Raw genomic sequence first — 72,089 nt, forward strand, 5'->3', positions numbered from 1 at the left:
GCAAGAGAGTTCCAGAAAAACATCTACTTCTGCTTTATTGACTATGCCAAAGCCTTTGACTGTGTGGATAACAACAAACTTTGGAAAATTCTTAAAGAGATGGGAATACCAGACTAGTTGACCTGCCTCCTGAGAAATCTGTATGCAGGTCAAGAAGCAACAGTTAGAACCAGACATGGAACAACAGACTGGTTCCAAATTGGAAAGGAGTACGTCAAGGCTGTATATTGTCATAGTGCTTATTTAACTTATGTGCAGAGTACATCATGAGAAACACTAGGTTGGATCAAGCACAAACTGGAATCAAGTTTGCAGGGAGAAATAGCAATAACCTCAGATTCGCAGATGATACCACCCTTATGGCAGAAAGTGAAGAAGAACTGAAGAGCCTCTTGATATAAGTAAAAGAGGAGAGTGAAAAAGTTGGCTTAAAACTCAACATTCAGAATACTAAGATCATGGCTCTGGCCCATCACTTCATGGCAAATAGATGGGGAAACAATGGAAACAGTGACAGACTTTATTTTGGGGGGCTCCAAAATCACTGCAGATGGTGACTGCAGCCATGGAATTAAAAGACGCTTGCTCCTTGAAAGAAAAGCTATGACCAGTCTAGACAGCATATAAAAAGCAGAGACATTGCTTTGCCAACAAAAGTCCACTAGTTAAATCTATGGTTTTCCACTATTCATGTATGGATGTGAGAGTTGGAATATAAAGAAAGCTGAAAGTGAATGTGAAGTTGCTCAGTCGTGTCCGACTCTCTGCAACTCCATGTACTGTAGCCTACCAGGCTCCTCCATCCATGGAATTTTCCAGGCAAGAATACTGGAGTCAGTTGCCATTTCCTTCTCCAGGGGATCTTCTGAACCCAGGGATCGAACCCAGGCCTCCCACATTGCAGGCAGATGCTTTGCCATCTGAGCCACCAGAGAAGCCCAAAGAAAGCTGAGTGCTCAAGAATTGATGCTTTTGAACTGTGGTGTTGGAGACCTTCAGAGTCCCTTGGACTGCAAGGAGATCCAACCAGTTAATCCTAAAGGAAATCAACTCTGAATATTCATTGGAAGAACTGATGCTGAAACTTCAATACTTTGGCCACCTGATGCAAAGAACTGACTCATTGGAAAAGACCCTGATGCTGGGAATGATAGAAGGTGGCTAATAGAAGGAGACAATAGAGCATGACATAGTTGGATGGCATTACCAACTCGATGGACATGAGTTTGAGTAAGCTCCAGGAGTTGGTGATGGACAGGGAAGCCTGGTGTGCTACAGTCCCTGGGATCACAAAGAGCTGAACTTGATGAGCAACTGAACTGAACATATATATATATATGTTTTTAAACTAGTCTAATCACAAATCTAGTTGACATCCTTCACCCTACATAGTTACATAGTTTTTCCTTGTGATAAGAACTTTTAAGATCTACTCTCTTAGCAACTTTCAAATATCCAATACAGTATTGTTTACTTTGGTCATCATGCTGTATATTACATCCAAATGGCATATTTACTTTATGACTGGAAGTTCATACCTTTGACCATCTTCACCCACTTTGTCCCAACACACCCCAATCCTCCCACCTCAGGCAACAACCAATTTGTTCTCTGTATCTTTGTGCTTATCATTGATTTATTTTTAGATTTCATGTCTAAGGAAGATTTCTCTGTCTTCCTTACTTCACTTAGCATGACTCAAAATCTATCCATCTGGTCAGAAATGGAAAGGTTTCATTAAATTTTTATGGCAGGATAACACTCCTTTGTATATATGTGCATTCTTGTTATCCCTTCATTCATGGATGGACATTTAGCTTGCTTCCATATCTTGGCTATTGTAAATAACTCTGCATTAAGCATGGAGGAGAGCACCTTCTAAGTTAGTGTTTTATATTCTTAGAATAAATGACCAGAAGTAGATTTGCTGAGTCACGTGGTAGTTCTCTAATTTTTGAGGAGCTTTCATGCTGTTTTTCATAATAGTTACATAATTTATATTCCAACTGACAGTGCATAAGGATCCCCCTTTCTTCCCATCCTTGCTGACACTGGACATTCCTTGTCTTTTTGATAATAGCCATCCTAACAGGTGAGAGGTGATATTCCATTGTCACTGTGATTTACATCTACCTGATGATTAGTTATGCTGAGCCTCCTTTTTATGTATCTGTTTGCCATCTGTATATCATCTTTGGGAAAATGTCTATTCAGATGCTTTGCACATTTATAATCACATTTACTTTTACTGATGAGTTTTATGAGTCCCTTATAAATGTTAGACATTAACCTATTGTCAGATATATGATTTTCTCCCTACCATAGATAGCCTTTCATTTTGTTCATGGCTTTCTTTGGCCAAGACCAATGTCAAGGAGTTTACCATCTATTTTTTCTACTAGGATTTTTATGGCTTCAAGTCTTAAATCAAGTTTTTAATCCAGTTTGAGTTTATTTTTATCTGGCACTGTGTAATAGATGATCTAGTTTCATTCTCTTGCATGTAGCTGTCTAGTTTTTCATGCATAATTTATTGAAGCAATTGTTCTTTCTGGTGTATTATTGGATGTTTTTCATAAATTAATTGATCTTAAGCAGGTGTCTTTATTTCTGGACTCTCTCTACTCATTTACTTTGACTTATGTATCTGTTTTAATGTGGATACCATACTGTTTTTTTGATTACTAAATTCCTGGGTTGGGAAGATCCACTGGAGAAGGGCTAGGTCTCCCGCTCCAGTATTCTTGGGCTTCCCTGGTAGCTCAGCTGGTAAAGAACCCATCTGCAATGTTGGACACCTGGATTCCATCCCTGGGTTGGGAAGATCCCCTGGAGAAGGGAATGGCTACCCACTCCAGTATTCTAGCCTGGAGAAGTCCATGGACTATACAGTCCATGGGATTGCAAAGAGTCGGACACGACTGAGTGACTTTCACTTTCACTTCACAAAACTTTGTAATATACTTTGAAATCAGGGAGTATGATACCTCCAGGCTCGTTCTTCTACCTCAAGACTGGTTTGTATATTTGAGGGGTTTGTGATTCCATACAAATTTTAAAATTGTTCAGTATTTTTAAAATACCATTTAAATTTTTACAGGGACTACATTGAATCTATAGACTGGTTTGGGTATTACACAGATTTGTACCATATTATTTCTGTCATTGCATGAGCTTGGGATAGCTTTCAATTTATTTAAGACTTCTTTGATTTTTTTCATCAGTGTATTATAGTTTTCAGAGTACAGGTCTTTCACCATCTTGGTGAAATTCATTCCTAAGTGTACTACTCTTCTGGACACATTTATATATGGGATAGTTTCCTTAATTTCTCTTTTTGATAATTAGATATTAACGTGTAAAATGCAACACATTCTTATATTGCTTTTGTATCTAGCAACTACTGAAATTTATTAAACAGTTTTTTCTTCGTCTTTAGAGTTTTCTATATATTGTGGCATCTGCTATAGTGACAGTTGTAATCCTTCCTTTCTGATTTTCATGCTTTTTATTATTTTTCTTGCTTAATTGCCCTAAGTAGGATTTCTAATACTATGCATAATATAAGTGGGGATAGTGGGCACCCTTATTTTGTTCCTGATCTTAGAAAAGCTTTTAGCTTGTCATCACTAAGTATCTGTGTGCTCGTCATAATGTGACATTAATTACATTGAAGCAGTTTCTTTTATTCCTAGTTTGTTGAGAATTTTTATGATAAAAGGATGTTCAATTTTGTCAGATGCTTTTTCTGCACCTATTGAGATGATCATAGGATTTTTATCTTTAATTTTGTTAATGTGGTGTATCACATTGAATGATTGGTGGATGTCAAACCATCCTTGTATCTCTGGAGAAAATCCCACTGGATCATTGTGTATGATCCTTTTAATGTATTGCTGAATTCAGTTTGATAATGTTTACTGAGGATTTTTGCATCTCTGTTCATCATGGATATTGGCTTGTAATTTTCTTATGGTATACATGTCTGATTTTGTTTTGACCTCTTAAAATGCATTTGGAAGTGTTTCTTCCTCTTCTGCTATTTGCAAGAGTTTGATAAAGTTTGATTTCTAGTTTTATGCCATTTGGTTAGAAAAGATGCTTGATATGATTTTAATCTTAAATTTATTAAGACTTGTGACCTAACATACAGTTTTCCTAGAGAATATTCCATATATGCCTGAGAATAATATGTGTTTTCTCAGGAAGAAGCCCCATGCACACGCCCCCATGATCTTAAAGACAGTCTAACATCTCACTTTCTCACACTTATAAGCCTGAGAATCTGTTTGGAAGTGGGGAGGAGATAGCCACATTTGCTTCTCCACCTTCCTTCAACTGAGTTACTGATTTTACTCTGTGTATGTATGTGTGCATAATTTATTTGTATACATATAGTTACAAGCATATACATATATATAGCAATTTAACAATATATGGTAAACATAACATATAGATATTTGACTAAGATGGCTTTTAACTGATAAGAAATTCAATACTAGTGATTTTTCATAAACTGACAAATTAAAATGTCCACATGTAGATATTTAAGTTGATGCTACTCTATGGAAATGCTTGGGTGCACAGTAGATATAACCCTTTTTCATCATCATTAGTCTACATGTCAGTCTTTATTATGTGTATGATATTATGCATTGAGATATGTCTAACCTAATCAAAAGTCTTCCCTTTAAACTCTGAGTTTACTATGTGAAATGAAATATATACTTACATTGGTTGCCTAGGAATACTTCTTGAAACATGTTGTACCTAGACAGTATTTCATTATTCATCTAGAGCAAGAGATCCATTTAAGGTGAAGTTAAATTTCCCCATGAAACAAATTTATCGCTGGAGAAGGTAGCCAGTATCTTTGTATTTAAAATAAAAAGAGCTTGATTTTTCCTATTATTGATGCTAGTTATCTACTTACCATGTCTCTATATTTGAGGGTAATCTGTCCTAATTCTATGAATTTAAATTGCACCTAAATTTAAGATTGTTGGGTTTTTTTTAAGCATCTACTTAATTTTACTAAAACGGAATTATAAGAAACAGAGGATACAATGACAGTTGTGATTCTATTTAATATATTTGTACAGTATATGGCAAGTATAGAGGTAGCCAGTAGCTATCTCTTTTCTATAGTTTTGGAGAAGTATAACAATCTATCCTTCATTTCATGTTGGAGTTCATATAAGAGTAAATTCATACTTATTGTTACAAATATTTTTTAAATTATGGTATAATTGTTTCACGCTGCTGTGTCAGTTTCTGCTGTATAGCAAAGTGAATCAGCCATATGGATACATATATCCCCTCTTTTTTGTATTTCCTTCCCATTTAGGTCACCACAGAGCAATGAGTAGAATTCCCTCTGTATACAGTAGGTTCTCATTAGTTATCCATTCATACTTAAAATCTCTATAAAGAGAAAGGCAAGCAATAGCCATAACATACTAAACATAGCAGAGAACCTTCTTTCTTAGAACTTCATTATACTCTATAATAGTTAAACTTTGATTTATATTTTTAAATTATATTTTTATTATTTTAATTTATTATTTATTGAGTAACTTTTAGAGCAAAGTATAACACTTTTCTCCCACTCTTTGAGTATAGGCAATCTAATACAGAAATCACACATACAAATGCTAGATATAGAGCATTTAATTGTACTTGGGAGATTCACTGATGCCAACACAGAGGAGATTTTCATTTGATGTTTATTGATACATATGAGTTTTCCAGAAAGAGTTTAAGAAAGATAATTAAAGAAAGCAAGTGGAAGAAGAGTAAAGTGCATGCATAATCATAAAGGAAAGAATATTCATAATGTTTCGAAAATGAGAAGTTTAGTGTGATTCCAACATATTGCGCCAAGGGATGTAGTTAGGCTACAACTTGTGTGTATGTGTGTGTTAGTCGCTCAGTCGTGTCCGACTCTTTGGACACCATGGATTGTAGCCCACCAGGCTCTTCTGTCCATGGGATTCTTCAAGCAAGAATACTGGAGTGGGTTGCCATTTCCTTCTCCAGGGAGTATTTCCGACCCAGGGATTGAACCCAGGTCTCTTGCATTGCAGGTGGATGCTTTACCAATCTGAGCTACTAGGCTTCAACTTACATGTAGCTAAACAGGTGACTTACTAAAAAGACTTTTACATGCATGTGATAACAAAAGTCCTCAAGCTTAGAATGCATATGGATATTTAACAAAATAGAGTGTATTTTAAAAAGTAACATAGCTGAATGTACAACCAAGAAACAGGAATTATCAAGTATCAGGTAGGGATATAATTAGGTAGACAGAGAAAATTGAGTAGACTGAACCTATCAAGTTATGGTAAGCTAGTGAGACTTGATACCCTCAGGATAAGAGAGAGAATTTTAAAGAAGAGAATCTTTCCTCTTTCCGTTGCTTCACATAATTGAAGCCCTTACACTTCTTTCAAGCTAGTAGGTATTTTTCAGTTATTCCAAGCAAATGAAATCATTTAGAACTAGTTCCACGAAGAAGGAAATACGCAGAATCCTGGCAGTAGTAAATAAACACAGTCATATAGGAGTGGTTAAAATGCCACAAGAAATGCCACAAGAACACAGAAACCGTAGTGATTCCATCGAAAATAACTCCATTTGAAGAAGTTTACAGTAAAAAATTACAAATCTATAATGGGGACTTCCCTGGTGGCTCAGATGGTAAAGCCTCTGCTTACAATGTGGAAGACCCAAATTCGATCCCTGGGTTGGGAAGATCCTCTGGAGAATGAAATGGCAACCCACTCCAGTACTCTTGCCTGGAAAATCCCATGGATGGAGGAGCCTGGTCGGCTACAGTCCATGGGGTCGCAAAAAGTCGGACACAACTGAGCAACTTCATTTTCACTTTCAATGGAGAATACCACTATTAAGAAGAAACACTTTAGGGGGAAAAAAAAGGATAATTCTCACACCAAGAATTAAACATAATAGTTTGAAAGATAACTTTTAAAAGTATGTTTAATATCCACAAGAAGAAATATCAGACCCAGAAATCAAAGACAGTAAAATGTGAAGAAAAAAACCCAAAATGAAATCTTGCTGTAAAAATAGTCATACATATTTTGGGTATTTTACTTTAGGTAATATAAGCAACAGACAGATTCAGGGGAAGAGAGAATTAGACCATCAGAATATAGTTTTGGAAATCACCCAGGATGCAAAATAGTTGTGAAAATGATAAAAGAATAGTAGAGCAATATGGTGGATATACTGATGAGAATTATCACACATTAATTCATTAAAAAAATATTTTTATTCTATATGCCAGCCTTCATCCAAAGCACTTGGGATACGTCTGCGAACAAAATAGACATAGCCTTATCCTTGTGAAGTTTACATCCTAACCAGATGTGCAAGTGGGAGTGAATTATTGTTCCAAGTAGGGTGTTCAGGAAAGGACTCATTGAGAAGAGAAAATTTGGAAAAAAGAAATATTGAAAGGACTAAAGGATTTAGTCAAATGGATAGGTATTCGAGTTGCACCCAGGCAGAAAGAACTAGAGCACATGCTCTGTGCTAGCATATATAGTATGTTCAACAAAAAACAAGGAGTTAGGATTGAGCTACTGTGAGAAACAGGACTAAGAGATGGGGTTAGATATCATATATTGTAAGGAATTGTAAGAATTATAAAGGGATTCAGTCATTTATGCAGACAGTGTGGTTCTTGATAAGCAAAGGACTGAAATATGAGAACTGATTTATGTTATAGGATAATTCTAACCTAGTATAATGGAAATAGACCATTGAGAGAAGGAAGGTGGAAGTTTCAAAACGTGTTAATAAGGCTATTGCCAGAAATTCAATCCAAAAATAATTAATGGTGAAAATTAGGAGAGATAATATTTAGAACAGATAAATTAATAACGTTGCAAAATTAAGAAATGGGTCCTGAGATTGAAGCAGTAAACCAAGTCACCTCTCTCTCTCCTTGGCCTCCTCTGACACCACACACACACACACACACACACCCCTTAACGCTACACACACCATAGGGAAGTTGAAGAAAACCAATGATAAGGAGAGCAACTAAAATCAGTCAGAACTTACCTATAAAAATGATAGACTGAAGTGTATTGCTCATTAGCAAAAATAGAATCCAGAAGGCAACTCTGTATCTTCAGCATTAAAAGTCATTTCAAGTTCTGGTAAAAGAATAGCATATATCAGACTAAACTGCTCTCTGATAACAACTGTAAACTCCAAATAAAGTACTTTAAAACTCAACTACTTGAAGGAAAAGCCTGGGAGAAATGGGAATTGATTTGAACTTTGAGATAAGGAAGCAAAAGAGGCAACAGGTATATTTAAATGGTTTTGAGGGCACAGTCTTCTGTCCCTGTGAATTGGTCAGCTAAACTTAAGCAGAAAACTCTAGACTTTTTGACTTGATGCATCAGAGGAAAGAATTTTGGGCTGCTAGAAGGATGGAAATTTAGGAGGAAAATGCTTAGAGAGGCAGGTAGTTCAGGGAACGAAGGCCTAAAATTGGCAAATAAACTCTCCTCAAATTGTTGATAACTCTTGTAATTTGAATGCATGGATGCCTGCCCCCCAAAAGCATAGTGAAAAGCAAATGAAAATCAGAAGGGCTGAAAAGCTAATTTCAGCTTCAACTTTAAACAAAGACAGCTATAATTCTACATTTATTTACAGTTGGAATTTCTTGGTTTGTTTCCTAGAAACAGAAAATTAGCTCTTAAACAGATTGTATTAACTAGGAAAGAATCCATCAGTAGGGATAAAAAATAATTTTAAAAAATTATGAACACATAATTGCACATAATAAATGCACATAGCATTTCAATCATATGTTACATGTTAAATAAATATATATACTTATAGTACTCCAGTGTATAATTATAAGTTCCAGCTCAAGTTGTTTATCTACCCAACAAAATGTATTTTACTTGCCTACAAGCCCAATAAAACCCATTTTTGTCTCTCTCTTCTGCAAATTCATACCTCTACCTTCCCTTCAAAATGCCATACAAAATTCTTCCATGTGCAGCTCTTACTAAATCAATTCCATATAAATCTCATTTCCTCTAGAAAAATATACAGGCACATAATTTTGGTGTTAAATACATAACTATCTTTTCCTTTCATTTTTCTTTTGTTATATTTATGTTTTCATATTGGCATGCTGATATGTTATTCATTAATGCTTATGAAAGATTTATTTTATCAGAATATAGAAACATAGTAAATTAGGGTTTATAGAGATGTTAGAGTCTAATTGCTGTCAGAAGAATCAGAAAATTTAGAGAATAATAATACCTACCATTTATTATTTATATGGTTTTTCACTGGATTTTTTTCTTAATATATATATTTTATTGAAGTATAGTTGACTTACAGTGTTTCAGGTACACAGCAAGGTGATTCAGTTATATAGACACATATATTATTTTTCAGATTATTTTCCATTGTAAGTCATTACAAGGTATTGCCTACAGTTCCCTGTACTAGACAGCATACCTTTGTTCCTTATTTTATATCTATTTTTTTAAATTGGAAAACTAGCATTCTATTCATACAAAGTCAAACAAGTGGACTCAAACTATCATAAACTTTTTACTTAGGAAAAATTCATAAGTTTTCTAAAATATGCATGTTATACATGCTATTTATATGCAAGTGTCCTAAGTTGCTTCAGTTGTGTCCAATTCTTTGCCAATCTGTGGACTGCGGCCTACCAGGCTTCTGTGGCCATGGGCTTCTCTAGGTAAGAATACTGCAGTGGGTTGCCATTTCCTGCTCCAGGTTATCTTCAAGACGCAGAGAATGAACCTAGATCTCTCTCTTAACCTCTCCTGCATTGGCAAGCGGGTTCTTTACCACTAGCGCCATGTAGTGATTCTTACTATTTATGCATATGCATACTAGTCTGTTTGGGTGGACTCCGGGAGTTGGTGATGGACAGGGAGGCCTGGCATGCTGCTGTTCCTAGGGTTGCAAAGAGTCGGACACGACTGAGTTGCTGAACTAACTAATCCTAGGCTATATGTATGCTATTTGTGTATATGTATACTATTTATGTATTTATAAATAAAAGTTTACAAATACTTGATAAAGGCTTGAGAAAGAATATCAAAAAAGAAATGGAGAAATTGAAAAACATAAATGAAATGGGAGCACTGAATATGAAATAGAAAAAGTGAAATGAACTAGATAAAAGATCATCATATAGTCCAGCTGTTTCTAAACATGGCTGCTCATTAGAAACATATCTGGAGTTTTAGAGAAAAAAAAGGCAATACTTGGGCATTTGTATTTTTCAAAAAATTCCAAGATAAATTCTGATATGCATCTGGATTTTAAAAACTGATCACAGGCTTTTCTATTAAACTGTAGTCTCGGTGATATAGAATTCTATTAGTTTTCTGTTGACCAATCATGATACAAAAGTACTAAGTGAGTAATAGTTATATAATCACAGTAGTAAAATTTCTTTATCAGTTTTCACAGTCAATAGCCAGACAAAAAAATACAAGATAATTACAATTGCAAACCATAATGGGAACATGATTAACCCTATAACATAAACTTGTTTATTGTTCAGTCACTCAGTTATGCTGGACTCTTTGCAAACCAATGGACTGCAGCATGCCAGGCCTCCCTGCCTCTCACCATTTCCTGGAGTTTGCTCAAACTCATGTCCATTGAGTCAATGATGCCATCCAACCATCTCATCCTCTGTCATCCCCTTCTCCTCCTACCTTCAATCTTTCCCAGCATCAGAGTCTTTTCCAATAAATCAGTTCTTTGCATCAGGTGGCCAAAGTATTGAAGCTTCAGCTTCATCGTCAGTCCTTCCAGTGATTTTTCAGGACTGATTTCCTTTAGGATTGATGGTTTGATATCCTTGCTATCCAAGGAACTCTCAAGAGTCTTCTCTAGCACCACAGTTTGAGGGCATCAATTCTTCGGCTTTCAGCCTTTTTTATTGTCCAGCTCTCACATCCATACATTAATCTTGGAAAATCCATATAAAGTAATTACATACAATTTGAAGGGTCAAACAGAGTGATGTGGTAAGTGGAAGTGCATACATGCACATATTTTCATCTGCCCAACCAGTCTATGTCTTTTGGTTGGTGCATTTAATCCATTTGCATTTAAGGTAATTATCAATATATATGATCTTATTACCATTTTCTTAATTGTTTGGGGTTTACTTTCTGTAGGTCTTATCCTCTTTTTGTGTTTTCTACCTAGAGAAGTTCCTTTAGTATTTGTTGTTAAACTGGTTTGGTGGTGCTGAATTCTCTTAACTTTTGCTTATCTGGAAAGCTTTTGATTTCTTTATTAAATCTGAATGAGAATCTTGCTGGGTAAAGTACTCCTGTTATAGGTTCTTCCCTTTCATCTCTTTACATATATTGTGCCATTCCCTTCTGGCGTGTAGAGTTTCTGTTAAGAAATCAGCTTATAACCTGATGGGAGTTCCCTTGTATGGTATTTGTCATTTTTCCCTTGTTGCTTTTAATATTTTTTCTTTAATTTTTTTGTTTGATTATTATTTGTCTTGGTGTGTGCCGCCTTGGGTTTATCCTGCCTGGGACTCTGTGCTTCCTGGGCTTGGTTGACTATTTCCTTTCCCATGTTAGGGAAGTTTTCAGCTATTATCTCTTCAAATATTTTTTCAGGTTCTTTCTGTCTTTCTTCTCCTTCTGAGACCCCTATAATGTGAATGTTGGTGTGTAGAATGTAGTTCCAGAGGTCTCTTAGGCTGTTATTTTTTTCCATTCTTTTTTCTATATTCTATCCTGCCACAGAGATTTCCACCATTCTGTCCTCCAGGTTCTGCCTCAGTTATTTTGCTATTGATTCCTTCAAATGTATTGTGCATCTCTGTTTGTTTGTTCTTTAATTCTTCAAGGTCTTTGATAAACATTTCTTGCATCTTCTCCATTTTGAGATCTCCATTTCTGAGATCCTCTTCACTATTATTATCATTTATCGGAAGGTTGCCTATGTGCACTTCATGTAGTTGTTTTCCTGGAATTTTATCTTGTCCCTTCATCTGGGACATAACTCTCTGCTTTTTCAACCTGATTAACTTTCTGTAATGTGATTTTTGTTCTAGCCATCCTGGGACTGTGGTTCTTGCTTCCTCTGTCTGCCCTCTGGTGGTTGAGGCTAAGAGACTTGTATAAGCTTCTTGATTGAAGGAACTAGGTAGGAAAAACTGGGCCTTGATCTGGTGGGCAAGACATTGTTCAGTAAAGCTTTAATCCAATTATCCACTAATGTGTGCAGTTTTGCTCCTCTGTTAGTTGCTTGGCCTGAAGTGACCTACCCCTGGGATCTACAGGCTCTATAGTAAGGTTAATGATGACCTCCAAGAGGGCTTATGCCAAGGGGAGCCTTCCAGGAATGCTGCTGCCAATGTCCCCATCCATGTGGTAAGCCCCTGCTGACCCATGCCTCCACAGGAGACCTCCAACATTACAGGAGCTTTGGGTTCCATCTCCTCTCACTGCTCCTTTCCTCTGGGTCTCAGGGCACCATTTTTGTTTGGCCCTCCAAGAATAGAGTCTCTGTTTCTCCCAGTCCTATGGAAGTCTTGTAATCAAATCCCACTGGTCTTCAAGGTCAGATTCTCTGGGGATTCCCAGTTCCTTTGTCTGATATCCAGGCTGAGAAGCTCAGAACCATCACAACATTGGGAGAACTTCTTTGTTATTATTGTTCTCCAGTTTGTGGGTCACCCACCTAGTAGGTATGGGATTTCATTTTATCATGATTGTGCCCTTCCTACCATCTCACTACAGCTTCTTCTTTGTCTTTGAACATGGAGTATCCTCTTTTGGTGGGTCCCAGCACCCTCCTGTTGATGGTTGTTCAAGAGCTAGTTGTAATTTTGGTGCTCTCTCAGTAGGAGAGGAGTGCACATCATTCTCCTCTGCCATCTTGAATCAGAAGCCTGGCTTTTGTTTTTATTTATTCAATATAAATTGAGGTACAATTGACACCCTAATAGTTTCAGGTTATATTATTATATGAGTGATTTTATATTTGTATATATTGTGAAATTATCACCATAATGTCTAATAAACATCTATCACAATATAGCTACCACTTTTTTTCTTGTGGAAAAAACTTCTAAGATCTATTCTCTTAGCAACTTTCAAAAAGAAATATAGTGCTATTAACTATAGTCTCGGCTGTACAGTACATTCCCATGACTTACTTATTTTATAACTAGAATTTGGTACCATTTTAAACCCTTCACACATTTCACCTACTCTTTACCTCTGCCTCTGAAAACCACCATTCTGATCTTTGAATTTATGAGCCTAGTTTTCTTTTGGGGGGGGCTGGTTTTTAGATTCCATGTGTAAGTGAGATCAAGTGTATTTATCATTCCTTTTCTGATTTATTTCACTTAGCATAATTCCCTCTGGTCCATCCATGTGGTCACAGTTGCAAGATTTCCTTTTTTCCTATGGTTGAACAATATTCTGGTCTGTGTGTGTGTGTGTACACATGTATCCATTCAGCCACAGATGAAACAAACATTTCTTTGTGTCTTGGCTATTGTAAATAATGCTGCAATTTACATGGGGATGCAGACAATTTGTCAATTTTTCCTTCTCTTCAAATTCAGTACCCAGAAGTAGAATGCTGGATTACGTGGCAGTTTTTTTTTTTTTTTTAAGGAACATTCATACTGTTTTCTGTAGTGGATGCCCCAAATTAAATTTCTACCAACAGTGAGTAAGAATTTCCTTTTCTCTACATCCTCACCAACATTTGTTATTTTTTGTCTTTTGGATATTAGCTGTGCTAACAGGTGTCATGTGATTTCTCATTGTGGTTTTTATTTGCATTTCCTGATGACTAATGATATTAAATTCTTTTTCATGAACCTTTTGGCTATTTGTATTTCTTTTTTAAAAAAGAAGTCCATTCAGATCTTCTGACCACTGTTTAATCAGATTTGTTTATTTTTAATACTGTGTTGTAGAAGTTCTGTTATAGTTTAGATCAACAGTTTATCAGACATATGATTTGCAAATAATTTAAGAATTTTAGTTTGATGTAGTCCCACTTGTTTCTTTTTGCTTTTGTTGCCTTTGCTTTCATTACAAGACATCATCACCAAGACTAATGTCAAGGAGTTATCACCGATAACTAGGAGTTATTTTCCTCTCGGATTTTATGGCATCAGGTTTTACATTGAAGTCTTTAATCCATTTTGAGTCAATTTTTGTATTTGTAAGAGTCATCTAGATTAATTCTTTTCCATGTGGCTGTTCATTTTTCCAGCACAGTTTATTGAAGATAAACTATTCTTTCTCCATGGTATATTCTTAGCTTGTCATAAATTACTAGACCATATGTGCGGGTTTATTTCTGGGCTTTCTAATGTGTTACATTGATTTTTGTGTATGTTTCTGTGCCAATGCCACTGTTTTGATTACTAAAGGTTTGCAATTCACTTTGAAATCAGGAACTGTAATACCCTCAGCTTCGTTCTTCTTTCTCAAGATTGGTTTAGCTATTTGGATATTTCTGTGGCCCCATGCAGATTTTAAACATTGCTTGCTCTGTATCTGTGGAAAACACTCTTTAAATTTAAACAGGGATTGCATTAAATATGTAGATTTATTTGAAGAGCATCCATATTAACACCTTATCAATTCTTCCAGTTCATGAGTGTGGAATAACTTTCCATTTACTTATGTCTTCTTCAACATCTTAATCGACGTCTTATAGTTTTCAGAGTACAGGTCTTTTACCACCTTGGATAAATTGATTCCTGGATATCTTACTATTTGATACAATTGTAAATGGGATAGTATTCTTAATTTCTCTTTCTGATTTTATTAGAGTATAGAAATGCAATACTTTTATATGGATTGTGTTAGTATCCTGAAACTTTACTGAATTCATTTATTAGTTCTAACACTTTTTTGTAGGATCTTTAGGATTTCTACATATCATATCATGCCATCTAAAAATAGTGACAGTTGTACTTCTTCCTTTCTGATTTTCATGCTTTTTATTTATTTTTTCCTGCCTAATTGCTGTGAGTAAAATTCCTAGTATTATGTAGAATAGAAGTAGTAATACTTAACACTTTTATCTTGTTCTGAATCTTGAAGGAAAAGCATCTATCTTGTCACCATTAAGTACTGAGTTAGCTGAGTTCTTGTCATATATGGTGTTAATTATGTTGAGGTAATTTCTTATATTCCTAGTGTTAGAATTTTGTTATGAAAGGATGTTTAAATTTGTCAGATACTTTTATATTGAAATGATCATATGAATTTTATCTTTAATTTTCTTAATGTGATGTATCACATTGATTGGTAGATGTTGAACCATCCTTGCATTCTGGAATAAGTCCCACTGCCTCATGATATATGATCTTTTAATGTATAATATGGGAAACACTAGAGATCTCTTCACGAAAATTAGAGCTACTAAGAGAACATTTCATGCAAAAACGGGCATGATAAAGGACAGAAATGGTATGGACCTAACAGAAGCATAAGATATTAAGAGGTAGCAAATATACACAGAAGAACTATACAAAAAAGATCTTAATGACCTCGATAACCATGATGGTGGGATCACTCACCTAGAGCCATATATCCTGGAGTGTGAAGTGTGAAGGCCCACTTGGGCCTTAGGAAGCATCATGGCAAACAAAACTAGTGGAAGTGATGGAATTCCAGCTGAGCTATTTCAAATCCTAAAAGATGATGCTGTGAAAGTGCTGTACTCAATATGCCAGCAAATTTGGAAAACTCAGCAGTGACCGCAGGATTGCGAAATTTCAAATTTCATTCCAATCCCAAAGAAGAGCAATGCCAAACAATGTCCACAAACTACCAGACAATTCCATTCATTTCACATGCTAGTTTTTTAAGTAATGCTCAAAATTCTCCAAGCTAGACTTCAACAGTACATGAAATGAGAACTTCCAGATGTTCAAGCTGGATTTAATTGCCAATATCCATTGGATCATAGAAAAAGCAAGAGAATTCCAGTAAAACATCTACTTCTGCTTCATTGACTATGCTAAACCTTTTGACTGTGTGGATCACAACAAACTGCAGAAAATTCTTAAAAGGTGGGAATATCAGACCACCTTACCTGCCTCCTGAGAAACGTGTATGCAGGTCAAGAAACAACCAACCAGAAATGAAACAACAGACTGATTCCAGTCTGTATATTGACAGTATATTGGCAATATACAAGGCTGTATATTGTCACCCTGCTTATTTAGCTGATATGCAGAGTACATCATGCAAAATGCCAGGCTGGATGAATCATGAGCTGGAATCACAATTGCCAGGAGAAATATCAATAACCTCAGATGTGTAAATGACACCCCCCTAATGGCAGAAAGCATAGAGGAACTAAAGAGCCTCTTTATGAAAGTGAAAGAGAAGAGTGAAAAGGCTGGCTTAAAACAACATTCAAAAAACGAAGATCATGGCATCTGCTCCCAACACTCTCATCACATGGCAAATAAATGGGGATACAATGGAAACAACAACAGACTTTATTATCTTGGGCTCCAAAATCACTGCAGATGGTGACTGCAGCCATGAAATTAAAAGACGCTTACTCCTTGGAAGAAAACCTATGACCAACCTATAAGTGAAGTAAAGTGAAGTGAAATCGCTGAGTCGTGTCCGACTCTTTGTGACCCCATGGCCTGTAGCCCACCAGGCTTCTCCATCCATGGGATTTTCCAGACAAGAATACTGGAGTGGGTTACCATTTCCTTCTCCAAGAGATCTTCCCAACCCAGGGATTGAACCCGGGTCTCCCACATTGTAGGCAGATGCTTTACCGTCTGAGCCACCAGGGAAGTCCTATGACCAACCTAGACACATATTAAAAAGCAGAGGCATTACTTTGCCAACAAAGGTCTGTCTAGTCAAAGCTATGTTTTTTTCCAGTAGTCATGTATGGATGTGAGAGTTGGACCATAAAGAAGGCCGAGAGCTGAAAATTGATACTTTTGAACTGTGGTGTTGGCTAAAGTTTTTGAGAATCCCTTTGACTGCAAGGAGATAAAACCAGTCAGTCCTAAAGGAAATCAGTCCTGAATATGCATTCAGGAATATTCAGCATCAGGAAGGACTGATGATGAACCTGAAGTACTTCTTTTGGCTACCTGATGTGACACCATGGATGGCAGCATGCCAGGCTTCCCTGTCCTTCACCATCTCCCAGAGCTTGCTCAACCTCATGACCATTGATTCAGTAATGTCATCCAACCATCTCATCCTCTGTCACCCCCTTCTCCTCCTGCCTTTGTCTTTCCCAGCATCAGGGTCTTTTCTAATGAGTCAGTTCTTGGTGTCATGTGGCCAAAGTATTGGAGTTTCAGCTTCAACACAGTCCTTCCAATGAATATTCAGGACTGATTTCCAGCCTGGCATTTCACATGATGTACTCTGCATATAAGTTAAATAAGCAGAGTGACAATATACAGCCTTGAGGTACTCCTTCCCAAATTTTGAACCAGTCAGTTTACCATGTCCAGTTCTAACTGTTGCTTCTTGACCTGCATACATGTTTTGCAGGAGGCAGGTAAGGTGATCTGGTGTTCCCACCTCTTTACTAATATTCCACAGTTTGTTGTGATCCACACAGTCAAAGGCTTTAGCATAGTCAATGAAGCAGAAGTAGGTGTTTTTGTGGAATCATCTTGCTTCTTCTGTGATCCAACAGATGTTGGCAATTTGATCTCTGGTTCCCCTGCCTTTTCCAAATCCAGCTTGAACATCTGGATGTTGAAATTTAGCTTGGATAATTTTCAGCATTACTTTGCTGACATGTGAAATGAGTGCAATTGTCCAGTAGTTTGAGCATTCTTTGGCATTGCCCTTCTTTGGGATTGGAATGAAAACACCTTTTCCAGTCCTGTGGTCCCTGCTGAGTTTTCCAAGTTTTCAAATTTGGAAATTTCCAAATTTCTTCAGTTTAAGTCTGAATTTTGCAATAAAGAGTTCACGATCTGAGCCAGAGTCAACTCATGGTCTTGTTTTTGCTGATTGTATAGAGCTTCCCCATCTTCGTCTGCAAAGAATATAATCAATCTGATTTCGTTGTTGACCATATGGTGATATCCATGTGTAGAGTCATCACTTGTGTTGTTGGAAGAGGGTGTATTCTATGACCAGTACATTCTCTTGGCAGAACTCTGTTAACCTTTGCCCTGCTTCAATTTGCACTCTAAGTCCAGTTCATTTGTAATTCTACACTTTTACTGTTGCGATAGATGCTTGATATGATTTCAATATTCTCAACTTTATTATGACTTGTTTTAGAGTCTCTTGGACTGCAAGGAGATCCATCAGTCCATCCTAAAGAAGATTAGTCCTGGGTGTTCATTGGAGGGACTGATGTTGAAGCTAAAACTCCAATACTTTGGCCACCTGATGTGGAGAGCTGACTCATTTGAAAAGACCCTGATGCTGGGAAAGATTGAGGGCAGGAGGAGAAGGGGACGACAGAGGATGAGATGGTTGGATGGCATCACTGACACAATGGACATGGGTTTGGGTGGACTCCGGGAGTTGGTGATGGACAGGGAGGCCTGGCGTGCTGCAGTTCATGGGGTTGCAAAGATTCGGACACGATTGAGCGACTGAACTGAACTGAACTGAGCTATCCTAAAGAATATTCTCTCTAAAAGAATGTGTATTCTTTGCTTTTGGATGAACTGTTCTATATATATAACTGTTAGGCTCATCTTGTCCCTCTGTACATATTCGATTAAGTCTATCATGTCTACTAAGGCTGATGTTTCCTTACTTGTTTTCTGTCTGGATGACTTATGTATTGATGTAAGTGGGTATTAAGGTCCTATGCTATTATTGTATTGCCATCTATCTTTCACTCTTTGTGTGAATTTTCACCTTATATATTTAGGTGCTTCTATTTTGGATGGACAAAAATTTATATTTTTATGCAATATCCTCATTTTATTGACTCCTTTATCCTTATGTAATGCTCGTACTTGTGTCTTATTATAGTACTTGTTTTATAGTCTATTTTCTCTGATATAAATCTTGTCACCAGCTTTCTTTGGGTTTCATTTGAATGGAGTATCTTTTCTTGTAGATTCACTTTGTTTCCGTGTGCCCTTACAGCTGAAGTAAGTCTCTTACTGGAAGCATATAGATGGGTTTCACTTTTTATCCACTTAGCCATTCTATGTCTTTTGATTAGACAATTTAGTCCATTTATATTTGAAGTAATTGTTGATAGATATGTATATGTTACTATTTTAATTGTTTTGTAATTCTTTTTTTCCCTGTTTTCTCTTGTGGTTTGATGATTTTCTTTATTGGTATACTTAGATTCCTTTCTCTGTATTTCTTTGTGTCTGCATTATATTTTTACTTTGTTGATACAAGGAAGCTTTTATATAATAATACATTTTTAATATAAATTTATTTTAATTGAAGGCTAATTACTTTACAATATTGTAGTGGTTTTGCCAAACATTGACATGAATCAGCCATGGGTGTACATGTGTTCCCCATCCTAAAACCCCTCCCATCTCCCTCCCAATCCCATCACTCAGTGTCATCCCAGTGCCCCAGCCCGAGTACCCTGTCTCATGCATCGAACCTGGACTGGCGATTAGTTTCACATATGATAATATACATGTTTCAATGCTATTCTCCCAAATCATCCCATCCTCACCCTCTCACACAGAGTCTGAAAGACTGTTCTATACATCTGTGTCTCTTTTGCTGTCTCACATATAGGGTTATCATTACCATCTTTTTAAATTCTATATATATGCATTAATATACTGTATTGGTGTTTTTCTTTCTGGCTTACTTCACTCTGTATAATAGGCTATAGTTTCATCCACTTTATTAGAACTGATTCAAATGTATTCCTTTTAATTGCTGAGTAATATTCCATTGTGTATATGTACCACAGCTTTCTTATTCACTCATCTCCTGATGGACATCTAGGTTGCTTCCTTGTCCTGGCTATTATAAACAGTGCTGTGATGAACATTGGGGTACATGTATCTCTTACAATTCTGGTTTCCTCGGTGTATATTCCCAGCAGTGGGATTGCTGGGTCATATGGCAGTTCTATTTTCAATTTTTTAAGGAATCTCCACACTGTTCTCCACAGTGGCTGTACTAGTTTGCATTCCCCAACAGTGTAAGAGGGTTCTCTTTTCTCCACACCCTCTCCAGCATTTATTGCTTGTAGACTTTTGGATAGCAGCCATTCTGACTGGCGTGAAATGGTACCTCATTGTGGTTTTGATTTGCATTTCTCTGATAATGAGTGATGCTGAGCATCTTTTCATGTGTTTCTTAGCCATCTGTATGTCTTCTTTGGAGAAATGTCTGTTTAGTTCTTTGGCCCACTTTTTGATTGGATCGTTTATTTTTCTGGAATTGAGCTGCAGGAGTTGCTTGTATATTTTTGAGATTAATTTTGAGATAATTGAGTTTGGGATTACCATATACAAACTACTATACATAAAATAGATAAGCAACAAGGTCCTACTATATAGCACAGGGAATAATAAGTAAAATCTTATAATAAACTATAGTAGAGCAGAATATGAAAAACAATGAAACATGAATATTTTTAAAAGATGATAAAACAAATCTGTGACAGTTTAATGAATGAAGAAAAGTATACTTACATAGTCTCAACTATCTACCCACAAATTGTTTATTAAAGAAAAAAAATTCAAGAAAAACCTGAAAATATCCACCTTAAGAATATGCTGAAAATTAATATCATTATTTTATTGGGACAAATCATACCACATGTCTTCAAATGGAAACAACACCATTTCTCTGATATTCTTGCCAAAATAAGTAACCTGAGTTCAGTAAAAAAAGAAATATGAACCAAATTGAGGGACAGTATACAAAATAATTGACCTGCACTCCTATAAATGTCAATGCCAAGAAAGTCAAATTGAAGGGTATTTAGATTAGGAGAGACTAAAGACACATAGATAAAATGAATTTTACATCTTAGATTTTTGCTTTCTTTAGACTGTATTCAATTTTAGATTTTTTTCCAAAAAAACTGTAATGGAAATGACTGATACAATTGATGTAATCTGAATATTGGCTAGAGTTATAGATAAGTATGGAGAAGGAAATGGCAACCCACCCAGTACTCTTGCCTGGAAAATCCCATGGACGGAGAAGCCTGGTAGGCTACAGACCATGGGGTCGCAAAGAGTCAGATACTACTGAGCGACTTCGCTTTCACTTTCATAGATAAGTTAACACTAGTGTATTAACATCAAATTTCCTATTTTTGAAGTATCACCACTGTTATGGAAGAGAATATCCATGTTCTTTGGAATTACATGCTTAAATACTTAGAGCTAAAGGAGTACAGTGTCTGTAATTCTTACAAGACTCAGAAAACCAAAATTTCAATATACACTTTGGAAGGTGGCCTCAAGGATGGGTCTTGTGATCCCTGCCTCTTGATATTTAGTAGACTGGATCTTGTGACTTGCTTCTGAGGACTAGAATAAGGCAGAGCTCTGGTATATGTTCTTCTCTCTTCTTTTTTTCTAGTAGCTGATCCTCCAGCCCCTCCAGACTGCAGCCTAGGCACATATAATAAGAGCAAACTCCAGAAACATCATGAGCACAAAATTTAATAAAAATCTAGCAGACTACATAACCAAATTTTCAATGAGAAATTCATGATTGAAAAAATCACTTTTAATAATAAGTGAAGTGAATGTTATTCAGTTGTGTCCAACTCTTTGTGACTCCATAGACTCTACAGCCCATGGAATTCTTCAGGCCACAATACTGGAGTGGGTAGCTGTTCCCTTCTCCAGGTGATCTTCCCAGCCCAGAGATCGAACCCAGGTCTCCCACACTGCAGGAGCTGAGCCCCTGCTGAACCACTAGGGAGGCCCGAGAATACTGGAGTGGGTAGTCTGTCCCTGCGCCAGCGGATCCTCCTGACCCCGGAATTGAACCGGGGTCTCCTGCATTGCAGATTCTTTATGAGCTGAGCTACCTGGGAATCCCATTAACAGTAAACAGTTTTTAATAGTTAACTTAGAGTCAAAATCAAGAAAAAAAAATCAAGTATTCAATTAGGGAGTCTAGAGAACAACATAAAATGCATAAACTTAAATTGTAAAGAAATATTAAAACAGCAGATATATATATATAATTAATATATTAAAAAAATATAAAATAGGTTGTTCCTTCAAAAGCATCATAAAATCATATAATATCTTAAAATCAAGGGAAAAAAATTACAATTCTAAGTTAATAAATTGAAATAACCATAGATTTGCATATTACTATAAATAAATTAATAAATATCAATAAAACTGTTTTATTTTTAAAACTTTCATTGTATTATAAGGTCTGAGAAGTCAGGAGTTGTCATCACTTTACTCACCATTATGTAATGAATGCCTAATACAAAATAGATAGTCAATAGTTACCTATTGAACATAAACACATACCAATGAATAAATGAGTAGTCTCTCATGTTAATAAACTAAAGAAGGAAACACATAACCATATTCTTAGAGAAATAAAAATGAAAACAATGTGTGTGTGTGTGTGTGTATATATACACACATATATATATTCCTTAAACCTCTAGTTAGTAAAAATCAAAACATATTTTGAGATTAGTTGTTTTCAACTTTGCAGGAAAATGGTAACCTCATACATAGCTGCTAGGAGTTTAAACTGGTAGAATCACACTGGCAGGAGATATGGAAATATTAACTTTCAAGGTTCACCTATTCCTTCACAGGAAAATCAGATTTCCATGTATCTTCTCTAGAAAGTATTTGAATATGGGCACAATAAGCATTTATAAGAATATTCCTGCAACATGGTCAATAACCAAAGAAAGAGGATAAATTACTAAAACCAACCAACACGTCCATTCACGTGGACCTGACTAAATAAATCACATGATATCTATCATATGGCTGCTATTTGTGCAGCCTTTCAAAAGAGTGAAGTAAGGACTCAACATGCTGACAGGAAGGTCTGCACGATATATTAACCAAAGGGAAAATAGGTTGCCTAACAATGTACACATAGGTATTTACATAAACAATTATAAAATGATGTATTTCTTTATATGTATGTTTTAAAATACAGACTACTGAAATATATTACCTATAGACTGCTGTCATACTACTTCCATAAACATATTTAAAATAAGATGTATGTCTGATATGTTTTAGGTGAAACTTCTAAGGAAACAGATTTGATTAGTAAAGCACTTCCATCCAGACTTTACTTTTTAACTCTAAAAGTTGATAGAGCCTATATTGTTCACAATTTTTCATATTGAATTTTGACTTTAAAATTACTCTTTTGTTTACATAGCTTAGATATGAATTCTATGAGTAGCATTTTGGGGGCTGTCAAATACGGAGAGGGAAAGTCTCAGTGGGTGGGCAAAATTTTCTGCTTTCCAAGTTGCAAAAACCACTTTGCAATAATTATCTTGTCTGATTGTAGACATAATTATTTCCCATAAAATGATTTTAATACAGTTTCTTAAACAATGGTAACTGAGAAGTCTTTCCATGGATATGAAAAGTGAGTTGATTTACTTGAAGCTGTTATTCAGTATTACAGGAATTTTTCTTCTCTATTAGGTGCTATTCAATTAAAGCTATATATAAACTCTTTTAACTGGCTTCACAATTATAGTCCACTTTGCACTGCTCACTGTATGTGTATATTTTGAAAACTACATATATGAAACGGTGTACTTACTGAGCACAGAGTGTCCTGCTGCTGGAACATTGACTTAGGCTGTCAGAGATGTAAAAGTAAAGAACTAGGTAAACCTAAATAGAGACTGTTGAATGCTTCAATTCACCTGCAGCTAACCCACCAAGTGGGACACTCTGTTGAGAAATGCTGTGCCAAGGATATCACATTTAATGGCTTTGGCAAGAAAAATGATTTTCATCAGCTGTAACAAACAAGTTCCCCATCTCCAACCCTACCATCTGTCCTCCTGGTTCCCAACCAGAACTCTATATACGGGCTCAATTGAACAGGTTTCAGACTGCCTAAGGTCACTGCACAATCAACCTTAACAGATGGCATCACAGCGAACATCTAAACTGTAGCAGTGGCCAAATGCAGAGGATAATCCTCATTGCTGAGGAAGAATGCCCTCTGTGCATGCTGCCCTGATGTTCTGATTCTACTAAACATTTCATGTGAAAATAAGGCTTCATAGTCTTTATATTAATAGCTTAAATGGCTAAGTCTTTGCACTAATTTGCCAGTGGATTTCTATCTTAAAACTTGTTTCTGCTCTTTTCATTGTCTTGGTATAATTAAGATAAAGAAAATACTATAAGTTAATATCCACTATTAGAATATATATATCCTAATATGTATATAGAATATAATATCCACCTTCAGAATATATATATATATATATATATATATGTATTTAAGAGGTGAAATAGGCTAGGCATGTTTTTTATGACATCACTGTACACTGAAAAGTGATACAATTAGAAGTTAAACTAGTCATACAGCTTCAGATAATCGTAAGTAATTAATGATGAACATAACATCTTTTAAACTTTAAAGTTAGTCCTACTTAAGAAAGAGCCATGCTTATCTCCAGCTGATTGATATTCTCACTTGATTTCTCAACATCAAATTCAACAGTAAAGGGCATAGTTCTTGCTTGCAAGTAGCTAATTTCTAATTTTCATATTTACTATGAGTAGTTTCATTCCATCATCACCTAGCTTTACTATTTGGAGACAAAGAATGCTGGAATTTAAGGTTCACCCATTTTCTATCTCCCCCAATATTAATACCCCTAGCCATTTACCCCATCATGTTCTAATAATTCTGAAAGCCAAACTTACATCTTTTAAGTGGGAACTGGAGATTTCATTCTGAAGAAGATAGTGAAGTCTTAGAATTCCCAGTGAAAAGGGTCAGAGATAAAAGCTTCCATTCGCAAGCCCTGAGGAATGGAAGGTGGACTTGAGAAAACTATTTAAAATTAGAATAAAAAGAAAATTAAAGAAATTATGGCATCAGCCCTCAAATATCAAAAACTAAATAAAAGGAAATATAAAAGCAAAGGAGAGGCAATTATTAGTAAAAGAGTTTAAGTGAATTTCATAGAATTTAAGGATATGAATTTTCAGACTAAAGGGGTTTGTAAAGTATCCCTGAAGTCCCACACTATGACATCTTATCATGACATTTCAGGTAATAGGGACATGGAGAAGATCATAATAACTGCCAGAGAGAACAAAATAGACTACATAGATAGATTAAAATTCATAATAGCAACATTGAAAGGTGGAAGACAATATATCAAAGCCTTCTCATTTTGAGAGGAAAATTTACTTAGAAATCCAAAAACAGGCAAATAATTAAGTGTATGAGTTTAGTAAAGGTGATTTTTGATATGGGAATTATGACACATTTACCTCCAGAAATTCTGTATTATCTTCTCCACAAAACATGTATTAATGTAAACCAAGAAAGAGAAGGACTTAGTGTTAAATAACTAGCCCAAATCACAGCATTAGAAGGAGGAAAAGACCCTGAGGCTGGGAAACACTGAAGGCAGGAGAAGAAGAGGGCAACAGAAGATGAGATGGTTGGACAGCATCACCAACCCAATGGACATGAGTTTGAGCAAGCTCTGGAAGGTGGTGAAGGACAGGAAAGCCTGGCATGCTGTAGTCCATGGGGTTGCAAAGAGTTGGATATGACTTAGTGACAGAACTGAACTGAAAAAGTTCTTCAAGAAAATTAAAACAAAAAAAAACTTGCTGAGTCCTTGATGTGTTTATGTGCAAGATAATATTTAGAGATTTTACAATTATCTTCTAAATTTCAGGAAAAAATTACATAGAAAAGTAAGCAAAGAGAGAAAGAGACTTTAACCTTTGGAAGCAAAGGAAAGGGAAACAGCATATTAGTGTCTTAAGGTAGTCAGTTATAGTCAGTGTAAGGAAAACACTATATATTTGTTGAAAAAACTGTGATACAATTAACTGGATAAAAGGTAGGGAGGTTAAGAAGGAACTCTGGATAGTGGTTAAGCTAGTTAAATTCTTCTTACCACGTGTGCTAAGTTACTTCAGTCGTGTCCAACTCTTTGCGACCCTATGGACTGTAGCCCTCCAGGTTTCTCTGTCCATAGGATTCTCCAGGCTAGAATACTGCAGTGGGTTGCCATGCCTTCCTCCAGGAGATTTTCCTGACCCAGGGATAAAACCCACGTATCTTACATCTCCTGTATTGGCAGGCAGGTTCTTTACCACTAGCGGCACCTAGGAAAACCTGAGTATTACTTTGTGTGTGTTAGTCACTCAGTCCTGTCCGACTCTGTGACCCCATGGACCGCAGCCCAGCAGGTTCCTCCATCCATGGAATTCTCCAGGCAAGAATACTGGAGTGGGTTGCCATTTCCTTCTCCAGAGTATTACAGGAGATAGAGAATGAATGAAGGATAAGGGAAAATCTACTAAAATAGATTCAAAGAGGTAATATATCTGAACTTCAGATCTCACTATGTTATAAAATGAGGAAAAACACCAAGTCCAATTATCTTCTCTTGTGCTACAATAAAAAGAGAGTCAATAGAAATGGAGGAAGAGGGGGTAAGAACTCAAGAAAACATAAAAAAGAATTGTAAAAATATAAGTGGTCCTGTGTCAGCAGGCTAGGCTCAGCAAGCTATGGTAAGTTATTAGAGTGGAAGTGAAATGGGCTATAATAATGACTTTCAAGAGGTAATAAAAATTGTTCTTTTGTGAAAACTCTAGTTAGTATCTTCATCATTGCACTTCTGCCTATTATTTTCAGGAAGGACAGACAATCCAAAAAAACACCCTATATATATTAATATATATGTAATAAAATATATAAATATATATAAGTACATAATACATACATATTATATAAAATGAGTAAAAGTTAACTTGGCTGAACTGGGAATGGAAACCTCAGTTACTGTCTCATACCAACCTCACCCCACCCACACACATAACAAGACAGTTGTTCTTACTCTAATCTAGAATCACATTTCTCTCAGAACTCTGAGAACTCAATTGTAAAACCAACAGTCTAATGCAGCTCTGATTTTCTACTGAAATATCTGAGTGTGGAAAGGATGTATGATTTGTCCAGGTTTATTCAGTGGAATATAACCAAGTATTCTACAACCCAGGTCTGTGTTATTTCCCAGAATGCTTCTCTTTTTCCTCTTCTACATTCAAACTGTTTTAATTCAGGGGCTTTCAGTCAGTTGCTTAATTTAACACTGTACTGTGTACTGTATTGTGCAGTCACTAAGTTGTGTCTTTTCTTTGAGACCCCATGGATGCAGGATGCCAGGCTTCCTTGTCCTTCAGTGTCTCCTGGAGTTTGTTCAAACTCATGTCCATTAAGTTAGTGATGCCATTCAACCATCTCATCCTTTGTTGCTCCCTTCTCCACCTCCCTTCAATCTTTCCCAGCATCAGGGGAGTTTCCAATGGGTTGGCTCTTTACATCACATGGCCAAAGTATTGGAGCTTCAGCTTCAGCATCAGTCCTTCCAATGAATATTCAGGACTGATTTCCTTTAGGATGGACTGGTTTGAGCTCCTTGCTGTCCAACGGGCTCTCAAGAGTCTTCTCCCGCACCACAGTTCGAAAGTATCAGTTCTTCAGACCTCAGGCTTCTTTACGGTCCAACTCGCACATGACTACTGGAAAAACCATAGCTTTGAATATACAGACCTTTATCGGCAAAGTGATGGCTCTGCCTTTTAATATGCTGTCTAGGTTTGTCATAGTTTTCTTTCTGTTTAACTTATTCAGTTCATTCAGTTCAGTCGCTCAGTCATGTGTGACTCTTTGGACCCCATGGCCTGCAGCATGCCAGGCTTCCCTGTCCATCACTAACTCCTGGACTTTACTCAAACTCATGTCCATTGAGTCAGTGATGCCATCTAACCATCTCATCCTCTGTTGTCCCCTTCTCCTCCTGCCTTCAATCTTTCAGATTGAAGCATCAGGGCCTTTTCCGATGAGTCAGTTCTTCACATCAGGTGGGCAAAGTATTGGAGTTTCAGTTTCACCATCAGCCCTTCCAGTGAATATTCAGGACTGATTTCCTTTAAGATGGACTGGTTGGATCTCCTTGCAATCCAAGGGAGTCTCAAGAGTCTTCTCCAACACCACAGTTCAAAAGTATCAGTTGTTCAGTGCTCTGCTTTCTTTATAGTCCAACTCTCACATCCATACATGACTACTGGAAAAGCCATAGCTTTGACTAGATGAACTTTTCTTGGCAAAGTAATCTCCCTGCTTTTTACTATGCTGTCTAGGTTGGTCATAACTCTTCTTCCAAAGAGTAAGCATCTTCACTATTCACTGTTTCCAATGTTTTCCCATTTTCCATGAAGTGATGGGACCAGATGCCATAATCTTAGTTTTCTGAATACTGAGTTTGAGCCAACATTTTCACTCTCCTCTTTCACTTTCATCAAGAGGCTCTTTAGTTCTTCTTTGCTTTCTGCCATAAGTGTGGTGTCATCTGCATATCTGAGGTTATTGATATTTCTCCCAGCAATCTTGAGTCCAGCTTGTGCTTCATCCAGCCTGGCATTTTGCATGATGTATTCTTCATATAAGTTAAATAAGCAGAGTGACAATATACAGCTTCGATGTACTCCTTTTGTGATTTGGAACCAGTCTGTTGTTCCATGTCCAGTTCTAACTGTTGCTTCCTGACCTGCATACAGATTTCTCAGGAGGCAGTTTAGGTGGTCTGGTGTTCTCATCTCTTGAAGAATTTTCCACAGTTTGTTGTGATCTACACAGTCAAAGACTTTGGCATAATCAATAAGGCAGTATTAGATGTGTTTTGGAACTCTCTTGCTTTTTCTATGACCCAAGATGTTGGCAATTTGATCACTGGTTCCTCTGCCTTTTCTAAATCCAGCTTGAACATCTAGAACTGCATGATTCATGTACTGTTGAAGCCTGGCTTGGAGAATTTTCAGCATTATTTTGCCAGCGTGTGGGATGAGTGCAATTGTGCAGTAGTTTGAACTTTCTTTGGCATTGCCCTTCTTTGGGATTGGAATGAAAACTGACCTTCTTGAGTCCTGTGACCACTGCTGCATTTTCGAAATTTGCTGGCATATATATTGAGTGCAACACTTTAACAGCATCATCTGTAAGGATTTGAAAGAGTTGAACTGGAATTCCATCACCTCCACTAGCTTTGTTCATAGTGATGCTTCCAAAGGCCCACTTGACTTCGCATTCCAGGATGTCTGGCTCTAGGTGAGTGATCACACCATCGTGGTTATCTGGGTCATGAAGATCTTTTGCATAGTTCTTCTGTGTATTCTTGCCACCTCTTCTTAATATCTTCTGCTTCTGTTAGGTCCATACCATTTCTGCCCTTTATTGTGCCCATTTTTGCATGAAATATTCCTTAGGTTTCTAATTTTCTTGACGAGATCTCTAGTCTTTTCCATTCTGTTGTTTTCCTCTATTTCTTTGCACTGATCACTGAGGAAGGCTTTCTTATCTCTCCTTGCTATTCTTTGGAACTCTGCGTTCAAATGGGTATATCTTTCCCTTTCTCCTTTACGTTTTGCTTCTCTTCTTTTCACAGCTATTAGTAAGGCCTCCTCAGATAGTCATTTTACTTTTTTGCATTTCTTTTCTTGGGGATGGTCTTCATCCCTGTCTCCGGTACAATGTCACGAACCTCTGTCCATAGTTCTGAAGAAGAAGTTCTGATTCCTTGAATTTATTTGTCACTTCCACTGTATAATAATAAGATTTGATTTATGTCATGCCTGAATGGTCTAGTGGTTTTCCCTACTTTTTTCATTTTAAGTGTGACTTTAGCAATAAGGAGTTCATGATCTGAATCACAGTCAGCTCCTAGTCTTGTTTTTGCTGACAGAATAGAGCTTCTCCATCTTTGGCTGGCTATCTTACTCACATAGAATTAATTTCACACCTCTCAACCAAACTCATTTCCTTAAAATGCTATTTCTAACATGACATTTACCACGTTATTTTTATGTTTGCTAAATTTATTAGGTCAATAAGCAGGTTACTCTAATGTTCATACAACTGTCTGCATAGTGCTCAGTTCAGTTCAGTTGCTCAGCCGTGTCCAGCTCTTTGAAACCCCATGAATCACAGCACGCCAGGCCTCCCTGTCCATCACCAACTCCCGGAGTTTACTCAAACTCATGTCCATCGAGTCAGTGATGGCATCCAGCCATCTCATTACCATCGTCCCCCTCTCCTCCTGCCCCCAATCCCTCCCAGCATCAGGGTCTTTTCCAATGAGTCAACTCTTCACATGAGGTGGCCAAAGTATTGGAGTTTCAGTTTCAGCATCAGTCTTTTCAATGAACACCCAGGACTGATTTAGGATGGACTGGTTGGTTCTCCTTGCAGTCCACGGGACTCTCAAGAGTTTTCTCCAACACCATAGTTCAAAAGCATCAATATATCGGTGCTCAGCTTTCTTCACAGTTCAAGTCTCACATCCATACATGACCACTGGAAAAACCATAGCCTTGACTAGACGGACCTTTGTTGGCAAAGTAATTGTCTCTGCTTTTTAATATGCTGTCTAGGTTGGTCATAACTTTCCTTCCAAGGAGTAAGCATCTTTTAGTTTCATGGCTGCAATAACCATCTGCAGTGATTTTGAAGCCCCCCAAAATAAAGTCTGACACTGTTTTCACTGTTTCCCATCTATTTCCCATGAAGTGATGGGACCAGATGCCATGATCTTAGTTTTCTGAATGTTGAGCTTTAAGCCAACTTTTTCACTCTCCTCTTTCACTTTCATCAATAGGCTTTTTAGTTCCTCTTCACTCTCTGCCATAAGGTTGGTGTCATCTGCATATCTGAGGTTATTGATATTTCTCCAGGCAATCTTGATTCCAGCTTGTGCTTCTTCCAGCCCAGTGTTTCTCATGATGTACTTTGCATATAAGTTAAATAAGCAGAGTGACAATATACAGCCTTGACGTACTCCTTTTCCTATTTGGAACCAGTCTGTTGTTCCATGTCCAGTTCTAACTGTTGCTTCCTGACCTGCATATAGGTTTCTCAAGAGGCAGGTCAGGTGGTCTGGTATGCCCACCTCTTGAAGAATTTCCAGTTTATTGTGATCCGCACAGTCGAAGGCTTTGGCATAGTCAATAAAGCAGAAATATCTGTTTTTCTTGGACTCTCTTGCTTTTTGTATGATCCAGTGGATGTTGGCAATTTGATTTCTGGTTCCTCTGCCTTTTCTAAAACCAGCTTGAACATCTGGAAGTTCTTGGTTCACGTATTGCTGAAGCCTGGCTTTGAGAATTTTGAGCTTTACTTTACTAGCGTGTGAGATGAGTGCAATTGTGCAGTAGTTGACCATTCTTTGGGATTGTCTTTCTTAGGGATTGGAATGAAAACTGACCTTTTCCAGTCCTGTGGCCACTGCTGAGTTTTCCAAATTTGCTGGTATATTGAGTGCAGCACTTTTGTAGCATCATCTTTTAGGATTTGAAATAGCTCACCTGGAATTCCATCACCTCCACTAGCTTTTTTCGTAGTGATGCTTTTTTTTTTTTTTTTCATTTATTATTAGTTGGAGGCTAATTACTTTACATTATTGTAGTGGTTTTTGCCATACATTGACGTTAATCAGACATGGACTTACTTGTGTTCCCCATCCCGATCCCCCCTCCCGCCTCCCTCCCCATCCCATCCCTCTGGGTCTTCCCAGTGCACCAGCCCTGAGCACTTGTCTCATGCATCCAACCTGGGCTGGTGGTCTCTTTCACCCTTGATAGTATATTTGTTTCAATGCTATTCTCTCAGAACATCCCACCCTCGCCTTCTCCCATAGAGTCCCAAAGTCTGTTCTGTACATCTGTGTCTCTTTTTCTGTTTTGCATATTGGGTTATTGTTACCATCTTTTAAAATTCCATATATATGCATTAGTATACTGTATTGGTCTTTATCTTTCTGGCTTACTTCACTCTGTATAATGGGCTCCGGTTTCATCCATCTCATTAGAACTGATTCAAATGAATTCTTTTTAATGGCTGAGTAATATTCCATGGTGTATATGTACCACTGCTTCCTTATCCATTCGTCTGCGGATGGGCATCTAGGTTGATTCCATGTCCTGGCAATTATAAACAGTGCTGTGATGAACATTGGGGTGCACGTGTCTCTTTCAGTTCTGGTTTCCTCAGTGTGTATGTCCAGAAGTGGGATTGCTGGGTCATATGGCAGTTCTATTTCCAGTTTTTTAAGAAATCTCCACACTGTTTTCCATAGTGGCTGTACTAGTTTGCATTCCCACCAACAGTGTAAGAGGGTTCCTTTTCTCCACACCCTCTCCAGCATTTATTGCTTGTAGACTTTTGGATAGCAGCCATCCTGACTGGCGTGTAATGGTACCTCGCTGTGGTTTTGATTTGCATTTCTCTGATAATGAGTGATGTTGAGCATCTTTTCAGGTGTCATAGTGATGCTTTCTAAGGCCCACTTGACTTCCAATTCCAGGATGTCTGGCTCTAGGTGAGTGATCACACCATCATGATTATCTGGGTCTTGAAGATCTTTTTTGTACAGTTCATCTGTGTATTCTTGACACCTCTTCTTAATATCTTCTTCTTCTGTTAGGTCCATACCATTTCTGCCCTTTATCGAACCCATCTTTGCATGAAGTGTTCCCTTGGTATCTCTAATTTTCTTGAAGAGATCTCTAGTCTTTCTGATTCTGTTGTTTCCCTCTATTTCTATGCATTGATCACTGAGGAAGGCTTTCTTATCTCTCCTGGCTATTCTTTGGAACTCTGCATTCAAATGGGAATATATTTCCTTTTCTCCTTTGCTTTTCACTTCTTCTCTCCTCACAGCTATTTGTAAGGCCTCCTCAGACAACCATTTTGCCTTTTTGCATTTCTTTTCCACGGGGATGGTCTTGATCCCTGTCTCCTGTACAATGTCATGAACCTCTGTCCATAGTTCATCAGGCACTCTGTCTATCAGATCTAGTCCCTTAAATCTATTTCTCATTTCACTGTATAGTCATAAGGGATTTGATTTAGGTCATACCTGAATGGTCTAGTGGTTTTCCCTACTTTCTTCAATTTAAGTCTGAATTTGGCAATAAGGAGTTCATGATCTGAGCCACAGTCAGCTCCCAGTCTTGTTTTTGCTGACTGTATAGAACTTCTCCATCTTTGGCTGCAAAGAATATAATCAATCTGTTTTTGATGTGGACCATCTGGTGATGTCCATGTGTAGAGTCTTCTCTTGTGTTGTTGGAAGAGGGTGTTTGCTATGACCAGTGCATTCTCTTGGCAGAACTCTATTAGCCTTTGCCCTGCTTCATTCCATACTCCAAGGCCAAATTTGCCTGTTACTCCAGGTGGAGAATCCCAGGGACGGGGGAGCCTGGTGGGCTGCCGTCTATGGGGTCGCACAGAGTTGGACACGACTGAGGTGACTTAGCAGCAGCAGCCAGGTGTTTCTTGACTTCCTACTTTTGCATTCCAGTCCCCTATAATGAAAAGGACATCTTTTTTGGATGTTAGTTCTAAAATGTCTTGTGGTCTTCATAGAACCATTCGACTTCAGCTTCTTCAGCATTACTGGTTGGGGCATAGGCTTGGATTACATGATATTGAATGGTTTGCCTTGGAAATGAATAGAGATCATTCTGTCATTTTTGAGATTGCATCCAAGTACTGCATTTCAGACTCTTTTGTTTACCATCATGGCTACTTCATTTCTTCTAAGGGATTCCTGCCCACAGTAGTAGATACAATGGCCATCTGAGTTAAATTCACCCATTCCAGTCCATTTTAGTTCGCTGATTCCTAGATTGTCGACATTCACTCTTGCCATCTCTTGTTTGACCACTTCCAATTTGCCTCGATTCATGGACCTAACATTCCAGGTTCCTATGCAATATTGCTCTTTACAGCATCAGACCTTGCTCTATCACCAGTCACATCCACAACTGGGTATTGTTTCTGCTTTGGCTCCATCCCTTCATTCTTTCTGGAGTTATTTCTCCACTGATCTCCAGTAGCATATTGGGCACCTACCGACCTGGGGAGTTCCTCTTTCAGTATCTTATCATTTTGCCTTTTCATACTGTTCATGGGGTTCTCAAGGCAAGAATACTGAAGTGGTTTGCCATTCCCTTCTCTAGTGGACCACATTCTGTCAGACCTCTCCACCATGACCCGTCTGTCTTGGGTGGCCCCACACAGCATGATTTAGTTTCATTGAGTTAGACAGGACTGTGGTCCATGTGATCAGATTGGCTAGTTTACTGTGATTATGGTTTTAGTGTGTCTGCCCTCTGATGCCCTCTCGCAACACCTACCGTCTTACTTGGGTTTCTCTTACCTTGGACGTGGGGTACCTCTTTACGGCTGCTCCAGCAAAGCGCAGCCGCTGCTCCTTACCTTGGATGAGGGGTATCTCCTAACAGTTGCCCCTCCTGACCTTGAACGTGGAGTACCAATAGTATACAAGATTGCCACAAAAAAAGGAAATTACAGAACAATATCCCTGATGAACAAACATGCAAAAATCAACAAAATATAGACAAACCAAATTCAACAATATATAAAAATCTGTATATCAAAATATATTAAAAGGATCATACACAATAACCAGAGGCTTCCCAGGTGGTGCTAGTGGTAAAGAACCCACCTGCTAATGCAGGCGACATAAGAAACATGGATTCAATCCCTGAGTCAGGAAGATTCCCTGGAGGAGGTCGTGGCAATACACTCCATATTCTTGCCTGGAGAATCCCATGGGCAGAGGATACAGTCTGTACCATCTCAGAGAGTCAAGTAATGACTGAAGTAACTTAGCACACACACATAATGATCAAGAAAGATTTATTCCAGGGATACAAGAATGGTTCATTATTTGCAAATCTATCAGTCTGCTATACCATATTATAAAATGAAGGATTAAAAATCATATAACCATCAAAATAGATGTAGAAAAAGCACTTGACAAAATTATCCATTTATAAAAGCTCTCAACAAATTGGGTATGTAGGGAACATACCTCAACATAATAAAGGCCCTATATGAAAAGACCAAAGCTAACATAATGGCAAAAATCTGAAATCTTTTTCTTTAAGATTAAGAACAAGACAAGGATTCTCATCTCACCATTTTTATTCACCATAGCACTGAAAGTCCTAGCCAGAGCAAATAGGCCAGAAAAAAAAAAAGTTATCCAAATTTAAAAGGAAAAAGAGAAACTGTCACTATTTGTAGTTGATAGTATCATATATAGTAAACTCTAAAGGTGCCACCAAAATAATTTTAGAATAATAAAATTCAGTAAAATTTCAGCATACAAAATCCACATACAAATATCTGTTACATTTTTTACACTGATAAGATGCATGAGACAAATGCTCGGGGCTGGTGCATTGGGAAAACCCAGAGGGATTGGGTGGAGAGGGAGGTGGGAGGGGGGATAAGGATGGGGAATACATGTAAATCCATGGCTGATTCATGTCAATGTATGACAAAAACCACTACAATATTGTAAAGTAATTAGCCTCCAACTAATAAAAATAAATGAAAAAAAAAAAGAAACTATCAGAGAAATTAAGAAAACAATCACATTTATGGTGGTAGTGGAGGTGGTTTAGTCACTAAGTTGTATCCACCTCTCTGTGACCCCATGGACTGTAGCCCGCCAGGGTCCTCTGTCCATGAAATTTCCCAGGTGAGAATACTGGAGTGGGTAGCCTTTTCCTTTTGCAGGGCATCTTCCTGACCCACAGATCGAATCTGCGTCTCCTACTTGGCAGGAGGATTCTTTACCACTGAGCCACCTGGAAAGTCAACCACATTTATATTTGCACCAATAAGAATAAAATATCTAGGAGTAAATTTCACGACAATGGCAAAGACTGTTGAAAAATATGTCATTAATTTAAAAAATTTTTAAAAAATGGAAATACATTCTGTGCTTGTTGACTTGGAAAAATTAACATTGTTAAATTTCCATATTATCAAAGCAATATACAGATTCAATGTAATCCCTATCAAAATTCCAAAGTCATTTTTCACAGAAAAAGAACTATCACTTCTAAATTTGTATGGAATCTAAAGACACCAAGTAGCCAGACCAATCTTGAGAAAGAAGGACAAATCTGGAGTCATCACACTTCCTAATTACACACAATATTACAAAATTATAATAATCAAAATAATATGGTACTGGCATTGAATCAGACAAGGAGATCAGTAGAGGAGAATAGTCCATAAATAAATGAGTAGATTTATTTATGTTAATTAACATTAAATTAATTTATGACATAGTCAAGAATATATGCTGGGAAAAGGACAGTCTTTGAATAAACTGTGTTGAAAAACCTGGACATATGCAAAGGAATGAAACTGGTTTCTTTAATTTCTCTTTCTGTTCTTTGTATATCTTATTAGATTATAGAAATGTAACAGATTTCTGTGTATTGATTTTGCATCCTACAACTTTACCAAATTCATTGACAAGCTCTAGAGTTTTCTGGTGGCATCTTCAGGATTTTTTCTACGTACAGTATCATGTCATCTGCAAACAGTGACCGTTTTACCTTCCTTTCCAATTTGGACTCCTTTTATTTCCTTTTCTTCTCTGCTGTGGCTAGGACTTCCAATACTATGTTGAAAGAAATTGTCAAGAGCAAGCATCCCTGTCTTATTCCTGATCTTAGAGGAAAAGTTTTCAGCTTTTCTCCACAGGGTGTCATATTAACTGGACTTCCCAGGTGGTGCTCGTGCTAAAGAATAGAGCTTGCCAGTGCAGGAGACTTCAGAGATGTGGGTTTGATCCCTGGGTTGGGAAGATCCCTTGGAGGAGGGCATGACAGTGTGTTCCAGTATCTTTGCCTGAAGAATCCCAGGGACAGAAGAGCCTGGCAGGCTACTGTCCATATGGTCACAAAGAGTTGGATACAACATAAGTGACTTAGCAGCAGCAGCAGCATCAGGTTAACTATGGAATTGTCATATATGGCCATTATTATATTAATCCATGTCCCTTCAATGCCCACTTTTTGGAAAGTTTTATCATAACTAGAAGTTGAATTTTTGTTAAAAGCATTTTCTGCATTTATTAACCTGATCATATGGATTTTATTTTTCAATTTGTTAAAGTGGTATATTACACTGATTGATTTTCAGATATTGGAAAAATTCTTACATCTTTGTAATAAATCCCACTTGTTCCTGATGCATGATCCTTTTAATGTATTGTTGGATTCTGTTTGCTAATATTTTCTTAAGATTTTTGAATCTATGTTCATCAGTGATACTGCCCTGTAATTTTCTTTGTGAATTGTCTGGTCTGTTAATTTTGTATGAGGGAGACGGCAGCCTCATACAGTGAGTTTGGAAATTTTCTTCCTCTGCAATTTTTTGGAAGAATATGAGAATAATAGGTCAGCTCTTCTCTAAATGTTTGGTAGAATTCACCTGTAAAACCACTTGGTACTGGACTTGTTTGTTGGGAATTCTTTTATTACTGATTCAATTTTATTACTGTATTTGGTCTGCTCATATTTTCTATTTCTTCCAGTTCAGTTTTGGGAGATTGCACATTTCTAGTAATTTTTAAATGTCTTCTACATTGTTCCTTTGATTGGCAGATAGTTTTTAGTAGTAGTCTCAGAATAATTTGTTTTTCTATAGTGTCAGATGTAACTTCTTTTTCATTTCTGGTTTTACTAATTTTCATCCTCTCTTTTTTTCTTGACGATTTTAGCTAAAGGCATTTCAATTTTGTTTACCTTCTCAAAGAATCAACTCTTAGTTTCATTAACCTTTTCTTTTGCTTTTTAGTCTCTGTTTCATTTATTTCTGCTCTGACTTTTATTTCTTTCCTCCTACTAAATTTAGGCTTTGCTTGTTCCTTCTCTGCTCCTGTAGACTCCTAAGGCTAGGTTGTTTATTTGAGAATGTCTTTGTTTCCTGGGGTAAACTGTTGTCACTATAAACTTCCCTCTCAGAACTTCTTTGGCCAAGTTCCATAGATTTAGGATTGTTGTGTTTTCAGTTTCATTTATCCCCAGGTATATTTTGATTCCTTCTTTGATTTCTTCAGTGATCCATTGGTTGTTTAGTATTATATTGCTTAGCCTCCCTGAGTTTTTTAAGTTTTCTGTAGGCTTTTTTTCTAGTTGATTTCTAGTCTCAGAGCACCATGGTTGGAAAAGATGCTTGTGTGATTTCAATTTTTGGAATCTTTTTGAGCTCTTGTTTGCAGTATTAGGTTGTTTTCTTCAGTGATAGCCCATGACTTCTGCTCCTTTCCAATAATTGTGGAAGCGACAATTATTGCTTCTATCACTAGAGTTGTGGATTACTGCCTTCTATCACTGGAGTTGTGTTGTTTCAAATATCTACAATTAATACCTGTTTTCTGCCCTGTTCATGCATTATATTCTATTGAGTTATTAATGTTCATTAAAGCTTTAAAAAATGGGTAAATGGCTTATGTAATAGCATAAGATAGGAAAATAAATGATACATTGGTTAGCTCAGACTAGGTAAGGTTAGTTGGCAGTATAATCACTGCTTTGAAATACATGAAAGATTGCTTGTTCTGTTAATAGTAATGATAATCACTGAGTAGTGGAACACAATGCATTGAAAGGGAGAGAAACTATTAAATATTTAGAAAAGAACCTCAAGTCATTGATGAATAGGAAAAAGCTAAGTGGCTAATGATGTAGGTCATAAACTTCGGGTCCCTGAAGATCTGCAAGAAAAAAACTCTCAATAACCTGCCTTTAATTACTAGGATTTCATGAAGGAGATTACAGGACTTAGACCCCCTGATACTTTTTCAATTTCTGTTGTCCAAGCATGAGGGTAAAACTCATACTTGACATAGAAAATGTATATTCTCCTTCCTGACATGTTTATTATTTTACATAGTGACATTAGTAGGATATTTGGCTTGTGTTATGATATAGACATTATGGTCCATAAATATTCTAAAGGGAAATGCTTAGAGAATGAATGTAAATCCCCAAAGAAGAACATTCAAAAAATTCAGGCAGCCGGTGTTTTGAAGATGCTTATTATCTTATTTCAGTAATGATTGTTGATTATGTTAATGATCATCTCAATAATTTCTTATATAGATAATTGGTAAGAGTAATTTAAGTGTACTCCTATTTTAAATATTCTTAATTAGTAAAGCACATTTAAATAAATTACCATATTATTGAAGGTCACGCATAAGTATGGTTCACCAAAATTTTACAAAATTATAGCAAACTACATTCTGTGACATTCATCTTTAAGAATAACTCAACAAATGTAAATTCAATATTTTGGGGATTAAGAAAATTTTAAATAGAGCATATTTTTCAGTGATATGAACAAAATAAAACATGGTTGGCAACTAAATTTTGTTATACTCTGTTGTTGACAAAAGAATGGTAACTTTACAAAGAGAAAGCAGTATTTTTTTTCCTGTTTCTAACAATATGAACAAAAATTGAGAGAAGGAAGATGTTGGAGATGATACAAAGAAAAAAAAAACTAAGCAAAAAATCACCTATCTCTCTAGTAAGAAAAAGCACCCCTCTCTCTAGTAAGATCGCCTAAACTAGCCAAGATAGTAAGCTGGATAACATTAACAACATATAGTATGCACAGAAAGGAAAAGATGAATGGAGAAAAGAAGGGAAGGAGGAAAGAAAGTTAAATGTTATATATGAGACATTTTTAAGGGTAGTTATATGACATAAATAACAGTAAAGTAAAATGGAACAGAATAAAGGGCCCAAAAATAAAACTCCACATTTATAGTCCACTAATAATTAACATGGCAAATAGATTGGGAGACAGTGGCTGACTTTATTTTGGGGGGCTCCAAAATCACTGCAGATGGTGATTGCAGCCATGACATTAAAAGACGCTTACTCCTTGCGAGAAAAGTTATGACCAACCTAGATAGTGTATTAAAAAGCAGAGACGTTACTTTGTCAACAAAGGTCCGTCTAGTCAAGGCTATGGTTTTTCCAGTAGTCATGTATGGATGTGAGAGTTGGACTATAAAGAAAGCTGAGTGCCGAAGAATTGATGCTTTTGAACTGTTGTGTTGGAGAAGACTCTTGAAAGTCCCTTGGGCTACAAGAAAATCCAACCAATCCATCCTAAAGGAGATCCATCATGAGTGTTCATTGGAAGGACTGATGTTGAAGCTGACACTTCAGTACTTTGGTCACCTGATGCGAAGAGCTGGCTCATTTGAAAAGACCCTAATGCTGGGAAAGATTGAAGGCAGGAGAAGAAGGGGACGACAGAGGATGAGATGGTTAGATGGCATCACCATCAATGGACATGAGTTTGGGTAAACTCCGGGAGTTGGTGATGGACAGGGAGGCCTGGTGCACTGCAGTTCATGGGGTTGCAAAGAATCGGACATGACTGAGTGGCTGAACTGAATTGAATAATTGACAAGGGAGCCAAGAACACTCAATGGGAACAGGATAGTCTTTTCAACAAAGATTGTTTGGAATACTAGACAGGTACATGCAGAAAAATAAAATTGAATCTCTAATCTTACATAACTCACAAAAATTAACTCAAAGTTTTAAACCTAAGACTTGACACCCTAAAACTCCTTGAAGAAAGTATAGGGGCAAAATTTCTGTCACTGGTCTTAGCAATGATTCTTTTAGATATAACATGAAAAACAAAAGAAACAAAAATAGAAAATAAACAAGCTATACTATCTCAAAGTGAAAATCTTCTGCGTAGCATATGAAATAGTCAACAAAATGAAAAGGCAACCAACAGAATGGGAGATAATTGTTGCAAACCATGTATAAAAGGTTAACAAATGAAATATATAACAAAATCTCACACAGCTCAATAACAAAAGCAAAAATAATCTGATTTTAAAAATGGGCAAAAGAACTAAATAGACATTTTTCCGGAAAAGGCATATGAATGGCCTGCAGGTACATGAAAATATGGTAAACATCACCAATCACTAGAGAAATAAAAATCAAAGCCACAATGAGATATCACCTCCCACATATTAGGATGGCTATTATCAAAAAGGCAAGAAATACCAATTGCTGTCAAAGATGTGGGGAAAAGGGAGTTCCTGCATACTGTTGGTGAGAAAGTAAATTGTTTCAGTCAGCATTGAAAAATATGCAGGTTCCTTCAATTCTTTTAAAATAGAACTACCATATGAACTACCAGCAGTCTGCTTCTGGGTATTTACTCAAAGAAAACAAAACCACTAATTTGAAAATATATATATATCCCATGTTCATTGTACTATTATTCACAATAGCCAAGATATGGAAACAAACTAAGGGTACATCAATGGATGAGTGGGTAAGAAGAGTTTATTAATATCAATGGGATATTAATTCAATTATGAGAAAGAAGGGGATCTTGCCACTTGTGACATGGATGGACCTTGAGGGCATAATGTTAAGTGAGATAATTAAGACTGAGAAAGACAAATACTGTATGATATCACTTATATGTGGAATCAAAAAAGTTGAGTTCATAAATCAGAGTGGAATAGTGTTTGGTAGGGACTTGGGCTGAGGGAACTGGGAAGATGTTCATTAAGGTTACAAATTTGCAACTAGTAGATAAACAAGCCCGGAGATCTAATGTACTGCATAGTCATCATATTGAACAATACTGTGTTATAAAAGTCAAAGTTGCAATGAGACTAGGTCTAAATTGTTCTAATCACACAAAATACAATGATGTAAGAGGATAGAGGTCTTAGCTAATGTTGTGGTGCCATATATAAATGAATTAAATCAACATGTTGTAAACCTTAAATGTATACAATGTTACTGGTCAATTCTATCTCAAATAAATAAATGTAGCAGGTTGCAATAAGCACTTTTAAAATGAATTGCAATGGAGCAGAATGATGCATTGTCTATGAAAGGTGAACTATTATTTCCAGAAGGCTTTATTGTACATGTTTTTACAGGTTTAGAGGAAGAGTGGGTCATGAGTAAAAAATATCAATATGTATCTTATCTTAGGTAGCAGACAAAAAATGAAAAGAGACTAAAAAAAAAAAACCAAAAAACCCTTATTTGGCCATGTTTGGTAGTTAAACAACTTGAGTAGTTCTATTAATGAATCAAAAACAAAGGATTATAAGCCAAATACCCATAATATTAAATAAGATAAAGAGTAAGCTTTCTTACAACTCTTTTCCTTTATCCATGAGAATACATATTGTATTTTTATGCCACTGCTCAGGGCATCCGTGAAAGACGGACATGAAGTTAAATGCTCAGATATTGCACTGCTAGAGAAGTATGGTGCTCAAGTAACTATATAAATATATCTTTATTTCACACTACTTCATCCTGATTCAAAAACTTCCTTTTCCAAATTCTACCTCTGTATGCTTCTCAGTATCTATTTTGTATTTAGAATCTGGAGATCTTCAAATTAAAATTCCAGCTCTGCCACTTAATGACTGAGTAGGCAAGATGTTTGATAATTCTGTGTCTCATATATCAAGCAAGGATAATAATAGGAGCTTTTTCAATGGTATAAAATGAGATATCATAGTTAATGTAACAGGCACAGAGTGTCATAAATAGTGAGCACTTCAGAAATGTTGTTACTATTATTAACAAATAGATTGAAGGTGCTGACGAGTGAATTCTTAGGAACAAGTTTTACTGTTAGTATCTTCAACCTTTTAATATATGAGAAATGGAAATTAGTGAGCAAATATGCTTGATTCAAATTTGCTACATAATAGTATAATTTATTTTGAAAGAATGTTTTTGTTTGTGTCTTTGCTTCCAGTAAAAACTCATCCACACAAAAATTATTCTTTCACTAATAACAGGAACATCTTCTATAATCTACAAATTATAAAATTTTAGCCCATTAGAGAAATGAACTGGTGAGGCAGACATATGAATAGGATGCTAAAGGGTGGTAAAACCCTCTGAAAAGTGATAAGAACTGAACACTATTTCACCTCTGTGGAGCATGGGAGAAGAATGTGGAAGTCATAAAAGTAGTCCAGACAATAGCAACTCAAATATAGGAACTCCTTAAAAGTAGAATATGGACTAGCATGGCAGCTGTGAACCTGAGTAGCCCTGAAGGGAAATTTATGAGCTTTTGTTAATGGTCTTCTAACCGGCGTTAATGAGATGACTAAGAGACACCCTATTTGTTGGCAAAAGTATGCAAACCCTCATCAAAGAAAGCTGAAGTGGATAAATTTATACCTGAGTAGATGTCAAAGAGAGAAATTTACCAGGTATAACAACCTAATGAAAATGGGACGAGATCATCAGGCAGACAAATGTATGTGTATATGAATAATTACAGAGATATGTTAGAAGACTTTACCATGAATGTTTTAGCTCGGGTTATCCAATTTAATCAATATCAGTAATTAATCAGTAAGTATGTACTAAACATATTCTTCTTAGAGGTGCTATGCTGTGCTTAGTCGCTTAGTCATTTGGAAGTTACATGTAAAGTTTAATGATCTTATTTTAAACTAGTCTGAATATTTTAGTTAGAAGCATACCATATGAATCTAAGAATAATATTTTTATGAATATGTTTAGTATTTTGACATAAAATGCATTGTACACTTGGTATTCAAATTGAAAATTTTACATGGAGGGAAAATTATTCTAATTTGTATACCCTTTAATTAGTTAATATTATAATTAGCTACATTTCTTAGATTCATGTGGTATGCTTCTAACTAAAATATTCAGACTAGTTTAAAATAAGACCATTAAACTTTACATGTAAGTTCCAAACCTTTTGAAGAATAAGTGAAGGTGCTAGAAATTGTTCAAAATACAATTTAGAGTTTAAAAACACTATAATGATATTTAATGAAAAAATAAAGGAAATAGCTTGGTAGCCTCTAAGGAAATCAGTGGTACTGATAACTAAATAATTAGAATTGGGATTTTGTGAACATCTTTATTAACCTTATATTAATTTGAAAAGTGAGGATAGAAAATAAAAAAGCCTGATTCCCAGAAGTTACACTGAAGGATGCACAAAATAAATAGGAATCATAATAAAGGTGATGCTCATCTAATATATAACCAAATGAAAGCTTACAGTTCCTTGGACTCAAACTTCTAAAATTTGATTATTTTTGTTTTTAGAAAGAATGGTGAATATCTCATAAAATTCTCCTTTGTAAGATGAACAGATTTTGTTGGATATAATAATAGTAGATATGAGGGGAGGAAAGCAAGACATATATGTATGTTGCCTGAAGAACTATGGATGGAGGTTCATAACACTGTACAGGAGATGACATTACCCTTATGGTGGAAAGAGATGAGGAACTAAAGAGCCTCTTGATGTAGATGAAAGAGGTGAGTGAAAATGCTGGCTTAAAACTCAACATTCAAAAACTAAGATCATGGCATCTGGTCCTATCAGTTCATGGCAAATAGATGGGGAGCAATGGAAACAGTGACAGACTTTATTTCTTAGGCTCCAAAATCACTGTGGATGGTGACGGCAGCCATGAAATTAAAGGACACTTGCTCCTTGGAAGAAAAGCTATGAACAACATAGATGGCATATTAAAAAGCAGAGACATTACTTGGCCTACAAAGGTTGGTCTAGTCAAAGGTATGGTTTTTCCAGTAGTCACGTATAGATGTGAGAGCTGGACAATAAAAAAGGCTGAGCACCAAAGAATTGATGTCTTTGAACTGAATTACTGGAGAAGACTCTAGAGAGTCCCCTGGACAGCAAAAAGATCAAGCCAGTCCATCCTAAAGGAAACCAGTCCTGAATATTCATTGGAAGGACTGATGGTGAAGCTGAAACTCCAATACTTTGGCCACCTGATGAGAAGAGCTGACTCATTGGAAAAGGCCCTGATGCTGAGAAAGATTGAAGGCAGGAGAAGGGGATGACAGAGGATGAGATGGTTCGATGGCATCATTGACTCAATGGACATGAGTTTGAGCAAACTCTGGTAGATTGTGAAGGATAGGGAAGCCTGGCATACTGTAGTGCATGGGGTCGCAAAGAGTTGGACATGACTGAGCCACTGAACAACAACAGTAGGTGATGACCAGGACCAACCCAAACAGAGAGTAATGCAAGAAGGCAACGTGGTTGTCTGAGGAGGCAGACGGTTGTCTGAGGAGGTTTTACAAATAACTGAGGAAAGAAGAGAAGTAAAATAGCAAGAGAGAAAGGGAAAGATATGCCCAACTGAATACAGAGTTCCAAAAAATAGCAAAGAACAATAAGAAGGCCTTCTTAAATGAACAGTGCAAAGAAATAGAAGGAAACAATAGAATGGGAAGACTAGGGATCTCTTCAAGAAAACTGGAGATACCAAGAGAACATTTCATGCAAAGATGAGCATAATAAAGGACAGAAGTTGTATGGACTTAACAAAAGTAAAACCATGATGGTGTGATCACTCACCTAGAGCCAGACATCCTGGAGTGTGAAGTCAAGTGTGCCTTAGGAAGCATTACTACAAACAAAGCTAATGGGGGTGATGGAATTCCAGCTAAGCTATTTCAAATCCTAAAAGATGATGCTGTTAAAGTGCTGCACTCAATATGCCAGCAAATTTGGAAAACTCAGCATTGATCATAGGTCTGGAATAGATCAATTTTCATTCCAATCCCAAAGAAAGGCAATACCAAAGAATGTTAAAGCTACTGCACAATTACACTCATTTCATATGCTAGCAAGGTAATAATCAAAATCCTTCCAACTATGCTTCAGCAGTATGTGAACCTAGAATTTCCAGATATACAAACTGGATTTAGCAAAGGCTGAGGAACCAGGGATCAAATTTCCAACATCCTTTGGATCAAGGAAAAAGAAAGAGACTTAAAAAAAAAATCTGCTTCATTGATGGCCTGAGAGCCTTTAACTTTGTGGATCACAACAAACTGTGAAAAATTGTTAAAGAGATGGGAATACCAGACCACCTTACCTGCCTCTTGAGACACCTGTATGCAGGCCAAAAAGCAACAGTTAGGACTGGACATGCAATAATTGACTGTTTCAAAATTGGGATATGAGTACATCAAGGCTATACCCTGTCAATCTGCTTATTGAACTTATATGCAGAGTGATGATGTGATATGCTTAGTCACTCAGTTGTGTCCAACCCTTCGTGACCCTGTGGACTATAGCCCACCAGGTTCTTCTACCCATGGGGATTCTCCAGGCAAGAATACTCGAGTGGATTGCCATGCTTGCCTCCAGGTGATCTTCCTAACCTAGGGATCGAACCCAGGTCTCCCACATTGCAGGTAGAATACCCTGTGAACCACCAGGGAAGTCCAAGTATGCAGACTAGTACATCATGTGAAATGCCAGGCTGTATGAATCTCAAGCTGGAATCAAGATTTCTGGAAGAAATATCAATAACCTCAGATATGCAGTTGATACCAATCTTATGGCAGAAAGTGAAGAAGAACTAAAGAGCCCCTTGATGAAGGTGAAAGAGGAGAGTGAAAAAGCTGGCTTAAAACTCAACATTCACAAAACTAGGGTCATGGTTTTCAGTGTAGCACTTCATGACAAATAGAAGGGGAAAAAAGTGGAAACAGGGGTAGGTTTTATTTTCTTGGGTTCTAGAATCACTGTAGACGGTGACTGCAGCCATGAAATTAAAAGCTGGTTGCTCCTTGGAAGAAAATTTATGCCAAACCTAGACAGCATATTAAAAAGCAGAGACATCACTTGGCCAACAAAAGTCTGTATAGTCAAAGCAATCTCCAGGAGATAGTGAAGGACAGGGAAGCCTGCATGCTGCAGTCCGTGGGCTCACAAATAGTCAGACATAACTTAGTGACTGAATAACAACAATGACGTATGTATGTACATCAGAATATATTCAGCGTGTCTCTAGAACCATGATAAATCCCTTAACTAACTTATTGCTATTTGTATATTTCAGGCATGCTGTGAATGATGAATGAAAGTGACGTACGTGTCTTAAAGCTGTGTGGTTATTATGTAGCTATAGACTTGTGATAATAATGTCATTAGAATAAAAAGACATGATTTAATTTCTAGAAAATTTAGAGTGAAATTGTTATGCATTTCATGGGAATAAGTAAATTTTCTGCATTATTTCAGCTAATTTGATTATTGTCTACAAATAGAGACATGAACACTGTAGCATACGTTCAACAGGGTCGTCTGAGTTACTAATCTTGGTGTCAGGGTGAGGGAATGCAGCTATCTCCCTAACTATGCAGCTTCATAAAGAATGGTTGCTATTACTACTCTTTCCTCATGTCTTTTTTAAATGAATTTGATGAAAGTATGTAATTCTAAAAATACAGTCATTATAAATAAGAAATTAAAAGCAGCTATCAAGTTAAACACATTTGATCAACATTACCATCACCATCCAAAGAAACCAGGATTTGAGGGCCATTAATACTACACTTGGTTTCCCTGGTGGCTCAGACAGTAAAAATGTCTGCTTGTAATGCAGGAGACCCGGGTTCAATCCCTGGGTCGGGAAGATCCCCTGGAGAAGAAAATGGCAACCCACTCCAGTACTCTTGCCTGGAAAATTCCATGGATGGGGGAGCCTCATAGGCTACAGTCCCTGGGGTCACAAAGAGTTGAACACAACTGAGCGACTGCACTTTCACTTTTCACTTTCAGTACTATACTTTATAATTGTCCCATCTACTCTATTCTGAAGATAACTCTCTAACTTCATTTACACTTGGGCTGTCTGAAAGAATAAACACTTCTGTGTTTATTTATCTTTTTTGAAGACAGAAACAATGAAGGCAAAAGTCATGGCTAATGGAATCAATATATTATCATGTGTGTGTTAGTTGCTCAGTCATGTCCAACTCTTTGTGATCCCATAGAGCCCACCAGGCTCTGTGATCCACAGAGCCCGCCAGGCTCCTCTGTCCATGGAATTCTCCAGGCAAGAATACTGGAGTGGGTTGCCGTTCCCTTTGCCAGAGAATTTGCCATAATGGGTATTTTAAAACAGCTAAGTTTCATGAGCCATTTTAAATGTTCCATACACATTATCCATTTGAATCTTCAAACCTATGTGATAGAAGATATTACTGATCACATTTCACAAATGAAGAACCCAGGGCTTAGACAGGTATGCTAAGTCACTTGTTACAAATTACTTAAGTCAGCAACAGTTCTAGAATATTTTGACAGCTAAAACCCATTTTCCCATGTTAGCAGTGAAAGAAGCTTTAGAAATCATCTTACCATTTCACAGACTCCTGGGATGTTTTCAGTCAGTTCACTTTAGTTCAGTTGCTCATATCTGAGGTTATTGATATTTCCCCTGGCAATCTTGATTCCAGCTTGTGCTTCATCCAGCCCAGCATTTCACATGATGTACTCTGCATATAAGTTAAATAAGCAGGGTGACAATATACAGCCTTGATGTACTCCTTTCCCAATTTGGAACTAGTTCATTGTACCATGTCTGTTTCTAACTGTTACTTGTTGACCTGCATACAGATTTCTCAGGAGGCAGGTAAGGTTAGTATGGTATTCCCATCTCTTTAAGAATTTTCCACAGTTTTTTGTGATCCACACAGTTAACTTGTCAAAAGTCAAGTAAGAGGAGAACAAAATTTAAATTAGAAATCAAGTGGTTTCCCCCCCACCATGGCTATTTTTAAAATGCTATATTGATTTTGTTCAGTCTAAGTCATGTCTGACTCTTTGCCACCCCGTGGACTGCAGCACATCAAGCATTTCTATGATTGCACTGTATAATCCAAAATCTTTGGAGTAAGATATATTTGCCATTCTGCCCTTCATTTCACAAAAGGAAGACAAAATTAAAATCAAGCAGTACTCTGAAGAGTTTTACATTTAGTATATTCTTTAATCCCCACACTACTCTAAGGCATAAAATCTCATTATTCTCATTTTACAGATAAGTAGACAGAATTTCAGAGCAGATTAAGTCACAAAACCAAAACCATATAGCTTGAAAGAGGCAGAAATGGTATTCAACCACAAACCCGTTGTCTTTTTAATTTTTTATCATAAGATAAACATTGCCTTTTACCTTATTAAGAGTATACAGAGAAAATAATGTATTTCTATAATAGAGATATAATGTTTCACCTTTTATAAGGGTTCTTACTCAAACCAGCAAGAGAACACATATTTAATTAATGATCAAAACAGCTTAATTATGTTATCTCATTAATGAATTCCAAAAGGTTAATAAGGTGCTTCTACTTGTTACCACCAAGAGACACTTCAAATCAGGATACTGGTCAAAATTTCATGAATATGGAAACTGGAAATTTACATTACTATAAATATACTTTATATCTTTAGAGTTCTCTGCCATGTCAATATACATTAAATTACAATTTTAGTTATTTTTTTCTGGATACTATACTGTCTCATGTAGTATGACTATATAATATAGAGTACTTTAATTATAAACACAATGACCTCTTTTAATGGGGTTTGAAGAATCAGTATTATCACAGTTTCCCTGATTTTTTCCATATAAAATTTCCTAGATTGATCACCCATTTTATCAATTAGCTTTGTTATGACTTTGTTTAGAAAATATGTAGCATCCTTCAAGTCAATGCTTTAAAACATTCAATGAAATAAACTGATTTTTAAAAGTTACTGTATAGGAGGGGTTCCCTGGTAGCTCACTGGTAAAGAATCCGCCTGTCAATGCAGGAGACATGGGTTCAATTCCTGGTCTGGGAAGATCCCATGTGTCATGGAGCAACTAAGCCTGTGTACCACAGCTATTGAGTCTGTGCTCTAGAGCCCAGAGAGCTCTAGAACCTGTGCTCAGCAATAATAGAAGCCACAGCAATGAGAAGCCCACACACCACAACAAGAGAGGAGAAAGACTCCACTCACTACAACTAGAGAAAAGCCCATGTATCAGTGAAGATCCTGCAGAACCAAAAATCCATCAATAAATAAAATTATATTTAAAAAATAGTGTACAAGAAAGGAAATTTTCAAAAATTGTGGGAAAAGAGATGAAAGAGTAAGTGTATAGTCTTGGAAGACAGTTACTTTGAAGCCATTAATATTCATCTAGATGTATAATTTCTGATACATTCATTTTTAAAATCTGATATATTTATTACAATATAGTTTTAAATCAAAAGTTCAAGATGCCACAGTTTTTTTAATGCCATACTTGGCCAGTAAGACCATATTTATCTCCTAGAAACAAGAAGTGATAGTTTGATTATATTTGGTTTGTTCCCCCAAATTCATTATGTACCTTTCTTTGCCTTCTCCTTGACCAGGAGGAGTGTTTCACCCATATTAAGTTTCTAATTAGGCTCTGCCAGTGAAAGTCACCAGTTGGACATGGATGAGAGAGAAGGAAGCTATTGGCATACTTACCCACACTCTCCTGCTCTGCCCCTAATGAAGTATCTTGTTGGGCAGATTCTCCATACCTCAAATTCCCACACTGCTTCAGTAACATCCTTCTCTCCCTTGTCCTTCAGCCCTAAGGGAGGTAACTGCTTCCTAATGTTACTAACCTCTGGATCACCACCCCTTTCTTGTTCTCTTAAATGTGATTCACCTGCAATGTGCTAAGTCACTTCAGTCATGTCCAACTCTTCGTGAGCCTGTGGACTGTAGCCTGCTAGGCTCCTCTGCCCATGCAATTCTCGAGGCAAGAATACCAGATTGGGTTGCCATAGCCTCCTCCAGGGGATCTCCCCTACTCAGGGACAGAACTTCTCTCTCTTACATCTCCTGCATTGGCAGGTGGATTCTTTACTACTAGCATCACCTGGGAAGCCCCCATCCACTATAGTTTATCCTATCAAATCATCTTCAGTTTAATCTTTTTGAGTATGACATCTGTTTCTAGTGCATGACTCCTACCCGTGAATAGACAAAATATACAAATTTACAAAAAATTCTTTTGTAGCTCTCCTTCCTGGGAAGAAAGAGAAGGGAGTAGAGAAGTGAAAAAGAAACAAAAGACAAAATGCTTGTCAGCATGGTGTGCGTATTCTGGTTGGGAACACAGTCTTCAGACATACCGTATGCAAGATGGTGACAGCGCACATGATTAAATTCTGTAAGAAAGGGGCACAGGAAATGTGAGAGATTGGCTATTGTAATTTTAACTGGGTTTTCCAGGCAAGGCCTCACAGTGAATGTGACATTTGAAAGAATACTTAATGAAAGTGGTGTGGATATCTGGAGTAAGAACGTGTGAGGAATAGGGACTTTCTTTAGTATTTCTTGCAAGGCAGATTTGTGTAACACAAATTCTCTCAGCTGTATTGGGCTTCCCTGGTGGCTCAGATGGTAAAGCATCTGCCTGCAGTGCAGGAGACTCAGGTTCGATCCCTGGGCCAGGAAGATCCCCTGGAGAAGGAAATGGTAACCCACTCCAGCCTTGTTGCCTGGAAGATCCCATGGTCAGAGTAGCCTGAGAGGCTACAGTCCATGGGGTCGCAAAGAGCTGGACACGACTAGGAGACTTCACTTTCACTTTTCCTCAAAAAATTAAAGATAGAATTACTATATTAATATAATCCAGCGATTCCACTTCAAGGTGTATTTCCCCCAAAATGAAAATAGGGACTTGAGCAGATATCTGTTTGCCTATATTCATAGCAGCATTATTCACAATAGCTGAAATGTAGAATTAACCCAAGTATCCATTGATGGGTGAATAAACAAAATGTGGTATATACTTACACTGGAATTTTATTCAGCCTTAAAAAGCAAAGAACTTTTAACACATGCTACAACATGGATGAACATGGAAGACATTGTGCCAAGTGAAATTTATCCAAATACAAAAGTACAAATATTGTATGATTCCACATAAAGACGGACCTAGAGTAATCAAATTCAAAGAAACAGAAAGCAGAATGGTGATATACAGGGCCTGAGAGAAGAGAATGGGGAATTATTGGGTATAGAATTTCAGTCTGGGAAGATGAAATAGTTCTGAAGATGGAAAGGATGGTGGTGATGATTGAACAACAACATAAATGAATTTATGTTGCTAAGCTCTACATTTAAAATAGTTAAAATGACAAATTTTGTTATGTATATTTTACCATCATAAATTTGAAACATATAAGTAAACATCAAAATAGAAAGCATTGAAAAGAGTATGACCAGGATCTTAAATTTTCAAGAAATGAAGAAGATTGATCTTTTCCATTATTGGGGTACTTTTAAAAAAAGAGATTCTATACTAGATTAGTTTGAATAATTTGAAAACATGGAAGTTACAGAAATATTATTACATGAACAGAACATTGAAAATCCTAATCATTTTCTCAAATTAGGGTTTCTCAAAGGAAGCTTGCCTTACAGATCTTAATTTTCACTGAAAATGGAAAAAAATGTGATTTGCTGAGTGTGTGAAGAAGTGAGAGTGTATTTTGGTAAGAAACCTAAAAACAGAGAAATGTTGGAGTAACTCTTTTTTTAAGAATATAGGAAAGAGCTAATAGATGGGTCCATCACAGTTGAGTTCCTCCTGTTTTGAAGTCTACATATTGAGCCAATCTGAGGTGCTTTTTCATTTGTATTTAGCAGACTAAACACTATGGGTACAGGTAATATATGATAAATATATAGGAAGAAGAAATATATATCAGTGAAATGATGTGTTTCAAACTATGTGTGCATATGTATACATACAAACACACATGATAGTCTACATTTCATTTCCTTTATATATCACCCTGGAAACTCATCTAACATAATCTTTTTTCATGAATCCCTGAATAGAGAATAAGCGCCTTTGCCAGGTATATCTAGATAGTACATTATTGTGATTCAATTTGTCAACAAGATTTCAAAAATTACTATTTACTGAGTTCACCATTATACAATACATGGAACCTCAAAGTAATTCAAATCAAATCCTTTTTTTTTTTTAACGTGTAAAACCAGAGTTAATACACACACGCATATGCAGGGGCAAATTGCCCTAAGTGCATTGAACATGAAAGGCATTCACCCAATATCTCAAATATCTGTGGAATGTCTGCTGAATGAATAGCAAGGTAAAAGCCAAGAATAGAGGTTTTACAACTTTGGGTGCAGTTTCATTTTCATTATAAAGGATTTTCCCTACAACAATTATATAATTAACAACTAGAGTATAAATTGGGCTTCCCTGGTGGCTCAGACGGTAAAGAATCTGCCTGCAATGCGGGAGACCCAGGTTCAATCCCAGGATGGGGAAGATCTCCTGGCAAAGGGAATGGCAACCTAATCCAGTATTCTTGCCTGTAGAGTTACAAGGACAGAAGAGTCTGGCAGGCTACAGTCTGGGGGTCGCAAAGAGTCAGGCAAAACTGGGCAAATCTGTCAGACTATATATACACTGCCTAAACAGGTGCGATCATATTATGTTACTGACTCCCAGTTGAGGAAAGTTAGTCTCAGTTATATTCTTACTCGTACTGATATTTTTAAATAATTTACAAATGTTTTTATATATTAGTTTATATGGAAGTGAAAAGTAAAAGTGAAGTCGCTTAGTCGTGTCCTACTCTTTGCGACCCCATGGACTGCAACCTATCAGGCTCCTCCGACCACAAAATTTTCCAGGCAAGAAAGCTGGAATGGGTTGCCATTTCCTTCTCCAGGGGATCTTCCTGACCCAGGGATTGAACCCAGGTCTCCTGCATTGCAGGCAGATGCTTTACCGTCTAAGCCGCCAGAGAAGCCCAGTTTATACGGAATCCAAATTATTCACATTAAAAGCAAACTAGAAAATGTATATAACTAAAATCATATCATTTAATTTTTAAAAGAGCTGAAAATTGAGTTTTCTGAATTCTATTCTAAATTATATTTTCAATGAAAACTATATGATTTCAATTCCACATCTAAATTCACAGTCCACAGTACTTGTGACTATGAGAAGCAACTAAGAATACTCAATGCGTTTATGCTTAGGACAGTTCTTCATTTTCATCCTTTGAGGCTAAAAAAAAAAGCCATGCTGCATACTAATCTAATAAGCTAAAGTAAATCTTCTTACCTCAGTGGCTGAATATATTTATTTCTTTGCCAATCATTGTTTTTGTTAACTGGATAATTAGCATTTTTATCACATTAAAAGTCTTCATTATATTATTCTATATCTCAAAGTATAGGGAAGAATATGAATGTAGTTCACTTCAAAACAAAAGAAAAGTAGGTTTAGGCACCTGAGAATATTTGTTTACTTCCAAATTAAATTAAGATATGAAACTCAAACTAGTAAACAAGATAAATGGAAGTTTGACATTTTAACATTATGACATTTAAAAGCTTCTTAAATGAATGTAGTTTAAAAGTTTTAAAATTAAAACATATGAACATTTCTTCTGCCTCTTGTATATACATGTATCTCTCTTTTTACATACACATATATAAAATATGAATTATGTATCATAGATCACATATATATAGTCCAGAAATTATAATTTGATATACTTTAAATTCTTTGTGACAGTGAACTCTTGTTTATGCCATACATCAAGAACCAAAGAGTTGCTCCTTAAGACGCTGCATCCTTTGCAGTGGACCCATCAAACACAAACCATGTGCTCTTTACCTAAGAAATCTTACTTATCTTCATCACTCATTGTTTATTTCTGACGTTTCTGGGTACTTGTGAACTTGAACATTTGATACATCTATTAAACTACTGTACCCCCAGCAATACTACTGTAAGCTTTTTCAGTATGGAAATTGTGTCATATATTTCACTTCTATATCCTCCTAGTACTTCACAAGTGATCAAAATTACTTAAACTGAATTTAACGACAAACAAAAAAAAAATAAGCAAATGATATAAACATTTTTAAACAAAAGCTTTTTAAGGATATATTCCAATATGTTATCTCGTCTGCTTTCTCTTCTCTTTCTGGAATAGTCTAAACAAATTAAATCAGGTAGCTCAGAGGTTCTTCTGCTCTAATGTTTGACTTCCATTCTGGCACAGTGACACTGGACTCTCCACTGATTTCTAAATTGCTTTATTGTGTAATTTGGGAGGACTAGAGAAATAGAATCTACAATCAGAGGCAGCTGGTCGAAACAGGTGTTGCAGAAAATTATAATCCTACTTTGATTAATCCTGTTTTTTACAGCCACCCTCCAGTTATGCATGACAGGTATCCAAATAATCAAACATACAGTCTCCATTGCAACAATCTGAGTTATTGTCAGGAGAAACATCAGGAATTACTGAAGCATTGATGCCAAAATAATGTGTATTTCATGAAAGAAGCTTTTCTTATTCCATCATTTCTTGAATTTTCTGAGGGAAAAATGTGTGTGTGTGTGTGTATGTATGATCTTCATTACAAAGCTGTGCATTTTTCTGTTTATAATGATAATTTTCAATAATCCACAAATTTAAAATTTGCTTTGCAAAAATAATTTTAAAATTCAGCTTAGTGTTGACGACCTTCCAATAATCATTTTGTGCATTTGGAATTACAAAAGCATTTGTAATAAGGCATACACAATATTAAGAATCTCTCTATGGTTACTAAAACACTATATTAATTTCATATGTCAGTCAATATGTTGTTAAAGCATTTCTTCTCCTGATTTGCCTAACCTTTCCCAACATATTGCAATCATCAACCTGACTCACACCCAGATTAAAGGAATTGTCCAGCATTCAGCTTTTCTGAGAACGGTTCTATACGTAGAGGGATAGCTTGGAGATACTGTAGGCTCAATTCTAGACCACCACAATAAAACAGGTATCACAATAAAATAAGCCACATGAATTCTTTTTCCAGTTCCCAGTGGATATAAAAGTTATGTTTATATGCTCAGATCTATTGAGTGTACAATAGCATTATGTCTGAAAAAAACAATGCATATTCCTTAATTTAAAAACAATTTTATTGCTAAACATTGTTAACCATCATCTGAGCCTTCATGAGTCATAATCTTTTTGTAATGGTAACATCAAAAATCACTCATCAGAGATTACCAAGCATATATAATAATAGTGAAAAGTTTTAAATAATGTGAAAATTACCAAAATGTGATACAGACACAAATTTTGTTGAAAAATGGCATCAATAGACTACGCAAAACAGGGTTGCCACAAACCTTCAATTTGTAAAAACAAACAAAACCATGGTTTCTGTGAAGTTCAGTAAAGGGAAGAGCTATTAAATGAGGTATGCCTCTATGCAGTCATCTCTTGGTATCCATGTGGGATAATTAATACCAGCATTCCCTGAAAATGCCAAATACTGAGAATGCTGAAGTTCCTTATGTAAAATGACATAGCACAATGAATACACTTAGCCCTCCAGCTGTTGGTTTTATACCTATGGATACAGAACGTCTACTGTATTTTAGAACATACTGTATTTTTAGAACTGTATATTAGAACATCTACTGATAGAAGGATTAGCTCCTTGTGGCATTTGAAGCTAGTCTTCTCAGAATAGACAAGGCATGAAAAACTTTTGTTGTCTCACTTTGTAAGTCAACTCTAGTTAAGTAAATGAGTCATTAGGTTGAACATAGAAGAGTTAAAATGTACACAACTGTATATTAATTTAGACAGCTGATAAAGTACTTTAGTCATTTATAAATCTTTAAAATCCAGTTTTTCTTGGTGAAAATGAGTACATTGGGACTATAATGTGTCTTGTAATGCTTTAGCAACAAGAGGTGTTTACTCAAAGCTCTTACTATATTATAAACATTTATCTTATATACATTTTCAATGTAAAAGTTAAAGATCGAATACTGTTAATGCCCTAAAATTGTTATATTATTACTTGTAATGCTTCATGAAATGTTTTCACTTTCAACTTATACCAAATGCATTAACACCATGATACTGGGGAATACTATCATACTTTGCATCTGAAAAAGAGATAGCCTTGATTTGATTAATATTGTGAGACATATATACTATATGATTTCTAAACTAATGAAAGTTTAAAAGTGGAATAAATTGAATGAGCACCCTCATATTCATTACAGCATTATTTGTAATAACCAAGATATGGACAAAACCTAAGTGTCCACTGATGGATGAATAGATAAATTATTGCTGTGTGTATATGCATACATAGTAGAATATTATTTAGCCATAAAAAATGAAATTCTGCTATCTGCAATAATACAACTGGTGAATCTTGAGGGCATTATGGTAAGTGAAAAATGTCAGAGAAAGACAAATACCATTTGATTTCTTTTATATATGGAACCTAAAAATGTATATATATATTACAAAAAATAAGCTCACAGACACAGAGAACAGATTGATGACTGCCAGAGGATGAGGGTGAAGGGTGGAAGAAATGGAAGGATTGGTTTTATTTTTAAATATTGAGAAAAAGTACCCAAAAAATGTAAAGCTACTGTCGTTTGAATTGATTTTGAAATATTTAATTGTTTTTGAGTAACTATTTTTAAATAAACATGTAAGAGGTGTCAGGAAGCATTTAACAAGAGGCTTCCTGTGTGCTGTTTTGGATGTGTCAGGAACCCACTGGCCCTTATTAATTCCTGAATATTCAGGAATTAAGAGGAGAGGCACGCCTTTCCCGGGGCTGAGGAATCCAGGCATTTCTCATTACGGTGATAAGTACCCTCTTCCTTTTTATGAGCCATACAGTAAAAGGTGATTGTTTGCAACTCTCTCTTTGATAGGGATGTCTTATGTTTTGTAAGTCTGGAATTTTAATCTTTATCTTTGCTGAGAATAACTACAGTATATATGCCCACGTCATGTTGATTAAAACACCTTTGCTGCATCAGAGCTTTGGTCCCCGTGACTTTCTTTCTTTCTTTTTCTATCTCTCTCTGGCTGATTCCCTGGAGTGCGGAAGCCGGCTGCGTAACCCAGGGAATATTAGCCTCTTTCCTTCTTTCACTCTCTCATCGTCGACTCCGGACCACCAGGTTCCAGTCCATTACAGGATCAACAAGAGGTATATAAAAAGGTATGTGATTGAAATTAAATGTCATAACTGTCACATATAATCAGTCAGGTCAGTTCAGTTCAGTCACTCAGTCGCATCCGACTCTTTGCGACCCCATGAACTGCAGCATGTCAGGCCTCCCTGTCCATCACCATCTCCCGGAGTTTACTCAAACTCATGTCCATTGAGTTGGTGATGCCATCCAACCATCTCATCCTCTGTCGTCCGCTTCTCCCCCTGCCCTCGATGTTTCCCAGCATCAGGGTCTTTTCAAATGAGTCAGCTCTCCGCATCAGTATCTGATCTTATTTACAAGACTTAATTATTGACTGCTCCAAGTTTATCTATTTTCACTCTACTCTTCTTCTTCCATTACTACAGTGGCCAGGCTATCAAAGGAATATATAATTTGTGAATTGGACCAAGACAATCTACTTCAATAAAAATGCTTCTTAACTTGAACTTTGTTGGGGCCCAGAGCAGACCAATCCCATGTATGCCTGAATAGCATATTGTTTACTTTAAGGTTACTTAAAAAAGACCTGATGGAACATGGAAAATGTGTCTACCTGAAAGCAGGAAATAAATCTCTCATGTGAAAATTGCATTCCTTGCATCTGGAGATAGGACACTGTTATAGTGAGAGATAGACAATTTGGGGTCAAGAAGCCTATAGAAACAAACCTTGTTACTTCTTGAATTTACTACCTCAAACCCAAAATTTTTTTAAATTCCTCACTAATTAAGCACCCAAACCTAGGCTTTTGCCCTGTCAATTCCTCCCATGTTTATTGTTTCTTTGCCTAAAAAGTATAAAAGTTGCCTGCTTTGGCCACTTCTTAGGTCCTGTTTCTATGAGACTTCCATTTTCAAGAATTAAAATGTATATTTTCCCTTTTAATCTATCTTTTGTCAATTTTATCATTAGTCCACGGGGTTTGAGGAGGGAAACTTCTGCCACAATAACAGTTACAAAGTTAAAAATCAACGGGTAAACTCAAAGGTAAGATTGTGTCAAGTCCTCCTACTTCATTTAGAGAATTTTGAATCACTTCTAGTTTTAGTGTTTTCATTAAATGCATACCATTATTTTTTAGAAAGCACTTAAAATACTTTTAGACATTCTCTACTGCTGTTTGAGATAAATAATGATGTTAATGTGGCATTACAGTTACTTTAATTATGTAAATAGTGGATATAGAGATTTCTGTACTCATTATGTACAATTCTCTTCTCTCTTGAACTCAATTTAATTAGATTTTATCCCACACTAATCCACTGAAATAACTTTTGTCTAGGTCAGCAGGGATTCCCACAATCCAGTGGTCATTGTACACAAACCTATCAGATACTACTGAACAGAGTAGCTCTTTCCTTCCTGGAATCACATGTTTCACTTGGATTCAAGTATTTCATTCCCTCTGCTTTCTCTCCTACAGTGTTTGTTTCCTCTTAGTCATTTCTCCTGGTTCTTCTTTAAACCCTTATCATCAAAAATTCAGTATACACAAGGACTAAGTATTAGAATCTCTTTTCTTTACTCATTCCACCAGTTGAATGTTTTGGTCAACACATTCAATAAAATCCTTTAAAATTATACAGACATGAACATACACGTATTGTAAACTTGAGAATATAGGTCTTGAGTTTGGAACTCCCACCTGAAATATCAATTGCAGGCTACTCTACTTCTCCAGTTACAAGTATAGTAACCTGCTGAGTATTTCTCTGCGTTTTCACCTTGTTTAGATTGCTGTGTTTGGGGTTCCTCTTTATTGTGGAGGTTCCTCCCTGTGAGTAGGGTTGGACGGGTGGCTTGTCAAGGTTTCCTGGTTAGGGAAGCTTGCGTCAGTGTTCTGGTGGGTGGAGCTGGATTTCTTCTCTCTGGAGTGCAATGACGTGTCCAGTAGTGAGTTTTGAGATGTCAGTGGATTTGGTGTGGCTTTGGTCAGCCTGTATATTGAAGCTCAGGGCTATGTTCCTGCATTGCTGGAGAATTTGCATGGCATGTCTTGCTCTGGAACTTACTGACTCTTGGGTGGTGCTTGGTTTCCGTGTAGGTATGGAGGATTTTGGATGATCTCTTATTGATTAATGTTCCCTGGAGTCAGGAGATCTCTGGAATTCTCAGGTTTTGGGCTTAAGCCTCCTGCCTCTGGTTTTCAGTCTTATTACAATAGCCTCAAGACTTCTCCATCCATACAGCACTGATGATAAAACTTCTAGGTTAATGGTGAAAAGATTCTCCACAGTGAGGGACAGCCAAAGACGTTCACAGAGTTACATGGAGAAGAGAAGAGGGAGGAGGAAGATAGAGGTGACCAGGAGGAGAAGAGGGGGAATCAAAAGGGGAGAGAGCAATCTAGCCAGTAAACAATTCCATATGTGCTCTCCATAGTCTGGATCCCTCAGAGAGGTTCATGGAGTTACATAGAGAAGAGAAGAGGGAGGAAGGAGATAGAGGTGAGCAGGAGGAGAAAGGGGGGTATCAAATGGAGAGAGATAGATCTAGGCAGAACTCTGTTCCCTAAGTGTTCTCCACAGCCCGGAACACACACAGAGATTCACAGAGTTGGGTAGAGAATAGAAGGGGGAGGGAGGAGCTAGAGGTGACCTGGGGGAGAAAAAGGAGAGTCAAAAAGGGGAGAGAGTAATCAAGCCAGTAATCACACTCCTAAGTAAAAATGAGTACTAAAGATTGTATTCTTAAAGGTACAAAATTTATAACAAATACCAAAAAACAAAGATTAAAAACCTAGAGGTTAGACTCTCAAAAATACAATATTAAAAAAGAACAAACAAAATCACAAAAAGTATAATAAATATATATAAAGTTTGCTTTAAAAATAGGGTTTTTTTTTTTTGCAAGGTAATAGTAGGTTATAAAAATGAAAATTAAAAGAGTAATAGAGGACTTAAAAAAAAAGAAAAAAATTAAGTAGAGAAAATGATAAGAGTAAAAATATATCTAGGAATTTCTCTGGAGCTGTTGCAGGCACTGTGAGGTCAGTTCAGTTTCAGACAGAGAAAAGACAATCTTTAACAAGTGGTGCTGGGAAAACTGGTCAACCACTTGTAAAACAATGAAACTAGAACACTTTCTAACACCATACACAAAAATAAACTCAAAATGGATTAGAGATCTAAATGTAAGACCAGAAATTATAAAACTCCTAGAGGAAAACATAGGCAAAACACTCTCTGACATAAATCACAGCAGGATCCTCTATGACCCACCTCCCAGAGTAATGGAAATAAAAGCAAAAATAAACAAATTGGACCTAATTAAACTTAAAAGCTTTTACACAATGAAGGAAACTATAAGCAAAGTGAAAGGACAGCCTTCAGAATGGGAGAAAATAATAGCAAACAAAGCAACCGACAAAGAATTAATCTCAAAAATATACAAGCAACTCCTGCAGCTCAATTCCAGAAAAATAAACGACTCAATCAAAAAATGGGCCAAAGAACTAAACAGATATTTCTCCAAAGAAGACATACAGATGGCTAACAAACACATGAAAAGATGTTCAACATCACTCATTATCAGAGAAATGCAAATCAAAACCACAATGAGGTACCATTTCACGCCGATCACAATGGCTGCTATCCAAAAGTCTACAAGCAATAAATGCTGGAGAGGGTGCAGAGAAAAAGGAACCCTCTTACACTGTTGGTGGGAATGCAAACTAGTACAGACACTATGGAAAACAGTGTGGAGATTCCTTAAAAGACTGGAGGTAGAACTGCCATATGACCCAGCAATCCCACTACTGGAAATACACACTGAGGAAACCAGAATTTAAAAAGACACGTGTACCCTAATGTTGATCGTAGCACTGTTTATAATACCAGGACAAGGAAGCAACCTAGATGTCCATCAGCAGACAAATGGATAAGAAAAAAATGGTACATACACACAATGGAATATTACTCAGCCATTAAAAAAGAATACATTTGAATCAGTTCTAATGAGGTGGATGAAACTGGAGCCTATTACACAGAGTGAAGTAAGTCAGAAAGAAAAACACCAATATAGTATACTAATGCATATATATGGAATTTACAAAGATGGTAACGATAACCCTATATGCGAGACAGCAAAAGAGACACAGATGTATAGAACAGACTTTTGGACTCTATGGGAGAAGGCGAGGGTGGGATGATCTGAGAGAATAGCATTGAAACATGTATATTATCATATGTGAAACAGATCACCAGTCCAGGTTTGATGCATGAGACAGGGTGCTCAGGGCTGGAGCACTGGGATGACCCAGAGGGATGGGATGGGGAGGGAGGTTTGAGGGGTGTTCAGGATGGGGAACACATGTAAACCCATGTCTGATTCATATCAATGTATAGCAAAAACCACTACAATATTGTAAAGTAATTAGCCTACAATTAAAATAAATAAAATAAGTAAAAAAAGAAACAAAAAAAAAACAAGTATAATAACAATTTCAAGTGTACCATGTTCAAAGGTAATCTAAAATATTCCCTCAGAATCCTGGTATACTTACAGACTTTTCTGTTTTGGTGAATGCCAATTTTTAAAGAACAAATCTAGAAGAGGTGATGGAATTCAGTTGAGCTATTTCAAATCCTAAAAGATGATGCTATTAAAGTGTTGCACTCAGTATGCCACCAACTTTGGAAAACTCAGCCTGGCCACAGGACTAGAAATGGTCACTTTTCATTCCAATCCCAAAGAAAGGCAATGCCAAAGGATGTTCAAACTGCTGCCCAATTGCACTCATTTCATATGCTAGCAAGGTAATGCTCAAAATCCTTCAAGCTAAGCTTAAACAATAGATGAAACAAGAACTTCCAGATGTACAAACTGGATTTATTAAAGGCAGAGAAACCATAGATCAAATTACCAACACCCATTGGATCATAGAAAAAGCAAGGGTATTCCAGAAAAAAAACATCTGCTTCATCAGCTATGCTAAAGCCTTTCACTGTGTGGATCACAACAAACTGTGGGAAAATTCTGAAAGAGATATGGAATACCAGACCACATTACCTACCTCCTGAGGAACTTACATGCAGTTCAAGAAGCAACAGTTAGAACTGAACATCAAAAATTGGACTGTTTCCAAATTGGGCAATGAGTATATAAAGGCTATATATTGCCACGCTGCTTATTTAACTTAAATGCAGGGTATATCATGCAAAATCCTGACTGGATGAAGCACAAGCTGGAATCAAGATTGCTGGAAGGAATATCAATGACCACTGATATGCAGATGACACCACCCTATGGAAAAAAGTGAAGAAGAACTAAAGAGCTTCTTGATGAAGGTGAAAGAGGAGAGTAAAAAAGCTGGCTTAATTTTTGAGATTAATCTCAAAAATATACAAGCAACTCCTGCAGCTCAATTCCAGAAAAATAAATGACCCAATCAAAAAGTGGGCCAAAGAACTAAACAGACATTTCTCCAAAGAAGACATACAGATGGCTAACAAACACATGAAAAGGTGCTCAACATCACTCATTATTAGAGAAATGCAAATCAAAACCACAATGAGGTACCATTACACACCAGTCAGGATGGCTGCTATCCAAAAGTCTACAAGCAATAAATGCTGGAGAGGCTGTGGAGAAAAGGGAACCCTCTTACACTGTTGGTGGGAATGCAAACTAGTACAGCCACTATGGAAAACAGTGTGGAGATTCCTTAAAAAACTGGAAATAGAACTGCCATATGACCCAGCAATCCCACTTCTGGGCATACACACTGAGGAAACCAGATCTGAAAGAGACACGTGCACCCCAATGTTCATCGCAGCACTGTTTATAATAGCCAGGACATGGAAGCAACCTAGATGCCCATCAGCAGATGAATGGATAAGGAAGCTGTGGTACATATACACCATGGAATTTTACTCAGCCGTCAAAAAGAATTCATTTGAACCAGTCCTAATGAGATGGATGAAACTGGAGCCCCTTATACAGAGTGAAGTAAGCCAGAAAGATAAAGAACATTACAGCATACTAACACATATATATGGAATTTAGAAAGATGGTAACGATAACCCTATATGCAAAACAGAAAAAGAGACACAGAAATACAGAACAGACTTTTGAACTCTGTGGGAGAAGGTGAGGGTGGGATGTTTCAAAAGAACAGCATGTATACTATCTATGGTGAAACAGATCACCAGCCCAGGTGGGATGCATGAGACAAGTGCTCCGGCCTGGTGCACTGGGAAGACCCAGAGGAATCGGGTGGAGAGGGAGGTGGGAGGGGGGATCGGGATGGGGAATAAGTGTAAATCTATGGCTGATTCATATCAATGTATGACAAAACCCACTGAAATGTTGTGAAGTAATTAGCCTCCAACTAATAAAAAAATTAAAAAAAAAAAAAAAAAATTAAAAAAAAAAAAAAAGCTGGCTTAAAACTCAGCATTCACAAAACTAACACTGTAACATCTGGTCACATCACTTTGTGGCATATAAATGAGGGGAAAAGGGAAACAGTGCAGACTTTACTTTTTTGGTCTCTAAAATCACTGTAGATGGAGACTGCAGCCATGAAATTAAAAGAAACTTGCTCCTTGGAAGAAATACTATGATAAACCTAGATAGTGTACTAAAAAGCAGAGACATCACTTTGCTGAAAAAGGTCCGTGTAGTCAAAGCTGTAGTTTTTCCAGTAGTCATGTACGGATGTGAGAGTTGGACCATGAAGAAAGCTGAACATCAGATAATTGATATTTTTGTACTATGGTGCTGGAGACAACTCTTGAGAACCCCTTGGACAGCAAGGAGATCAAATCAGTCAATCCTAAAGGAAACCAACACTGAATATTCATTTGCAGGACTGATGCTGCAGCTGAAACCCCAATATCTTGGCCACTTGATGCAAAGAGCCAACTCTTTGGAAAAGACCTTGATGCTGGGAGAGACTGAGGGCAGGAGGAGAAAGGGACGACAGAGGATGAGATGGTTGGATGGCATCATTGACTCAATGGACATGAGTTTGAGTAAACTCTGGGAGGTAGTGAAGGACAGGGAATCCTGATGTGCTGCAGTCCATGGGATCACAAAGAGTCAGACATGACTGAGCTACTGAACAACAACAGCAAGTCTTTAAAGACTCTTTATTACTTAAGCCAAAAATATTGGCATCATCCTTTGCCTCTCATTTCTTTTTGCAACCTCTTCTCTGTTCAAAAATTACTTCTATTGGCTCCACCTTTAAAATATGTACAAAATCTGACCACTTCTTGTGAACTACATTACTGCAACCACTTCCTAAACAATGTCATCTCTCATCTGAGTTACTGCAATAGCCTCCTAACTGATTTTTCTCCTCCACTCTTGCCTCTCAATACTCTATTCTCATCAAAGCAGTCAGAAGAATATAGTAGACCCTTGAACATGGGACTTACTGATGCTCACTGTCCACTTTTGAGGGTGTATAACTTGGACTGGGCCCTCTGTATCCACAGTTCTGTATATTTGGATTCCACCAACTGAGTATCGTGTAGTACTGTCAAATTTACTATTGAAAGAAATCCACATACAAATGAACTCAAGCAATTCAAACCCTTCTTGTTCAGGATCAACTGTACTTTACAAAGTCAAGTCATATTAAATCCTGCACTGGCTTGCTATCTCTCAAGATAAAATCCCAAGAAATAACCATCTCCTATAAAGCTTTGCATAATCTGCTTCCAGTCATTGTGCCCCACTCTTATTCATGAAGTGAAGAAGAAAAGTCGCTCAGTCGTGTCTGATTCTTTGCAACCCCATGGACTGTAGCCCACCAGGCTCCTTGGTCCATGGGATTTCCAGGCATGAATACTGGAGTGGGTTGCCATCTCCTTCTCTGGGGGATCTTCCCAACCCAGGGATCGAACCTGGGCCTCCCACATTGTAGGCAGATGCTTTACCGTCTAAGCTACCAGGGAAGAGACTCTTATTCATAGATACAATTTAATATCGCTCTTCCCCTTCTCATTTCACTCCAAACATACAGATCTTCTTGCTACTCTCCTGACATTTGTCTTCTCTGGCATCTCTCATGACTTATTCCTTTACCGCAAACATGTCTTCATGTAAATATCATCTTCATGGTTCAGTTCAGTTCAGTTCAGTTGCTCAGTCGTGTCCAACTCTTTGCAAACTAATGAACTGCAGCATGCCAGGCTTCCCTGTCCATCACCAACTCCTGGAGTTTACTCAAATTCATGTCCATCGAGTTGGTGATGCTATTCAACCATCTCATCCTCTGTCATGCATTTCTTCTCCTGCCTTCAATCTTTCCCAGCATCAGGGTCTTTTCTAATGAGTCAGTTCTTCCCATCAGGTGGCCAGAGCATTGGAGTTTAAGCTTCAACATCAGTCCTTCCAATGAATATTCAGGACTAATTTCCTTTAAGATTGACTGGTTGGATCTCCTTGTAGTCCAAGAGACTCTCAGGAGTCTTCTCCAACACCAGAGTTCAAAAGCATCAATTCTTTGCTGCTCAGCTTTCTTTATAGTCCAACTCTCACATCCATACATGACTACTGGAAAAACCATAGCTCTGACTAGATGGACCTTTGTTGGCAAAGTAATGTCTCTGCTTTTTAACATGCTGTCTATGTTAGTCATAGCTTTTCATCCAAGTAGCAAGTGTCTTTTAATTTCATGGCTGCAGTCACCATCTGCAGTGATTTTGAAGCCCCCCAAAATTAAGTCAGTCACTGTTTCCACTGTTTCCCCATCTATTTGACATGAAGTGATGGGACCAGATGCCATGATCTTAGTTTTCTGAATGTTGAGTTTTAAGCCAGCTTTTTCACTCTCCTCTTTCACTTCCATCAGGAGGCTCTTTAGTTCTTCTTCACTTTCTGCCCTAAGGGTGGTGTCATCTGTGTATCTGAAGTTATTGATATTTCCCCCAGCCATCTTGATTTCAGCTGTGCTTCATCCAACCCAGCATTTCACATGATGTACTCTGCATATAAGTTAAATAAGCAGGGTGACAATATACAGCTTTGACCATCTTCATGGCAAGTACCTAATTTCCTAGCACTGCCTTTTTTTCCCTGCTACTTTAGATATTTGCACCCGTGTTCATTTTGAAAAATTTTAGAGTTCTTACAATAAAATCACAAAGGTAGTATAGAGGTATTTTGTCTACCCTTCATCCAGCTTCCTCTAATACTAACGTCATATAACCATAATATATTTCCCCAAATTGAAAATTTTCATTGGTGAAAGAAAAAAAGTAAAACTGTCAGTCACTCAGTTGTGTCTGATTTTGCAACCTCATGGACTGTAGTCTGCCAGGCTCATCTGTCCGTGGGATTTCCTAGGCAAGAATGGTGGAGTGGGTTGCTATTTCCTCCTCCAGGGGATCTTCCCGACCCAGGGATTGAACCTGGGTATCCCACTTTGCAGGCAGATTCTTTACCATCTGAGCCACCAGGAAGTCCCCTTATCATGGGTGCTAAACTTTTCATTACATTACATTGATGTAAGGCCATTAAGTAATCACAGCCTTTATTCAGATGTCACCAGTTTTTCCACCACTGTCTTTTACTCTTCCAGAATCTAATCAGTGACACCTCACTGCCTTTAGTCATCATGTAGTCATGCATTAGTCTCCTGATGTCCTCTTCTCTATGACTCTTTTTAGTTTTTCCACATTTTCTGTGACCTTGACACTTTTGAAGAATACCAATCAGGTATTTGCAAACTATCCCTTAGATTTGACTAAAGTTTCCTCATACTTAGTCTGTGGTCATGGATGTGATTTTCTTATAAGAAAAGGTAAAGATTATTATGTATATTATTTGGATTTCTTCTGTAAGGAATATCTATCTTTCTCATATATTTATTCAATCATTTATATTATATATTCATTCATGGATATTATTTTATTATTTAAGATATAATACTGTCCTTATTTGGTTTATTGACCAAATTGTCCCAGGTTTTATCATTGGGAAGTCTTTTAGATTGGTTCTGTGCTTTTTTTTAAAAGAGCACTTCCTTACTTTTTGTCAGTACAAGATATCTCAAAATATCTGTATTTTACCTTCTACAGTGCTAGACTCAAATATTTCTGTAAGAAATAATTGATTCTCAATTTTCTCAGTTGAAAGACCTTGGAAATATATGATGTTTACTAGCCCATGAATACATATCAGTCATTATTTATATATTTGTATAGATATTAAAATAAACGAGTTCATATTGATATCTCCAACTTTGATTTAGTCAACCTTAGTCTAGTGTTCATTCTGCCTTTCTCCCTTTCCCTGAAGGTGAGAAACCTGGCTCCCATTAATTACAATTTATTTACTAATTTGTTAAATCCTAGTATACATGTAATTTTAGAAATGCTGTTTTCTCATTTTCAACTTGAATGCCTACTTACAGAGATACACAGTACTAGGAGTTTGTCTTATTAAATGAATTTCTTTTCACCTTCCCCCTCATCTGTCATCAACAGACTTAGGTTTAGGCTTTCTCCATTTTGCTAGATTAGTCACCATGCAACTATCGGCTTCAAACTCATTTTGTTGGCTTGTCCTCTGCTATCACCATAATTAACATTATCTTTGTCCTTTGGGTATATTCCTTTACTACAATTTTTTCTGGAGATTAATGAGGAAATGTTAGAAACTCATATCAACTCAATTCTCCCCATGTATAATACCAAATTTTTCACAAGCTTTCAATATTACCCATATCCTTAAGATCTTTAGTCATTATGAAAGGGAATGGCAAAACTATACAGAGACACAACAGAGTTTTAGACATCAGTAATAATATATTATAGATATAGAATGCATACGCCCGTCATTTAAATCACTGTAACTAGCAAGATTTCATTGTCATTGGCCAGGTGGCAAGTCTGTTCACATTCCAAAAATTTACTTTTGAAGACTCCCCACAAAGGGCTCCCCTTGGCATTAGTCAACAGCAGAATATGCCTGCTTTTATGTGAACACTTGGTCCCAACATCTGTCACATTCTTTGCTGCTCTCACCCCGCATCTATGCTTTTACTCTGTTTCCAAACATTTGCTTTCTCTATTGTCTTATTTTGCTTTCATCGTCTCTTGTGTTTTACAAGTTATTCATTTTAACAAAAATATCTTTAACATTCCTATATAAAGGTATTCAATGCTAATTAAGATAAACAATGCAGACATAAAATTGAATATAAAATGGTCTTGAGTAATTTGTGTTCACTGTAACCATCAGATGAACATACTATATGCCATCTATAAAAGATTCAGTATATTTTCAATGTTACAAAGAGGCTGAAAGTAAAATGATGGGAAAAGATATTCTATGTGAACAGTAATTAAAAAAGAAAAGATGTGGCCATACTAATATCAAACAAATGACTTTAGGACAGAAATTGTTATAAGAACCAAAGATGGCATTATATAATGATAAAGGGTGAATACATCTAAATTTGTAACACCGAAAAATGAATTGTCAGAGAGACAAAGAGGAATATAGTATGGTGTTACAATATGTGGATTCTAGGCCCAACCCACTGAACAACAACTAAACAAGCAATCAAACAAACAAAAAATCCACCAAACAAACCAATTTTATAGAAACAGAATAAAATGGTGGTTACCAGGGGCTGGGAAGTGGGTAGAATGGGCAAGTGTTGGTCAAGGGTACAAACTTTCAGTTTATAAGAAAAGTAAGTTCTGATGATTTAACATAGAGAAGGATGACTATAGTTAGTAGCATAGTATTGTATACTGGAAAGATGTTGAGCATAAGTCCTAAGTATGGGCTTTCCTGATGGCTCAGACAGTAAAGAATCTGCCTGCAATGCAGAAGACCTGTGTTTGATCCCTGGGTCAGGAAGATCCCCTGGAGAAGGAAATGGCAACCTACTCCAGTATTCTTGCCTGGAGAATGCCATGGACAGACGGAGCCTGGAGGGATACTAACCACAGGGCTGCAAAGTGTCAGACATGACTGATGGACTAACACTTCACATTCTCTACACACACAAATACACGGGTTGACTAGGTGAGGTGATGAATGTATTAACTATCTTGATCTTGGCAATAACTTTATAACATATACATCTATCAAATCATCACGTTACACACTGTAAATATATACAACTCTATTTGTTAATTATTCCTTAATAAATCAACAAATAGTAAAATCAACAAATCAACAAATAGTCAATGCTTTCTTTTTAGGGCTTCTGTAACAGTGTCATAAACATTAAACAACAAAAATAATTATCTCACAATTAGTCTAGTCCTAGAGGCTAGAAGTCTGAAATCAAGGTGTTGGCAGGGCCATATTTCCTGTGAAACCAGTAAGGGAATACTTCCTCATCTCTTTCTAGGGATTGGTGCTTTCCTAGCAATCTATGGTGTTTCTTTAATTGAAATTACATAATGTCAATGGCTTTCCTGGTGGCTCAGACGGTAAAGCGTCTGTCTGCAATGCTGGAGACCCGGGTTCTACCCCTGGGTCGGGAAGATCCCCTGGAGAAGGAAATGGCAATCCACTCCCATGCTCTTGCCTGGAAAATCCCATGGACAGGGGAGCCTGGTAGGCTACAGTCCATGGGGTCACCAAGAGTCGGACACAACTGAGCGGCTTTACTTTTACTTTTTAATGTCAATGTCTGATTGTCACACGGCAGTCTCTTTGTGAGTCTGTCTTCACATGGCTGACTTCTTCTAAGGACACTGGTCAGCTTGGATTAGGAACTCTTCTCTAGGGGATCTTTCCAACCCAGGGATCAAACCCAGGGTTCCTGCATTGCAGGCAGATTCTTTACCAGCTGAACCACCTGGGAAGCCCTTCACTATTGCTGAAGCTCTAATACTTTGGTCATCTGATGTAAAAAGCTGACCATCATAATTTGTTGATTTATTAATAAACCCAAGAAATGAAAATCCACTCTAATGAGTGGTAGAATCACAAGAAAAGTTGAAATTCAGAAAGAGCAACTACAAATAGTACAAACTATATTATCCTTAAGTGTTTTCTTTTTAATAAAACCAAATACACATGCGTGTGTATTTATCTTTGTATCTGCAACCGAGATCAAATTCAAAACTTATGCTGTACAAAGAGATGTTTCCTCTGAAAGACTTTTACATTAGTGTGAAATACAGTAATGGATTTATATTTTTGAAAGCCATAGCACACTTGAGAAATACTGTCTTTCTCTAGTGACCAAAGGTAGTTGGCATTTGTCATCAAGACTTACAGTTAATCTGATGGTGGAAAAGACTCTGATGCTGAGAAAAATTGAGGGCAGGAGGAGAAGGAGCAATAATGGTTGAGATGGTTGGATGGCATCACCAACTCAATGGACATGAGTTTGAGCAAACTCCGGGAGATAGCAAAGGACAGGGAAGCCTGGCTTGCTGCAGTCCTTGGAGTCGCAAAGAGTCGGACTCGATGTAGTGACTGATCAACAACCATTCCTGCATGACCTCATCTTAATTTAACTAACTACCTCTGCAAAAAACCTATTTCCCAATAAGGTCACATTTTGTAAAAGTGGGTATTAGGATTTCAGCATATCTTCTTTGTGGTGGTATTATTCATCCCATAACTCATTCTTGAATAACAAATGTGTCAATAATTCACAAATGATATTAGAAAAACAACTGTGACAGATAATTATTCCTTATGGATACTGATACAAGAAGAAAAAGCAATCATTTCAATAGATATAGAAAAGCATTTGACAAAATCCAACATCATTTCATGATAAAAAAAAAAAACACTGAACAAACTAGGAATATAAGGAAACTGCCTTAACCCAATAAAGAGCAGATAAAGAGCATCTATGAAAAACCTACAGCTAACATCAGAATTAATGATAAAAGGGAAGAAATTTCCCGCTGAGATCAGGAAAATGGTATGATATCTGTTCTTGTCAATTTCATTCAACATTATACTGAAAGCTTTAACCAGGGCAATTAGGCTCTAAAATAAGTCATTCAGATGGAAAGAATTAAAATTTTTATCCAAAAATGATATGTCTTTTATAGAGAAATTGTAAA

Source organism: Cervus elaphus, chromosome 13 (genome assembly GCF_910594005.1).
Source record: "Cervus elaphus chromosome 13, mCerEla1.1, whole genome shotgun sequence".
Classification (NCBI taxonomy): domain Eukaryota; kingdom Metazoa; phylum Chordata; class Mammalia; order Artiodactyla; family Cervidae; genus Cervus; species Cervus elaphus.